A 72,089-nucleotide genomic window follows, 5' to 3' on the forward strand; every position below is an offset into this window, starting at 1 on the left:
GTGAAGTTGTTTTTATTATCATTTGTCTTAAGATACAACTTAGGTTATTAAAATTAATGTTAATATAGTATATTTATAATTACTCATAACACCTTGGAGTATAAGAGTTGGTATTTTTTCTATAGCCATAAGAGATAGTCTGAGTAAAAGAAAGAAAGGAAGAAAGGAAGAAAAAGAATGAAAGAAAGAAGGAAAGAAAAGGAAGGAAGAGAGAAAGAGAGAGAGGAGTAGGGATGAAGGGAAGGAGGGAGGAAGGAAAGAAGAAAAGAAGGAAGGAAGGAAAAAAGAAAGGAATTAAGGCACAAAGAAACGAAGGAAGGGAGGGAGGAAGGAAGGGACAAAAACAATTTAATTTATAAAATGTGCTATTTAGCCCAACATAAACTTGTAATTAACCCTTTAGTAAATGCAAGTTTGCAATTTTCATTTCTCTGCATGTTCCCAATGCATAAATGAAACCAACAAATGAAGGTTCAGAAATAACCAGGTGAATCTGTTTGCATCTGTAGTAAATATGCATGCAAATATTTTTCTCATTTTCCATACATCATCAAATAATTATTTGCAAACAATTTACATTTAGTTATAAATATTCTAAAAATTCAAGTAACCAAGGGATGTCAATATATTATATAATGTGAATACTAGTAATTATAATGCTATTAATATTAGTCTTTATGTTATATTAATTGTAACAATTTTATTATGTGTTTTATCAGAGAAATTAGCATACTCTAATTAAAATGAAAGGAGATCTGTATTTGTTGGCACAAATGAATATTTCTGAAAGCAATTAACTCATTGGAGATTGTTCAAATACATCAGAAGGGCCTTAGAAAGGCTGTACCACGTTAACATGGTTACCTATGATGTGATTCAAGAGCCACTAAACAATCATACTTCATTTGGCCATCACTATAATTATTCCCATTGTAAGAAGAATAATTCTCATAATTTACATGATATAATCTTGTCCTTAAGTTATTATGTTCTATGAAATAATATCCAAATGTACACCACACTGAGTTAAAGAAAAAGTAGCAAAATGTTTTGGACAATGTAACTCCTTCCAGATACACATGTTAAAATTCTATTCTCCTGTCTGGTGACATTAGAATCTACCTTTCAGAGATGACCCTGCAATAATGATTCTGATGAAAGAAGCCCAATATAATTACTCTGCCATGTGAACGCCCAGCAAATAGATATTATGAATCAGAAAGTAGACCCCCATAAGACAAAAAAATTGCTTTGAATAACCATTTTTAAACTCAATGTTTAAGCTTCTGGAGTATGGATAATATACTCCTGATATTTTTAAGCCACTTACTTTGAAATATTTTAACAGCCCAATGGCTGACAAAAAGCAAAGTTTTGATTTAAATTTCACAAATTCTGATAAAAAAGATTCATAAGGTTTTATTATTTGAATTTTATTCTCCAAGTCTTCGGGTTTTAAATGGGAATTGAATTGAGGTTCAACTCTCTATTCAACTATCATAATTAATTTTTTGAATATTTTTATTTTCTTTAGTTGTACAAAGGGGTTGCCATTCACTGAAACAGTATGTGGATACAGTGCATCTTGATCAATCTCACCCCTTTCAACACTCTCATCCAATCCTTATGTATCTCAATATTATATTATGGAATTTCTTGCCATTTAACAAAGCAGTTTAGGTGTACAATGCACCTGGAATTGTGTCACCACTTCAACATCTTCAACCTCATTTCAAACTATCCCTTGCTTTGTATATTTCAATTCTGGGAAGTATACAATGGATTCTTGCCTGTATTCTATCCTTTTCCCCTTCAATTTCCTACCCCTCTCACATTGCCCCCCACTATCCTCTCTTGCACTACATATTTACTGGTATTCATTTTGTTGGCTTTCACTTAGCCTTTTAAGGGAATTATATTATTTTCACTCTCCATGGACTCTGACACTTCAGCTAATTCATTTGTACCTCCTTGCATACCATCCAATGTGTTTACTTTTACATTTATAGACACTCCTATCTACCACAAGTGAGGAAAGTCATGCAAACTAAGTTTCTCTGGGTCTGCTTTATTTCACTTAATATTATTTCTAAGTGTTTCATTTTTCCTTTAGAATGGTGCAATGTTATTCTTTCTGATGAATGAACAGAATTCCATTATGTATGTATTTATATGTTTGTATATATATATATATATATATATGCATATATGTTTGTATACATACATTTATATATGTACATATATACTTGTAAATTGGGACCAATAAAATTAGATATATATATATGTATATATAATCTATATATACATATATATTTCTTGATCTCTTTTTACAGTGAGAGGCATCTGGGCTGATTCCATATGTTGGCTACAGAAAATAATGCGATAATGAACATGATTATGCTGGTAGCTTCAGTGTGTCCTTGTTTCGGCTCTATTGGATAAATGACTGGTGGGTAGCTCTCTATTCAGTTCTGTGAGCAATTTCCATAGTTTTCCAAAGTGATTGAACAAGATTACATTCCCACCAACAGTGTAATAGAGTTTCCTTTGGGCCACATCCCTATCAGTATCTGTGATTGTTCATTTTTTCATAATGACATTGTAAGAAGGGTGAGATGAATCTCAGTGTTGTTTGGATTTGCATTTCTTTTATGGAGAGAGATGCAGCTATTTGTCATTCTTACTTCTTCTAAGAAGTTATCTTTAAGTCTTTATCCCATATATTAATTGGGTTCTTGTTTATTTGAGGGTTTATTTTTGTTGGGTTTAACTTTTTGATCTCTAAATATGGGTTAGTTATGAAAACACTTGTCTAATGCTTAGCTAATAAAAATCTTCTTCCATTCTGTTCTCTTTCTATATATCCTGCTAACTTTTTCCGTTGCCATGTAGAAACTCTTCAGTATGATGCGATTCTATTGATCCAGAAAGAATGATATTACACCATTCATAAGGAAATGGAAAGACTTGGAACAAACTTATATTAAGTGAAGAAAGACAGACTCAAAGAAACATAGGTTGCCTAATTTCCCTCATTTGTTGTAGTAGAATGTGCCTCTAATTCTACAAGTAAACACAATTGGATGGTAAAAGAGAAAACATTACACTTGGACATGATAAATTGTATGGGATTCTAAACATTTATACAGTGAGATCAAAGGAGGATGACCTTTGGAGAGGATCACAAAGGATCAATAGCTGTACGAATATTATCATATAAAATAATGTTCATTAAAATTATCTCCAAGAAATGATTATGAGAGTTTCTTTATTATTTTGCTTTTTCCTTCAGTGTTCTGATGCCATTTTTTTTAATTTCTGCACCTTTGGTCTTATATGCACGTTTGGATAGGGCAACGGGGAATACAGAAATGGTGGGACAAAGGCTTAAATGCAGCAGTGCTACTCAATAGACATTACATTGTAAATGAACTATACAACTTATGCGAGAGGGAGTTTGAAAGGGAAAAACTGGGAGAATATGTGTGAAGAGGTGACACTGTTCAAAAAGAAATGTGCTCATCATCTTACTTATGTAATTGTAACCCATCTGTAAGTCATCTTTACAAATTAAAAATGGACCTCATAAACAGGCGAGTAGCTATACAAATATTAGATTAAAATGGCTTTAAAATAAAAGTAGTATGAAAGTAAAAAGAGACAAAGAAGGACATTAAATATTGACAAAGAAAACTCTCCATCAGAAGGATATAAAAATTCTAAATATCAATGTCCTGAATCCTAGAGAAATTCATCAGAGAAATACTACTTACCCTAAAAACATGCATATATCCAAATAAATTGTTGGTTGCTTGAACAAATCTGGACAGGCCATCCAGGTGAAAACTTAGCAAAAATTTTTAGAGCTAAATAATTGTATTGACAAGTTATACCTAAAGAAATCTACAGAGTATTTCACCTACCAGTGTCACAATATATATTCCACTCAGCAGCCCAAGGAATGTTCTCCAAATTAGATCATATTTTATATCACAAGGAAAATCTTTCATAATTCAAAAATAAAAACGAAACTACTCTTTGTATCCTGTCAGACCATGATGGTACCAAATTAGATCTCGACATCAAAAGGCATCACATAACATTCTGAAACCCACAGAGATTGAATAACACATTGTTAAATCATCAGTGAGTCACTGAAGAGATATACAGGAAAGTTCCAACGTTTATGGAATTCAGTGGAAATGAACACACAAAATACTACCTCCTCTGGGACACAGCAGCAGCACAGACAATACTCAGAGGAATATTTATAGCTTTGAGTATGTACATCAACAAATTAGAACAATCTTAAATCAGCACTAATGATGCACCACTAAGTCTTTGACAAAACAGGAAAAATAAAACCAAAAACCACTAGACAGAAATAATACAAATTAGATTAAAAAATAAGTGAATCAGTCTCAAAAAACATACAATCATAATTGACTTTTATCTACTAGTAGCTCAAAAATTCACCCAATGAATGTCAATGTAGCTATTTTCAGAGATAGACTCAACAAGCTCAAACCAGTGAACAAAAAAATCTAGAATTCTAACAAGCAACATTCTGTTTGACTTTAAAAAATTCTCTGTTGTTATTATTAAGGTGATTTATAGATGGATTCTAATTACAAGGATCAGGTAATGAGTACATTTCCTTTTGTGAAATGTCTTCAGTTCCCTCACTTGTTCCAGTCCCACCCTTCTGTCCCCACCCATGTGTTAAATAGTTCACTTTCATCAATGTTCAATGAACTCCACTGCTGCAATTTTTCACTCTTTTCCCTAAAGCTCTGTGCCCACCCCTCACCTTCCTGAAGACACACAATGAATATACCAGGCATAAGGTAAAAAAGACAGAATTATCACAAACTATAAACAACTACAAACACAAAACAAAAAAGAAGTTTTCTGTTTCTGTATCTCATAGTTCATTTGAGTATGTATATGTTGTTATATAAATCTAATTGTTTTTTATCATGAAGTCAATTCAGGGATTAAGGTGTAATAACATAATATTGCTTTCTATTAGTAATGCTTTTTATTTTAATATTAAAGTTGTAAGTAACACAATTCAAGTCCTAGTGAAATTTGAAAGTTCATATTTAGATGTTCCAAGTGTCTAATAATTCCCTTTTGGCAACCAAAATTAAAAAAAAGTCATGTTTTATCCTCACGAATGTCATTATTTCATGTGTAAAAAGTAAAATAAATGTAATGTTAATTCAGTGGACATAAGGAATCAAATACTTATGCAATGCATCAGTACCATAGATTATGACATCTATTAATAAAATTAATAAAACTTGTTTTAAGTAGATTACTTCAGACATGAACCAAGTGATAATTTTCTTTTCTAAGTGAAGTTATATAGAAATCACAGTCCAAAGATTCCAGAATTCTGTGTGCTTTATACATGTCAATTTACACATATGCTAGGCTCATCTCAACGTTATTTGAAGATAACTGAGAACAGGATTAGAATAAAAAAATCACTCAAATGGTTAGCTGTATTTTGTGACTAAATAGGTCTCTTTTATATCTCTTTATTTTATTTGAAAAATCTGGAAAATTTATTTAAGTCACATCAAAAATTATGAGAAATATACACCCTTAGCTCCTTAAAAGACAACCAATAAAAAAAGGAAACAACAAAGAAAAAATTGAACCTTATTTTGCACGTGGTCTTTGTATATTGTGGTGCTTTGTTACTGTGGATTATGTGACTCTCCCATGAACCTGGGCTCAAATCACAAGGGCTACAGGAAGAAAATTTCAAAATCTAGAGCAGCTAATACACCTGTGCAGTTGTTTGTAGGTTTCACTAAAGTCGCAGCTGGACATCAACTGTACAAAGGAAATAATTCTACTTCTCTGCAGGCAAGAATGTGATGGAAATCATAGTGTTATCTTCTTAGATGAAATAAGAACACCACACTTTAAAAGCTGACTAAATGATCAGCCCTTTGAATAACAGTGCCATTTTTAATGCATTCTAGATAATTCAATCCTTCATCCCTCCACAACCATTAATGACATTCACAAATCATTGCCGAGGGGAATTTCCAGTTCTATTTGATATTTCAAATGGATTAGGAGTAACATAAACAATAATTGCAAGTTGTTGAGAATATTTAATTTAGAATAAGCAAACAAATCAGATTCAACTCCATAGCATAACCTTTAGGAAAAGTGAATTAAGGTATATGGCATGTCCTTTGTAATTTAATTATAGACATTAGGGCAAAATGCCCGAAACACTCTGCAAGAAGGAAACAGGAGTCTTTGATAAGATCTATTAAAGATTACAAGTAATTTTACCTACAATTTCTATTATATGATAGCATATTTTTTCTGCTAATCAGAGACAAAAATATTTTTAATTATGATATGAAAAATGCATCATCATGAATGAATGAAATCAGGGAGTAGATGGCTCAGTGCTGGTTGGTTCTGTTAAATATTCTCATTATTTTGAATGATCTGGTGTTTTTGTCTGTGTGGAATTATGAATGTATTTAATGTCTGGGCTGGAAAATTTGATTATTAGATCACTGCTGACACCCAATGTCAGGAATCTAACCTGCGTCAGAGTGGTAAATATATATGTGTGCGTGTGTGATTGTGTGAGTGCCTCCAAGTCTGTATTTAGAAGGAAGTATCTTATTTCCCTCAGGGTATATACTTAATTCTATTAGTTATACTTCATTAATGACAGCAGATAAAAGTAATTGGAAGGATATGTAATCATATATGAAAATACAACATTTATTGATTTTCAAAAGCTACACTATTCGAGAAATATTTAGTAAAACAAGTTAAATTATTGAAAGATAAAAGTAATGTGATTATTTATTGCATACAGTTTTATATTTTAGTTTCGTCAAGTAAAAATGCCATTTATTTCTACTGTATAGGAAGGTAAACCCTAAATATTACAGTTTGTGCCATATTTCACAATGAGAAGGTTTGTTTATATCAATAAGTTTATTTCTTTTGGTTCTGCTGTCCTATTCATAATTCTTCTCATAGTATTCTTCTATGGACTTTTTCTTTCTGCCAGTTTGGGGCTTGAACATACATCATGCTCTCAGTTTTTTTGTTTTATTGTTTTTTGCTAACAGTGGTCAGTCTACTATTAGAACCATGCCCCAGCCCAGAAATTTTTGTAGTTAATTGGAGATAGAACCTCATGAATTTCCTACTAGCCTGAAAACCATTATCCCCTAAGTCTCGTACTTCTTAATCACTAGGATTATAGAGATGAGTCTTGGATCCGAAGTGTCAATGACTTTTCATGTCTTATAGCTTCCACATGTTTGCTAGTAATTGCAATAATAAACTACCACAGATTGGGTAACATTAATATTGTAAATACATTGTCTCTGAGTTGGTGGAATTAGAACTCCAAGATTAGAGTTGGCTTCTGATTCCTCTTTCATTGGCATATTCAAGGCATTTTGCTTCTTTTGGAGTAGACTTCAACTTAAATGCTACCTTTGAGATTCTGTTTCCCCATATGCAATCACTTTGTAAAACAATGGGTTTTTTATCTTTAGTCTGATTTCAATGGGACATAACATATTACTTAATAGATAGAAGAAAATCTCTAATATGAAATTATTTGTTTGGGACATGGAAGTTATGGTTATACTTTTAAAAAGTAGCAAAAGAGGTAAAGGTTTTATTAGAGCTTGTAAGACAAGTATGAAGTCTTGACCTTAGACATGCCACATTTAAATTCCCAGTGCTATTGGAAAATTGAACTCAAAACCTATACTTGTGAAACAGCATCTCTGACACTACCATACCTGCAGATTATAATTTGATTGCTTATTTTGAGGTAGTATCACTATGCCTGGGCCTGCTTGGACTGAGGTCCTCCTAACACAAGCACAAAACATTTTGCCTGGAACTGGAATTCTCTAAGTTCTGTTTTCCAAGTAGATAATATTATAGATTTGAGCCACTTTATTCAGTAAAGTATACAATTTCAAAATATCTTGGTATTGCCTATATTTGTGCTTAACATATATAGCTAACCTTAATTTTCTCCCTCTTTTGTTTAGTACTCTGAGTTGAAACCATTGGCTTTCTTGATATACATGGCTTTGTTTTGGATGGAATGCCATCACAATAAAAAAAAGTCTCACAAAAGTTTATGTCAAAAATCATGGAAAGAAGGCTTCAGGTTCGAAAAAACACTGATCTTTAAGTTATAATTGCAGTATTATTTATAGTGTTAGTCAATTCTTGCTTAAGTATCAGGAGGAAGGCAGAAATGTGAAAGATGTCAGGTCTCTGTAGAAATTTTGTAGTTGTCATTTCATGTTATCTTCCTTCCTTAAAGCTTGTTTTATTAAAACCCTCTGGGTGTATATTGGTTGGACTGATTGGTAATCATCTCTGGAAATAAAGCTGATTTTAAAGGCTGGTGGTTTGGTAAATAAAGGAATGATCAGAATGAGCACAGATATTGTCACAGATTGAGCCGACCAGGTTAACTGCTGAACAGCCAAAAAAAAGCAGTTTCAAGTTTGATGATCCACATTGGAACATATACAGATAGATAGATATATACATATACATATACATATGCATATACATACATACATGAAAAATTAAATCTCCAGTAGAATATAGAGAAACTTGGAGTGACAGGTATTAAACTATATCAAAATGGTTGCAGGAAAGGTACAGTAAAATATAGATAGTTTAGCATAGATTTTGTAAAGGATGAAAATTCTTCCTTCATTATATACTTTACAAATATCCTTATTATGTTTTAAGTTTTTTTTGTGAAAATACCATACAAAGGGGTTACAATTACAGGGACAATGTAATGAGTATATTTCTCATCAAGCATTGTTACCTCCTCCTTTCTATCCCTTTATCATCCCTTTCCATCTCCCCTTCCCGACCCTCTCTCCCATCTTGAGCCAAAGTTGTAAATTTCATTTTTCTACATAACATCTTGTACATCTCATTGTTGCACTGGGTCGACCTGTATCCCTACTTAAACAATTTGGTTTTTCCCTTCCCCTCCACAAATTATACCAACATCAAATACAGTGAAAACTAGGTTGTTGTTTTTTTTTTATTGTACTAGGAGAATCTATACAATGCTGAAAATTTGAATTACACAAAATATGCAACATGGGTAGGCAATGGTGGCTCAAGGATGTAATCTTAGCTAGTTAAGAGGCTAAGATCTGAAGATCACAGTTCAAATCCAACCTGCATAAGAAAGTTCATTAGATTCTTATCTCCAATTAACCACCAGGGCAAATGGAGTTCCAGTTCAGATTGTATGTCAAGCACTGGCTTAGAACACAAAAACACCATCCAGGCCCTGAGTTTAAGCCCTGGGATCAACAGAAACAAAAATATAAAATAAAACATGGAGTTAGATATTTTATAATGAAACATAATTTAATATACTCTACATTGTTAGAAAGACTAGACTTATGTGTTAGCTTTATAACCTACCATAATAAGTGATGTTGTCTACTTATTAAACAGAAATGCTTATTCAGATTTCCAAATTTGAAGGTTTCAGTATATGTTCAGTTGGTTTTATTGCTTTGGGAGCCTGTGAGAAGACAATGGCAAGGTGGGGAGTATGTCAAAGAGAAAATTTTTTTTAACCTAGACTGATTAAAAGATAAAATAAGAAAGTAGTTGAGAGTCTATGTTCTCATAGCTTTCACACTGAAGAACTTAATCTCCAGAACTATTCAGATATTCTCCACAGTCTGGGAGGAAATAGAAAGTCACTTTTCTTTAACTCATAGATCTTTCTGGGGCATTCTAAATTCAATTGGCAACACCTTCACAAATGATAATGACTTGTCCAGGGGAAGAAGCAAGTAGATATTTCTGTAAATTCTAATCATAACTCAGCAGACTAAATATTTTATGGAATTCCTATTAAAATATTTTCTTGCAGACGGAGTGGGTCTTTATAATACAAATGTGTGTATCTGTGTGTTTGTATGTGTGTATGTGTGTGTTGAATAAACTAATGTAACAATGTAGCAGAGAAAAGTATTAGAGGGGCTGGGAAAGTGTCTTAGTTGTGGAGCCCTTGCCTTGCGTGCATGAGGCCCTTGGTTCGCTTCCTCAGCACCACATAAACAAAAAGAAAAAACTGGCGCTGTGGCTCAAGTGATAGAGCGCTAACCTTGATCTGAATAGCTGAGTGACAATGCCCAGGCCCAGAGTTCAGGCCCCACAACCGGACCCAAAAAAAATATTAGTATGGCCTGTCGTTTTTCTTCTTATACTATGAAGGTCTGCCACAATTCCCAATCAAATCCTATCCAAGATTCAAACATTAATGCTGTCCCAAAAGTTTTGCATGCATGAAGGGCTGGGAAGGTGGCTCAGTGGTAGAGCACTTACCTTACTTACCAAAAGTTTTGGGTGCCAACCCAAGTACATCTACTGCATTTAAGATGGCCATGGTATATAAAATTTTAAGTCCTTCAATTACGTTGTCACCAAAGAAACAACATATAATATTTCCCTAAAAATACCTAGACTGTAGAACACTTTACCCAGAAAATTGAAGGAATATACTTTATAGGATTTAATTTAAAATTTAGTCACTGAAATGGATGTTCTATATCCACAACTCAGAGCCCTATTAAACTACATAATTTCAAAACTCATCTATTACCATCTTCTATGAACACAATCCTTCCTGAAAACAAACCAGATGTGGTAAACAAATTACCGTGTATGCCATTGTCAAATGCAGCTGTTCTAAAGCATGGAACTGGCAGCAATTAATGCCTGTAAACAGCTGGTTCTAAGGAGTATGGAAAGTGATTTTTCCACTATAAGTAGAAAAGTCCACAGATGTTTCAGATTGTTTCATTGTTTGCATTTGTGAGATATATTTTGGAAAGCACAATGAATGAAAGCGTGCTGTTTTGTAAAACTTTGCTGGCTGACACACCAGGGAAGGAAAACTTTTGAAATGTTTCAAATGAAAAGACAGAAAATAGGGTGGGTAAGCTGTGGTATGCAGTTTAAATACAGACTGAAGCAAACCAAAGAATGGGAAAAAAACTTTTTCTTTAAGAAATGCTTTCTGGGTATATTGTGCTATACACTATAATGAGTAAATGATCATTTCTTTGGAAAAGTAAGGAAAAAACACTCACCTGTTGAACTTCTTTTTAAAGTGAATCTTAAATGACAAGGATGAAGAAATTTAAATGGATTCATATTATCCAGTATTACTTTAATTTTTTATTAAAAGTTAAAACAAACTGACAGGCTATTAGTCCATGAAGATTTACAGAGTAAGTTTCTGGCATATATTTTATTTTGTTCCTCTTTTTGGGGGAATGATATAAATATTTTATTTTAAAGAGGCAACTTGGTTTTAACCATTACCCACAAAATGTATGCAGTCATAGAATAAGAATTTTTTTTATTAATTTAAGACAATACTAGGCTCATTTTATGCCAACACAAAATATAAAAAACAATGACATTTTCACTGAACAACCACTCATTAAAAAATCATGAAATAATATAGTAAAACTCCATGTCAATTTTTTTTGTTGGTTGTGTGCCTTGAACTCTGTGCCTGGGCACTGTGCATCAGCTCTTCATCTCAAGGCTACCACTGTACCATCTGAGCCACAGTGCCATTTCTGGTTTTAAGGTGGTTTATTGGAGATAAGAGTCTCACAGACTTTTCTGCCCAGGCTGGCTTTCAACCACTATCCTCATATCTCAGACTCCTGAGTAGCGAGGATTACAGGCATGAGCCATCAAAGTCCAGATCCAAGTCAATTTTTAAAAAGCAAGTTTATTGAAACTTTTAGCTTTTTCCAGTAAACAATCTTATTTTTTCAGAATTAGCTTATAACTGAGTTATTTTTAGATGTAACCGTGAATTTTTTATAGAATCAAATATAATTCTATTACTCAGTATTTCACAAAAATCCACTGTAATTGACTTTCTCCAAAATCAATTATTACATACTATCTCACACACTATATTCATTACATTCCAAATAGTTTGGACCATTTCATATAAATTCTAGGTGCTATTTTACATTATAAATTCACATCTGTGGTTTTAAACTAAGGAGAAAAGATTTTAGAGGTAAAATCAAATATGAATGTATAGTGTGGCCCAATTAAACCAAAAATTGTGAATTCATACAGACAAAATTATTTTCTTTCCACTAAATATGTTGAAGTAATACCATTGGAAATAGTGAGGCAGGAAGTGGCAGAATTCAAATCTCATCAATATCTCTGTTATTCTGCTAACCACTACACTAAGAAACCCCCTTTTCCCAGTTGTCACAAAACTTCAAGTGTCTCTCCTTGAATTCTATTTGGAAAAGTTCTAAATCACTGATTCTTTTTGTATATAGGCACAAAACAATTGAAATAAAATGCACACATATTTTGAAGTCATCACAGCTGGAAAAACAACCAACAAATTGGAACTTCCCCAGGAACAAAAACATGTTGTGCCCAGTTTATTTTTTAAACTACAAAACTTTCAAACACATGTAAATTTAAGTAGAGCTATAAGTATAACTGTCTCTCAGAAATAAGGTTGTGTTACTTTGTAATTAAATTCATCTGGATCAACCTAATATAGAAAATCCCTTGAATGGATCAAATTGTTTAAAACAAATGTAACTGTATGTAAAGAAAGATCTGCACATACTTAAAAGAAAAAATGCTACAGTATGAAATCACAAAAATCATAACATTCTTAAAATTTCTGAAATGCAATTAGTAATTCCAAAATATCCATAATGAGAACTAAATACTACTGACTTAACAAGAACAAAATTTGCAAATAATAGAATCTGAGCAGTGTACATGAGTGTACATAATTTAAAAATACTCCAAATTATACAGTTTTTAGAAGACTGAATGTGGATTATCTAAAGGAAAACATCAGCACATTATATAAATGAAATTAAAAATCTCATGAAAAGAGAGAATAGTAGTAGTTTCTGGAAAATAATACTTTAATAAATGGTGGTCTAAATCCAGTACTGACTAAATTGTATACCTAATTAGTTAGATCCAAAGAAGACCAAAGTTACTCGAGCTGATTTGAAACTGGCAAAGTAGTAGAATACATCAGTAACATTATTATTGATATTGACTCTGGCATGGAATTCATTTCCTCTTTGATCTGACAAATGAATATATGAAAGAACATAACTTCTTCAACTAAATATCAAGACCTAACTAAACATATAACTAGAAAAGTCATCATGCAATCTGTATTGCAACTGGGATAAAAAGAAAAATCAGTCATACTGATTCTGTATTTATTTTAAACGTTGGCTTTTTTCATAAATTATTTCCTTTGTCTTGCATTTTTAAAACGTTGTGTTAAATGATTTATATCTTGGTAACTAATTTTGGATGCCTCCTTAAATTTTGTTCTGGATATAATATCTCAATTCAGCTCCTAACCCATGAAATGATGTTGTTTACAAAATAAATTCTAATAACCTCTGTTTATAATACACAAAATCTCATAAGATGATTTCAGGAAGCATAGGTTAACATTTTGATATTGTGGTCTCATGACTGATCAGGCCTATCTGCATGAGTAAAGTTGTACCTAGATTCCTCAGCCTAAATTTAGCCACTGTTAAAAAATGTTTATACCTTTATCTGTCACCCATCAGACGTTAAACCTGAGTATAAAATCTAAGGAAAATCATAAGGTAAGAATTTAGCTCTTCTGGATATAAAGTAAACCAAAATGAAGCATAGAGTAACTCATTTGACTAAAGTCAACCTATTTCTCTGAAACATGTTAAGCATTCCCTTACAATGTGTATTATTCTCAAGAAGGGAATGAAGAATACGAGACGAGGACTAAGCAAGTATTGTCTTCAAATATACATAATTTGGATTTATATCTTTATTTCGTTATAGGCATTTTTGATAAAAACTGTTTGAATAATTGATTTCCTGGTCAGGTATAATATATCCTAGTTACATTTACCAAACTTCATTCAGAAAATGGTATATAGTAATTGAGTAGAAAGATATTCAATTAGTAGCAAAATGTGTATACCTATAGGGTAATATTTTGAAGAGTCAATTGGAAATATTCTAATATAATAACTTGAACAATTTCACATTGACAGTAATTATCTAGAATACTTTAATGCTAATTGGACAAGATTGTCCTTCTAAATGAGCAAAACCAATTTCTCCTTCTACTTTATCAGGGAAATATCTCAGCTAAAAATGGAAATTAACCTATGAATCTGTAACAACTGGAATGAATTTTACTTTTTTTTAGCAAATATCAATTTCACAAAAGTATTTTATTGTGTTATACACATATATCCACATAATGTAGTTTGTTAAATTTTATTCCTTTTATTAATTTCATTATCCTATTTTTATACTTATATTTTATTATGTCATCATACGAACTTATGAAATATTTGAACATATTTACTCCACAATATTTCTCTTCATCTCCTCTCTTACTTTTTTCCAAACTTAATCAGTTCCATCTTTTACACCTGGGTCATTCATTTTATTTTTCTGGGTCTAGCATTTGCATATGAGAAATCTAATAATTGTTTTTCATAGTATCACTAATTGCTTTAATATGAAGGTTTCCAATTCTATTTTCTTGAAGATGATGTGATTTCATAATTGTGTGTGGCTAAATAATATATCATTGTGTGTATATATATATATATATATATATATATATATATATATATAACAGTTTCTCTCTTCAATGAGTGATTAAGGAACATGCAGTTAATTCTGTAGTTATTTATGCTTTTTTATGTGGGAGAAGGAAGGATGAAAATAATGATGTTTGGAATAAGAAACATGCTCTTTAGGCAGGCAATCTACTATTTGAAACATCTCTCCACTGCTCTTTCATCAGTATTTCAATAATGCATTGTGTTTAAAAATAAAATTTAATTACATTTGCAAAGGTGTTCTTTTTCAGTATATATATTATTTTTTATTACAATGTTACATTTAGTATGTAATGTGAGTATGGGGATGTACGTGAGCATGAAAATCTAGGCATGTTTGTACATGTAGCTGACTCGAAGGAAACTGAATGTATGTGATATACAGGATTCAAATAAAAGTTTAAGACCTGTAAGTTGCTAAATTGATATATATGTCCAGTTTGTGGAGTGTGATTTCAAGATCACATTTTGGTAGGTTTTATACCAAGTAAGTAGATGTTTCTAATACAAAATCGTAAGAATTAAAACAACAACTCTGTTTCATAATCATTCAGTCTTAGTAATCCAGACATTGCAATAAGTGGAAAAAATGATTGTGAGAAAAGTGTGGCTGAAATTAGGAAAGCAACTCCATTTGTAATAGCCCCACAAAAAATAAAATACCTACGAATTAACTTAACTAAAGAAGTGAAGGACCTCTATGATGAAAACTTTAAAATCTTGAAAAAGGAAATCAACACAGAACTTAAAAAATGGCAAAACCTCCCATGCTCCTGGATTGGAAAGATTAACATCGTGAAAATGGCAATACTTCCCAAGGCTATCTACAAATTCAACGCAATACCTATCAAAATTCCACCCTCATTCTTCAAGGAAATAGAAGAGGCAATCCAAAAATTCATATGGAACAATAAAAGACCCCGAATAGCAAAAACGCTCCTGAATGGAAAGAACACTGCTGGAGGAATATCAATACCAAACTTCAAACTCTACTATAAAGCCATAGTAATCAAAACAGCTTGGTATTGGCATAAGAACAGACCTCAGGACCAATGGAATAGAATTGAAAACCCACAAATGAACCCACAGACCTATAGCCATCTAATCTTCGATAAGGGAGCTAAAACAATAGAATGGAAGAAAGACAACCTCTTCAGTAAATGGTGCTGGCAAAATTGGTTAACTACATGTAGAAAACTTAAGCTAGATCCTTATATATCACCCTGCACCAGAATCAACTCCAAATGGATCAAAGACCTTGAACTCAAAGCAGACACTCTGAAAACATTACAGGATGGAATAGGAGAAACCCTAGGTCTCCTTGGCTCAGGCCGAAATTTTCTGAATAGAGACCTGGAAACACAACAAATCAAAGAAAGGTTGGACAAATGGGATTGCATAAAGTTGCAGAGCTTCTGCAGGGCAAATGACGTAGCTAGCAAGATCAATAGAAAGCCCACGGATTGGGAGAAGATCTTTACTAGCCATACAACGGACAAGGGTCTCATATCTAAAATATACTTGGAACTCAAAAAATTAAACCCCCCAACAACAAATCCTCAAAGAAACAACTGCCCAATAAATAAGTGGGCGAAAGACTTAAAGAGAAACTTCTCTGAAGAAGAAAGAAGGATGGCCAATAGACACATGAAGAAATGTTCAACATCCCTAGCCATAAAAGAAATGCAAATCAAAACAACATTGAGATATCACCTCACTCCAGTGAGAACGGCAAAAATCAAGAACTCTAACAACAACAGATGCTGGAGGGGATGTGGACAGAAAGGAACCTTACTTCATTGTTGGTGGGAATGTAAACTTGTTCAACCACTTTGGAAAGCAGTATGGAGGTTCCTCAAAAGACTCCACATAGAGCTCCCCTATGACCCAGCAATCCCACTTTTGGGCATTTACCCTAATGTTTACAAACAAGACCACACTAAAGCTACCAGCACAACTATGTTTATTGCAGCATTATTTACCATAGCTAAGATATGGAACCAACCCAGATGCCCCTCAGTAGATGAATGGATCAAGAAAATGTGGTATATATACACAATGGAATTCTATGCCTCCATCAGAAAGAATGACATTGCCCCATTTGTTAGGAAATGGAAAAACTTGGAAAAAATTATATTAAGTGAAGTAAGCCAGGCCCAAAGAAACGTAGGTCCCATGGTTTCCCTTATTTGTAATATCTAGTATATGTATGAGTCAAGCGGAAAAGGTCAGATAATGTGATGTCAGGAAAATGAACCCTTAGATGTGTATTTTAATGTTTTTTTCTTTCATGCATGTGTTTCTAACACATTTATAAGATTATCTCTTTGTTGCTTTGTATGTCCCTCCCCCATAGTATAACCCTTGCTTTCACTATATTTGATGTCAGTATAACTTGTGGAGGAGATGGGGAAAAACCAGTTGTTTAAGGATACAGGTGGACCTGTTGCAACAATGAGAAGTACAAGTTGTCATGTCCAAAACGAACTTTACAATGTTGGTGGGGGGGGGGGGGGCTGGGGGGAGGGAGGAAGGAGAAGGATTGGGATTAGGGGGGGAGGGGGGAGGCTGGGAAGGGATGTGAAGGATAAACAAAGGAGGAGGCTGCAATGCTTGGTAAGAAATGTGCACATTATCCTGCCCATGTAACTGTAACTCCTCTGTACAGTATGTTCACAAATAAAATAAAATTAAATTAAAAAAAAAATGGGTAAAAGATTGAAATAAAAGGAAGAAACTGATCCTGATTTGAAAACACTAGGAAGCTTTGTCAAAGGATGTATGGTGTATGTCATTAGTTTGTTATTGAAAATAATTTATATTTAGTTTAAATTATTGAAAATAAGTCCTATAATATGATCACTAAAATAAACTGGAGTGTTACGTAAAAAAAAAAAAAAAAAAGAAAAAATGATTGAAAGTATGGTGGGTCAGTAGTAAGCCTTTAGACACTCTACATTTTCCCCAAAATCTTCAGATGTACTCTTTGGATATAAATTACAATTATATTTATAAATGTACAGATATAATATGATCTTATATATGTAAATATATGTATATATTATAAATACATCATATATTTACTTATATTTTAAATGTGTATCACAAATATTGATTTATATTTAAATGTAATTCATCTCATCATAGATACATAGACAGACAGACAGACAGACAGACAGACAGACAGACAGACAGACAGACAGACAGACAGATAGATAGATAGATAGATAGATAGATAGATAGATAGATAGATAGATAGATAGATAGATTTTTTTTTTTGGTCAGTCGTGAGGCTTGAACTCTGGGCTTAGGTGCTGTCCAAGTGCTCTTCTGCTCAAGGCAAGAGCTCTACCGCTTGAGACCTAGCGCCACTTCCAGTTTTCTGGTAGTTTATTGGAGAAAAGAATTTCATGGAATTTCCTGCCTGAGCTGGCATTGAACTGTGATCCTCAGATCTCAGCCTCCTGAGTAGCTAGGATTATAGGCATGAGCCATGGGCACCCGACTATACTTATATCTGAGATTTGTTAGTGGAACAAAAGATACAGAAACTATTATTCTTATCATGAAAGGACTTCACACTGACAGGTATAATTACAAGAAGAAAACAATAGCTATTCACAGTGGCACAAAAATTCCTTAGGTGCCTAGCAAAACAGCATGTGTTTCCATACACTGCATGTGGTGTGAGCAGTTTGAAACCCAAGTGACTGTGGGAGATATTGGACCCTAAACAAACCTGACAATTGCATAAACACCGCCCTCTATGACAGATTTAGCAAGGCCTATCTTAGAGATTCTTGTTAGGGACATGATGAAAAAATTTATAGTTCAGTTGTGATTACAGAACTCTTTTACACATATCACTCAGCCATTAACTATATTTAACATAGCTCCTATTGCTCTAACTTATATTTTCTTGGTTCAGTAAACTGTTTTTTGTTTGTGAAAACTTAGCTGTTCAAAACATAGACATGGGTTTTTAATATTTTTGAAATTGCTGTCTGCATAATGTTGTATGAGATGAGCTTCTCTTTACCATTTCATAGGAATAAACTTAGTCTGATTCAAACTTGGAAACAGGTAGCTTGTTCTCTCTCCTAGAAAGCATCTATATAGACTTCTTTACATGTAAACAGACCCTCATTTACTTGCAAAAGTCTGTCAGTGGATCAAACCTAACTCACCCAAGTGAGATGAATTCTTCTCTCATGCTTCCTTTACATTAAAAGTGGTAAGAACTGTTCAGTAATGTGCATACTTTTTAATATGAAGTGTGACTTCTATTTTCCTTAATATGAATCAAGCAGAGGAATCAGTTTAAGATGTGAAAGAACCTTAGAAAGAGTCTTGGACCTTGGAAACTGTCCTTTGTATGAATTTTTGGAGAAATATCCCTTTTCAAAGACAAAGGACTCATTTTTTTTAATATTGTGCTGGTACTGGGATTTGAACTCCTGGCCTTGAGCTCTATCTGGGCTTTAATTCTCAATGTTTGCTCTATACCACCTGAGCCACACCTTCACTTCTTCCATTTACCACAAGTGGAGAAAAGAATCTCTTAGGTTTATCCACTTGGAATAGCTTCGAATTTCAATTGTCAAATTTGAACCTACCGACTATCTAGATGTAAGCCACTGGTGCTGTGCTAGAACTCACTTCTTAAGAATAAAAAAATCACAAAAAGAGGAGAAAAAATATTTGTTCAATTATTTATGTGTTGTCTGATAAACCAAAGCACTTGCTACTGGAAGGGAAAAAGAGAGAAGATAGACATGAATATGCAGGAGAGAGACACAAAGAAAGAAGAAAGGAAGAGATATTTAAAGAGGGGAGGGAAGTGGAAGGAAGGATACAAGAGGAGGGCGTAGCTGAGTAGAATTGTCTACTCTTCACTAAGGTTTTGTTGGACAATCAGTACCTTTGCATTTATGTAGCCAAAGCTTTTTATTTTTGGTAGTAGTAAGCTGAGATATAAAATACCAATTTACAGGTAATAACCTGTTAGTGTGCTTCCTTCTGCACCAAGGAAGCCACAGTTAGGTTACTGTCAGAGAGAAGGCAAGAGTAAGCAATTTAAGTGATTCTGAGAAACAATAATTGACATGCCAGGAATGCTCCCTTGTATGGTGAAGTCAAGCTTCACTCTTGTTCCCTGCTCCAGTCTTCCTCTCAACAAGAACAGCAGAAACAGGAGAGGAAGGAGATATGTGAGTAATGATCATCTCTCTGTTTACCCTCATCCCTTGGTCTCTCAAAATATAAAGTGAAAGGAGAATTAACCTGAACTAGTGGGGAACATGGGAGGAAAAAGTTCAGTCTAACTTATTGTGAAACTTTTAAAATAATTGGAGCAGCATTTCAAATACTGAAATAAAACTTTTTAAATTATTAACAAAAAGTAACTCGAAATTTATCGAAAATTTAGAAGACTACACAGCTCACTACATAGTGGAATCTGAAAATTGAAACTGATTCCTGCCTCTATCATCAGAAATTGAAGATTGTCCCTAAACGTCTAATACTAGGTAAATTACCCTTGATATTCACTTATACTGTGTGAATATAATGCAGAAAATATGACTGCTGAAGTGATAAGCGATGGGAATTCATGATGGATAACATAATGCTGACAGCATGGAAATTATTTCCCTTCCATCTTCAGTGAGTAGCGAATAAAAATGCTCTATTGGATGGCCCTGAAAGTCCAATTCTAAATTTAGGACAGAAGGTGAATAGTAAAGAAGATCTATCTTAGCCAATCTGAGATTAGAAATGTGGAGAAATATACTCATTTATGTATGTCAAACATGGAAGAGAGGATGTGGCAAGCCCATAGCCAAATGCCAAAGTAGAGATATTTAACAAAATACCATGAAGTTGAAACAAGTCTTAAAAGGAGATCTGGGCTAAAAGGGAGTAGGGTAGAAGAATGGAGAGGGAAATGGTGGACTAATACAGTCATACCATTCAATGTACACATGTCAGAATATAAGTAGGAAACATGAAGGGATAGGTGGGGTTGGGGTAAGGGAAGGAAGAAAAATGCACTGTATATTGAAATGCACACACACTCTATTCAACACTGACATGATGAAGCAAAACCCCTTTGCACAACTAGCTAAACATAATTTTTTTGAAGTTTTAATATTCAGAGACCAGAAGCATAAACCTTTAGAGATAAATAAGAAGAGAGAATTGACATATTGTTGAGGCTTATTTCCCTTTCAATGTACAAAATTTAATGTGTGAAGTCTGCTGCAAATATAAATTTTATTTTGCCTATTCTTTTAAGCAAATTGCTTAAAATGTAGAGAACCAAATTTCAATTTCCCTTCATTTCCAATAAAAAAATCATATGCACCTTTAAGTTTCTCAGTTATTTCTAAATACCTAAATGCAATGCATTATTGGAACTAATTTCATTCCATATTTAAATTTATTTTTTTGTTGTTGTTGTGAAAATACTGTACAAAGGGGTTTCAATTACATGGACAAGATAATGAGTATATTTCCTATCAAGCATTGTAGCCTCCTCCTTTGTTTCCCCTTCCCATAACTTCCCGTCCTCTCCCCGCTCCCCACCCAGTCCTCCCCCCACCAAAATTTTAAAGTTTGTTTTCGACATAATGACTTGTACATCCCATTGTTTTAATGGTCCAACTGTATCCCTATTATATAAACGATTTGTTTTTTTCCCTTCCCTTCCTCAAATTATAACAACAAGTTCAGTGAAAGCAGGGTTTGTACAGTGGGGGAGGGACACACAAAGCAAAAATGAAATATTCTTATAAATGTGTTAGAAACAATCGCATGAAAGGGAAAAACATTTGAATATATAGCTTAGGGCTCATTTCCCTAACATCAACTTGTCTGACAGTTTCTGTTTGTCTCAGACACATACTAGTTATTGCAAATAAGGGAAATCATGGCACTAATGTTTCTTTGGGCCTGGCTTACGTAACTTAATATATTTTTTCCAAGTCTTTCCATTTCCTAACAAATGGAGCCAATGTCATGCTTTCTGATGGAGGCATAGAATTCCAGTGTGTATATATACCACATTTTCTTGATCTACTCATCTACTAAGGGGCATCTGGGTTGGTTCCATATATTAGCTATGGTAAATAATGATGCAATAAACATAGTTGTGCTGGAAGCTCTACTGTGGTCTTGTATGTGAACATTTGGGTAAATACCCAAAGTGGGATTCTGGGTCATAGGGGAGCTCTATGTGGAGACTTTTGAGGAACCTCAATACTGATTTCCAAACTGGTTGAACAAGTTTATACTCCCATCCACAATACAGTAATGTTCCGTTCTGTCCACATCCCCTCCAGCATCTGGTGTTATTAGAGTTCTTGATTATAGCCATTCTAACTGGGGTGAGGTGGTATCTCAATGTTGTTTTGATTTGCATTTCTTTTATGACTAGGGAGGTTGAGCATTTTTTCATGTGTCTATTGGCCATCCTTCTTTCCTCTTCAGAGAAGTTTCTCTTTAAGTCTTTAGCCCACTTATTTTTGGGCAGTTGTTTCTTTGAAGATTTATTGGGGGATTTAAATTTTTGAATTACATGTATATTTTAGATATGAGACCCTTGTCCCTTTTATGGCTAGTGAAGATCTTCTCCTAATCTGTGGGCTTTCTATTGATCTTGCTAGCTATGTCCTTTTCCATGCAGAAGCTCTGCAATTTTATGCAATCCCATTTGTCCAACCTTTCTTTGATTTGTTGTGTTTCTGGGTCTCTATTCAGAAAATTTCGGCCTGTGCCAACAAGACCGAGGGTTTCTCCTATTCCAATCTTTAAGGTTTTCAGAGTATCTGCTTTGACTCCAAGGTCTTAGATCTATTTAGAGTTGATTATGGTACAGGGTGATATATAAGGATCTAGCTTTAGTGTTCTACAAGTTGTTAACCAATTTTGCCAACACCATTTACTGAAGAGGCTATCTTTCTTCCATTCTATTTTTTAGCTCCCTTACCGAAGATTAGATGGCTATAGGTCTGTAGGTTCCTTTCTGGGTTTCAATTCTATTCCATTGGTCCTGAGGTCTGTTCTTGTGTCAGTACCAAACTGTTTTGATTACTATGGCTTTGTAGTTGAATTTGAATTTGGTATTGATATTCTTCCAGCTCTGTTCTTTCTATTAAGGATCATTTTTGCTATTCAGGGTCTTTTATTGTTCCATATGAATTTTTTGATTGCCTCTTCTATTTCCTTGAAGAATGAGGTTAGAATATTGATAGATATCGCATTGAATTTGTAGATAGCCTTGGGAAGTATTGCTTTTTTCACTATGTTGATCTTTCCCAATCCAGGAGCATGGGAGTTTTTGCCACTTTCTAAGTTCAGTTTTGATTTCCTTTTTCAGTTTTTTAAAGTTTTCATCATAGAGTTCCTTCACTTTTTTGGTTAAGTTAAATCCTAGGTATTTTATTTTTTGTGGGGCTATTACAAATGGAGTTACTTTCCTAATTTCAGCCACACTTTTCTTATTGTTGGCATACAGAAAAATCCATTGATTTTTGAGGGTTAATTTTATACCATGCTACTTTGCCAGAGTTTTGAATCAGCTTGAGTAATTTTGGAGTGGACTCTGTGCAATTCTTTAAATACAAGATCATGTCATCTGCAAAAAGGGAGAGTTTTACTTCTTCTTTCCCTATAAGGATCCTTCTTATACTTGCTTATTACTGTATTTAGGCATTCCAATACTAGATTGAAGAGAAGTGGAGAGAGTGGGCATCCTGTCTCATTCCTGAGTTAAGAGGAAATAGCTTTAGTTTTTTACCATTAAGTATAATGCTGGCTATAGGTTTGTCATATAAAACCTTTAATGTATTGAGGAATGTTCCATGGGTTCCTCATTTTTCCAGAAACTTCATAAAAAGGATGTTGGATCTTGTCAATTGCTTTTTCTGCATGTATTGAGATAACCATGTGGTTCTTATTCTTGCTTCTGTTGATGTGATAAATTATATTAATTGATTTGTGTATCTTAAACCAGCTTTGCATCCCTGAAATGAATCCTGTTTGATCGTGGTGTATGATTTTTTGGATGAATTGTTGAAGTCGATTGGCCAAAATTTTGTTGAGAAGTTATGCATCAAAGTTAATCAAAGAAATGGATCTATAGTTCTCTTTCCTTGATGAGTCCCTTCCTGGTTTTGGGATGTGTTATGATGGCCTCATAGAATGAGTTCAGTAGTGAACTTCCTTTTTCAGTTTCATTGAAGAGTTGGAGGAGTATTGTTGTTATGTCTGCTTTGAAGGCTTAATAAAATTCCGCTGTAAAACCATTCGGTCCTGGGCTTTTCTTAGATTGGAGGTCTCTTATGGCTGTTTCTATTTCAGTGCTTGATATAGGCCGTTTAAGATAGTTTGACTCATCTTGGCTTAGTTTCGGCATGTCAGTGTTTTCTAGAATAAGGTCCATTTCTGCCAAGTTCTCAAACTTATTAGTATACAGGTTTTAGAAGGATTCCCTTATAATGTTCTGAATATTAGTTGTTTCTGTGATGATGTTTCCATTCTCATCTCTGAGTTTATTTGGGTGTGTTCTCTTCTTTTTCTGATAAGATTTGCTAAGGGTCTGTCAATTTTGTTAATTTTTTCGAAGAACCAACTCTTAGTTTTGTTGATTCTTTCTATAGTTTTTTTTGCATTCTAATTAATTTAATTCTGATTTAATTTTAATTATTTCTTTCTGTCTACTGGATTTGGGTTTATCTTGCTGCTTTTTTTCAAGGAGGTTCAGATGTCTCATTAAATAGTTTTCAGATCTCTCCAATTTGTTGATGTAGGAGCTCAGAGCTATAAACTTACCTCTGAATACTGTTTTTGCTGTGTCCCAGAGGAGCTAGTAATTGGTGTGTTCAGTTTTGTTGAATATCATGAACATTTGAATTTCCTTTCTAATCTCTTCCATGACCCACTCGTGATTCAGCAGTGTGTTGTTCAGGATCCATGTGTTACATGACTTTCTTTGGTTGCTTTTGGTGTTGAGTTCTAAATATATTCCCTTGTGGTCTGAGAGAATGCAAGGTATAACTTCAATGTTTCTGAATTTGGACATTTGCTTTGTGGCCTAAAATGTGGTCTATTTTGGAAAATGTTCCATGTGCTGCTGAGAAAAATGTATTGTCTAATGCTGCTGGGTGAAATATTCAGTAGATGTGAGTTAAATCTAGTTGGTCTGTGCAGTTGTTTATATCTGCGGTTTCTCTGCTGAGTTTTTGTGAAGTTCATTTATCTAGTGGGGAAAGTTGTGTGTTAAAGTCCCCAACAATTAATGTTTATGGATCTATGTGGGATTTGAGGGAAAGTAGAGTTTCTTGGACGAATTAGGGTGCTCTGCTGTTTGGCAAATAGATATTTAGAATTGTAATATCCTCCTGAAAGAGTGATCCCTTAATTAGTATGTACCGACCTTTTCACTAATTTTAATTAAAAGTCTATTTTATCTGATATTAGGATTGCAACTCCATCCTGTTTATGGGAGCCGTTTGCTTGGTAGATTTTGTTTAAGCCTTTAAAATTGAAAATGTGTTTGTTTTTGTGGGCAAGATGTGACTCCTGAAGCCAGCAGATAAAAGGATCTTGCTTTTTAATCCAAGTAGACAGACTGTCCCTTAATTGGTGAGTTAAGTCCGTTAATGTTGAGAGATAGAACTGAGAGGTATTTGGGAGTTCCTGCCATTTTATCCAACTACTTCAGGGCTGTGGCAACTGTGTTCTTCCTATGGTTCTTGGATTCTCAGTTTGGATGATATTTCTTGGCCTTTATTGTGGTCTTGTTGGTTTTCTCTGTGTAGGACATCTTTAAGATTCTTTTGTAGGGCTGGTTTGGTGGAGATATATTGTTTCAATTTTTCTTTGCTATGGAAGGGTTTTATTTGACCTCTGATTATTAAGGAGAGTATAGCTGGGTAAAGTATTCTTGGTTGATAGTTGTTTGTCTTTAGGGCATAGATTACATCATTCTAGGCTCTTCTTGCTTTGATTGTTTCTGCTGAGAAATGTGAGGTGATTCTAGTTGGTTTCCTTTTATAGGTGTTTGATCTTTGCTTCATGACAACTTTAAGGATCTTTTCCTTGTTCTGAATTGATCCTGTGAGTATTATAATGTGACAATGGGATATCCTCTTCTGGTCTAGTCTATTGGGAGTTCTAAAAGCTTCTTGTATCTGAATAGACCTATCTTTTTGCATGTTTGGGAAGTTCTCTGCTAGGATCCTGTTAAACAAATTTCCTAGACCATTGACTTCTGGCTCTAGGTGCTCCTCTACACCCATTATCCTCAGATTAGGCCTTCTAGTGGGGTCTTCCGAGGCTTGAATGTTGAATAGATCTATCATATTTCTTGGATTTGTCTTTGATGGTTGTATATTCTTTCTCTATAATATCTAGGCTGTCTTCAATCCTCAGGATTCAATCTTCTGCATGGCCTATCCTACTATCGAGACTTTCTACTTTTTTTTTTCTTTTCCTTCTAGTTGGTCGGCTTTTATGGCTTCTAATTCTTTGTTGGATCTTTGTTTTAGATCTTGTATGAAATTCTTTACTTCCTTAATTTAGTGTCAAGTGTTTATTCTCAAATCATTTCGTTGATTAGTTATGGTTTCCTTGGACTCCCATTACTTCTGTTGGGATCCATTCAGCATTCCCTTTGTGGACTCCCTGACTTCTTTCAGCTCTCTGTTTATGGATTCCATGAATGCCTCTAGTGAACTTTGTCTATGCTCATTCTGCTCTTGAAATTCCTGTATTACTCTTTGATCAGCTTTCTCACGTTCATGCAATTCCTGTAGTTCTCTTTGACTAATCTCAGCCTACTCACACAATTCCTTTATTTCTATTTGAGTGTTCACAAGCTGCTCATGCAATTCTTTTATCTATCTTTGAGTAGCTTCCTCACACCTATGAGCTTCCTGTTTTGACATTTGTTTGCCTCCTCTCTCTATATATCATGCTCACACAGAGTCCTTTGAAGGTTTTCAATCTTTTTATTTACCATGTTTACCATTAGTGTTTTTAGAGCTTTTTGGAAGCTCTCCTCTGGATTATTCATTATCTGTTCTGTCCACTGATTATCATGAGTGGGAGTTGAGATACCTGGACTTGCCATTTTTCTTGTGTTTTTCCGGCTTATTCTGCCCATTTGGCATGAGAGTAACACCAATTTTGTGCTAGAAAACTATCTTAAGGGAAGCATCAACAAAGTCTGTAGTTGCACAGTCAAAAGCCTGCAGATCCTCCTGAAGGAGAGATCCCTTGATTAGTATGTAGCAACTTTCTTTATCTCTTCTCACAAATTTTAATTTGAAGTCTATTTTATCTGATATTAGGATTGCAACTCCAGCCTGTTTATGGGAGCCGTTTGCTTGGTAGATTTTGTTCCAGCCTTTAACATTGAAAATGTGTTTGTGTTTACGGGCAAGGTGTGACTCCTGAAGGCAGCAAATATTTTGCCCATGTAATTGTAACCGCTCTGTACAGTATTTCCACAATAAAAATAAATAAATAAATGTTACAAAAGCCTGCAGATATAATCTAGTTCAACAGATACATTTTCAACATCAACCAACTATGTATTAATAGGCTATGAACCGCAAAGAAGAATTTGGCAAACCAGAAATTATTAGGTTTAGTGAGAGATGTGGGTATAAATAGGGATAGAGGGATGTGGAAAGATAGAGGGAGAGCTAACTTAGTCCTAATCTCAAAGCAGGAAATAGATTCGATAGAATGATAGTAGACAACGGGGGAAAAAAGAAAGAGAAAAAAAAGACAAGGAAAAATAGTAAAATAAAAATTAAAAAGTAAACACTTAAAATTATGCAGATTAAGAACTTAATATTCAGAGAAGTATGGGAATATGATAAGAGAAGGGGAGGGATAGAAAGGAGACGTCAAAAAATAAAAATGCTTAAAATTTTATATAGGTATATAGAGGTAGTACAGCTATTAAAGAAGTTAAATCTAAGAGGTTTTGAATTCAGTAATAAATTTCTGGATTAAGTGTGTATACAATCGGGGATAAGGTCTAATAATCGACTACAGGTATATCTGAGAATGAGCAGAAATGCGACTAAATCACGCAAAGAAGAACGAAAGAGAAAAAAAAGTGAAAAGAATGAGAAAGAAGGGAAAAAAAGGATCAAAAGGTCAGTAGTGGTAAACAAAAATGGAAAAAAAGCACACACACACACACACACACACACACACACACATACGTATACCTGTAAAATAAAAATTATAAGAGGAAGAAAAAAAGTTAATAGAAAACAATTTTTTAAAGTTAAAAATTAAAAATTAAAATGTTAAAACAATTTTAATAAAAGGTGACAAAAAAGAGTTCGTTGCCTTTTGGGGATGAGAAGGGATGATCCTGTATCTCCCTTGTGTCCATAACCAGTCTCTTGTTGGAGTCTCTGGTCTGCTTGTGGTATTTGATTTTCCTGTAGCTTGGTTGTTTTCTTAAGTCAGTTTGTTTGAGCAGGCAGAAAAATGCTTTGATTTACCCAGGATTTTGTCATCCTCCTCCCAGGCTAGTTCAATGGGAGGGAGATCTGCTTTGAGTATCACAAAAGATGGCTGTTTCTTCTAGTTTGGAGATGCTGTGATGGAGCTAGGTTCTGGGTAGAGTTGAGGCCTTTCAGCAAACAGTAGCTTTTCCCTGAGGCCTAGCTTCTGAGGCAGTCACAGAGCCTAGCCAGCAGCCATTCTCAGGGTTTATTGTTACTGAATTTCAATTGATTGTCTAGGAAAGATCAGCCTCTGGCTCTGTTTACCCAATGAAGAAAGCCACTCCTGGGGCGGGTGCAGGCCCGGGATGGGTGAATTTTCCCTTAGTGGAGCTGAACCTGGCAGGTCAGGTTAGGTTCCTGTGACCTGTTAAATGACTGTTTGTTTTCATCCAAGGACTGAGTTGGAGCTAGCTGCTCAGCCAGGCCTTTGCCAGTATCAAAGATGGAGATCTCTGGTAGTGGGCAGAGAGGGGTGGCCTTCCCTTCTCTGCTCCCTGAGAAGGAGTGAGGAAATCAGGCTTCTACTCACACAGGGGTCTGGTTCCTGGATGATCTCTGATCTGCGATATGAAGGATGAAGATGTCTGCTCCTTGTCAGTTCTTGCTGGTGTTGAGTAGAATCCTCTCACCTGCTGCATCTGGCGCCTTTGTCCTAGACTCTCTGTGTTGCAGGTATGGTGGTTACGGCCGCCACCGCCCCCGCCATAGTTGCAACCATGGCTGCTGGCAAGTGCTCAGATTTGTCTACTTGCCTGGATTTTCCCTCTCTGGCCTAACTCTCTGTACTGTGATGGCACATTTGGTGTGATTCTTTGGCTTAGTTAAGCTTCCAGCTTCTCCTTCGCTATCTTCCCGGAACCATAAATTTAAATTTTAAATGATAAATTCTTTTAAAATTGTTTCACTCATGCACAGGTATGGATAGATAAGTGATGTGGGCAGAATCAGAATTATTCAGAAGGTTGTAAATGGATGCTTACCTAGTTTTCTCTCGGCTGGATCATAGAATACAGACTGTCCTAATTGAAAAAGTTAGCCTTTCTAGGTTTTTGCATATAAACACTCCATCAACATTTTATTAGAGGATTATTCAAGATTAGCTATATGTTGATTAATAATGACTGATCATGACAGAAATTTGAGAGAAAACCATCTACACTTCAGTGAGGTTCTGATTTGTGCTTCACAAACTGTTATGAAAGCTCTACATGAGAAATCTAGCAGCTGCATTTCTAAAAAGACCTTGGGTTGTTACACTTTCTGATGTTATCTCAATTCAAGTACTTCTCCTTGGAGTTCCATACTATTCAATGATGCTGTATTAGCTCCTTGTTACAATTTTCAGACTGGTCTTTTTGATAAAATTTGTGCTTTTCAAAATTGCTCTCCAAATTCCATCCACAAACTGCATACAAAATTTATCTGAAAAAATTTGTATCTGTTTATATTGCATATACTTTTAGTTTTCATTACAAATATGGAATGTAGTAAAAATTCTCATAACAATTATACTGCGCCAGATTGTGGGCAGATTCTGATGTAAATAATATACTGTGTTCATGTAGAGATTTTGAGTATCCAAAGTAATAAGCCTGTGGTCCTAAAACCAATACCTTACTTATATTGAGTGACAAATACAACTTCATATAAGTACAGAAGTTTTCCTTGTATCTTTTTAACATATATTTTTATTATAAATACTGTACAGAGGGGTTACATTTACATAAGTAAGGTAATGAGTACATTTCTTATTGAGCATTGTTACCCCCTCCTTTGTTTTTCCCCTACCATCCCTTCCCTTCACACCTCTCCACCTCCCCCCTTCACCTATCCTCTGTTAGAATGTCTTGTATATTTCATTGTTACAATGGGTCAACCAGTATCCTTTCCTTATATCTTAAATGAAGAAATGCTGTCTTGATTTATGCTGATTCTACTTGTGTAGACACATCTAAAATCACTGCCCAAGTCCAAGAGCACATAAATGAAATGCCATCATTTTTTTGTCAGTTGGTATTTGTGTTCTACACATTTATTGACAGGTTACAAATTATTCTCAAACTTTAAAACATTAAAAATACTTTCTTTTTTTCTTATTTTCTTTGCCAGGAAATCAGCAAGACCTCAGTCAGCATTTCTCACCTAGGAATTTTCGCATGGGTTAGTTAAATGTATACGTAGAGTCCAGTTTTCTGAGGACTCACTCATCTGCCTAGGAATTCATGCTGGTTGTTGGAAAAAGAGCTCAAGTAAGGATGCCATTTAAAGCCTTATAACTTTACTCTTTACCAGGGTATTCTCCTGCTACTTTGGTTGTTGAGAATGTCTACAAGAGTAAACATTCCGTGAGGAGCAGGGAGACACCATATGACTTATACTTACTGAGGTTTCCAAGTGACTTGCTATCACTTGTACTGCATTTTGAAAGTCAAATCTCTCTAAAACTACCAGTTTTAAGAGATAAGAAGAGTGGAAAATGAACTCTTAGGGACAAATACATCTTCAACATATATTGTTCCAATTATTCCTTTTAAGGCATATTCAACAACTGGTGAAACTTGTGTTGGCTGTAATTATGTGTCTTTCTCCATGAGTGCATGTATACATGAGAATATGTATGTGTGTGAATAGTAACATACATGTGTACATTATGGCTTATATCATCATTTATTCCTTGCTAACAAATAAAGTAAGGAATCACTAAAGTTTTAACAGAAACTGTGTAGTTAAAGTCGAAACTCTTCACTCTGCTCCTTTACACAAAGACTTTGCAACTTCTCATTAATAAAGTTTCCATAAACTCTGAAATGTACATACTTAGTACTTAATGTCTGCTATCATAAATCTTAAATACTTTACAGAAAAGTTTTATACCTGCCAAACAGTCCTATTTTGGCATATATAAGCAAAATCCCAAAATTAAGCATATTTAAAACATTAAAACTTTTAACAAACCTTAACACTTGCTGCAATGTTCATTTTGACAGGTGCCTTGTATAGAATAATTGAATTTCTCCTCCTACACATCTCTTGAACTACAAATATCTGGAATTAATTTGTTTTTGGCATGTCTATCTTGATTTTATTCTTAAATGTGTGCTTATGTAAGAAATACATGATTCTATAATTTCACAACAATTCTTTTGAACTTACTTTTTGTTGAATTGCCTAGCTTAATAAAATCAATTAAAAATTATACTTTATATATAAAAACTGTTCTGTGCTCAATTTAGCATCACATACACTAACATTGGAACGATACAGAGAAGATTAGCATGCACCCTGCGCAAGGATGACATGCAAAGTCTTGGAGCGTTCCATATTTTTACAGCAACAGATGCTGAAACGTATGTGGCCACAAGGGAACCGTACTGCATTCATGGTGGGAGTGTAAACTTGTTCAACTACTTTGGAAAGCAGTATGGAGGTGCCTCAGAAGACTCCACATAAAACTCCCCTATAACACAGTAATCCCACTTTTGGGGATTTATCCAAATGATCATAAAAAAGACCATACTAAAACTACCAGCACAACTATGGTTATTGCAACATTATTTACGATAGCTAAGATATGGAACCAACACAGATGCCCCCATTAGATGAATGGATCAAGAAAATGTGTTATATATACACAATGGAATTCTTTGCCTCCATCAGAAAAAATGACATCGCCCAATTTGTTAGGAAATGGAAAGACTTGGAAAAAAATTTATTGAGTGAAGTAAGCCAAGTCCAAAGAAATATAGGTCCCATGATTTCCCTTATTTTCAATAACGAATGTATGTCTGGGATAAGCAGAAAAGTTCAAAAGATATGTGCATATAACCAGATAAGATGATGTTAAAGAAATTGAACCCCAAGATAGGGACACAAGTGGTTTTTTGATTCTTGCTATTGTTTCTAACGTACTTATAATGTGTGATGTCATTTTTTTGTTTTTTGTATGTTTCTCCCCACACTATAACCCCTGTTTTCTCTGTATTTGAAGTTGGTACACTTACATCTTGTATGTATGCTTCTCTAATTTGGGGAGGGGAAGGGAAAAAATGCTCAAATAGCAATACAGGTTGACCCATTGTAACAATGAGATGCACAAGACATTATTTTGAGAAATGAACTTTACAATTTAGGTGGAGGAAGGAAGGGGGAGGGGAGTGTACTTGTGGAGGTGGGAGGGAAGGGATGGTAGGGGAAATATAAAGGAGGAGGTAACAATGCTTGTTAGGAAACTTACTAGTTTCCTTGTTCATGTAAATGTGACCCCTCTGCACAGTATTATTACCATAAAAAAACATATAAAAAAGTTCTTAGATGGAAGAGTTTATTTCCTCTATTTTACCCATATAATATTGTTAACAAAGAAATTAATTCAGAACACTGATATGAAGGTAATTTGAATAAATGTGTGTGTGTGTGAGTGCGGCAGCACGCAAGCATACACGCACGTGCATGAGAACACCATGCATGTATATTGGAATGCTCAGAATTTAAATCAGGGCTTCAAGGCCTTGCTAGGCCTTTCCTATCTAGATTGATGAGCTACGATATAAGCTACATCTCAATTCTTGGCTCTTTGCTAGTTCATTAAACATTTTGAAAAATAATTTCATGAAGTTTTTTTTGGCCCTGATTGGCTCCCAAGTGTTATCCACAGATCTCAGTCTCCTGAGCAAATACTCAGAGTAGATAGGATTATAGGTGTGACCAGCCCGCACAAGGCTTTTAGAACAATTTTTTAAAAGTAAAAGAAAATTTACTTCATGGGGGCCTGTTTTATCATCACCGAATTTGAAAGCCTTTTGAGTGATTATATGTCAATTTAATTCGTTTGGGGATTGTTAAAAGATAGTAAGTGATGATATTTAAAAGTTTTAGTACTTTTTAAAAAAGAAACTGGAACTGTGGGACAGAAGAAATTTGGCTGTCTTCAGACCTCAATTTGTAAGCTCAGCTCTGTGCATGATAACCTAATGTCACCAACACAGTCTGTGTTGAAGACAAAATGTGACAGAAAACAATCACCATGGGAAATATTTGCTATGCTATTATTTCTTGGAAAATATGAATATTGAATTGAGAGTATAAGAGAATGGAGAGATTTTACCCACCTTTTTGGTATTGCTGAAAGACTTTTGGAAACTTTGACTCATTTTCTTCCTCACTGTGTGTATCTTTGAGCCATGCACTTACAGTTTTTTACTACAATTTTTCCCAACACTACAATGGTAATAAAATTAGCATTATACCAAATGTTATGTTAAGAAGTAAGAGAATAAAACTTGTGAAACACTTAACATAAACCTATGAATGACCTTTGAGTTTAGCCAGCATTCTTTTTTAAATACTAAATAGAATATGATAAGTAGTACAGAAACCATTACATGTAGTGTTAGCAACCAGAAGTAATATCTGTTGACCATACTCAGCTTCCAAGGAAGCCAGGTGGATAACTTCTCATGCTGTAAATCAAACTGGTTATCTTATGTCGTGATAGTGTAAAAATATCAGAGACAGAACAATGAAGGAATGTTGTAGACTGAGGTGAAATCCATATAAAAATGTGCAAACTTGATAAAACATAAAAGTATCTGAGCAGTATATTGTGTTTTACATCATTTAAGTGACATAGCAAAGATAAGGAAGACCTAGAAGAATAAAATGACTTTTTGATATTTTATCATAGGTCCTTAGAAGGATGAACACTTTCCTCATTCTTGTAGAGGCATCATCAGATGAGGGGAACTGCATTTTTTGTTTGCTTCCTTCCATTTATTCTTCAGTTTGAAATCTGTACTACATGAGACTGAAAGAAAGCAAGTGAAATTAACCGTACAGGCTTTGGAAAGAACAATCAAAGTAAAATAAATAAAATATATATAGCCTTGTAAAAGGTCTAACTAAATTGAGTTACGTAGTCTCAAGCGTTTACAGAAAATGATTTAAGCAATATCATGCTATTAAAAATTTAAAAATTTTAGGAGCTGCTTAATTTTTTTCCTTTCTACTACCTTGAATTAATTATTGATTTTCTATAGAGAGATTAAAGATGAGATTAACAAGAAACTTGATTAAAAATGGACAAAAGTTCTGAATAGACATGTTTTCCAAAAAGCCCTGAAAATTGCCTGTGGATTTACAAATTTGTATTTAATACAACTTCTGTGCTAGCTTAATGCTTTGTGAGCAGAAGTCATTAGAGAAATGCAATTCAAAATTACTTTGATACTACTTCTTAACTATTATAACTCTTACAAAAAATATCCAAGGAACCAGGTGTGGAGGTAAAGGCTGGTAATTCCAAGTGATTGGAGGTTGGAGTAAAAGGATTTGAGTTTAAGGCCAGTCTTGGGTACTGCACACAGTAAAAACCTGCCCTTTAAAAAAACTCAAAATGTAATAATGTTGGCTGGTGACAGTGTGGAGAAAAGGAAATTTTCGACACTCTTGGTCAAAATACAGGTTAGTGTTCTCGTTGTAGAAAGTAGTATGCAGTTTTCTAAAGAAATCCAAAGTTGAAATATGATCTGTCTCACCAATCGTGTGATTATTTCTCTCTGGGTAACTCATAAATATATCTGTAATTCATTGTTATTCACATTATTCACAACAACAGCTAAGATAGAAATCGAAGTCCAGTGTTCACCTACAAACAAATAAAGCAACTGTGGTACATGCACAAATACCTTTTTCTGTTGATTCCAAAGTACTTTTTATTGTTTTCCTGTTTCCATGTGATTAACCTCCAAATTAGAAATCCAGATATATGACTTAATTTAACCAAAACTATTTATTGAGTATAAGAACCTTCTACTCTCTGCATTCTTCACACTAAGATCACCAAATATGATGAGTCTGGAATAATTAGTCTTTTTTTGACCTATGTTAATATTCTTTACAATGTGAGTGAAATGTTTAAAAGTAGTATTTGTTTTAGATTAATTGCTCTGAAGAGACAATAAATGATATTATCAAAGCTTAAAAATGATTTGATTTAAAATTTAGAATTCAGGAAATGATTTTGACCACTCTCGTTACTGGAGCATTCACTACAACCTCATGAGACAATTTATATTGATGAAGCAAAAATCTGACGTTAGACAGTTATGAATAAAAAAATCATGTCATTCTGAATATGTAGAGATACATATAAAACATAGAAAATTTAGCTTCTAAACACCTGAATATGCTAGTACATTTAATTGCAGGGTAAGTACTTGTTCTGAAAGGAGATAAAATTGAACTTACTTTGAAATGTAAACCTAAGTATTTATTTGAATAAAAGACAATGTTTAAAATATCACTCATTCAAGAAACAAGATGTACAGTTAGTTGTTTTTCATGCCAATTATGTTCTCTAAACTTACTACAAATACTAGATTAGTAAACCTAAGTCATTGCTTTGTAGGGAAATAGCAATTCCGTTTCTTAAAACTCATGACAATAACTTTTTCTCAAACAATTGCTAAGTAACTGTTTTATATTTTTTGTCATGGAACCTTATTTGATAAATTTTTATTCATTAAGTTAAATAATTGGCAAACAATATAAATTATGCATGGACAAAGTTTATCTAACACGAGTTTTTTTTTTCAGAAGATAGATCATGGCTCTCTTAAAGAACACTAGAAGGCAGTGTGTTCTTTATTAATTTTTAGTTATTTTGTTAATAGATATTAATTGTCAGAAGTGACAATTCCATAAAATCTTTAACGGTATTTGATTATACTCCCTCTATTTCTTTCTCATTACTCCTTCCTCCAAAGATCTTCTGTTTTTCACATAAAATTATATCTTTATATATGCACATATAAACTAATTTGGAAGATTTAAGCTAAACTGCAAGTTAATTCAAGATACACAGTGAATTAATAGAATAAATAAAAACCTGAATATCTTTTGTTAACTTTTGAATTGAGCTATCATTATTATTATTTTTAGGGTTAGGATCTCTGACAGAATTAGAATTAGGATTAGAGAAATAGAAAATTTAGGTTCATCACAGGATGACCCATTGCAACAATGATACTCACAAGAAACTATGTTGAAAATGAAGTTTATACCATGGGAAGGGAAAGGTATGAGAAGTGGGGAGGGATGGGATAGTGAGAGAACAAGAAAGAAAGGGGTAACAATGCTCAACAAGAAACGTATTCCTTACTTTATATATGTAACTAATCCCTCTTTAAAGCATCTTTTGAACAAAATAAAAATTTTAAAAATAATGAAAAATAAAACCTGACAGGACATAGAAAAACAGTTAAAAATTTATGTTCAAAATGCAAGTAAAAGTTAGACCTACACGCTGAGCAAGAGTTAGGATAAATATGAAAAAAGTGGCTTGCTACTAACATGATGATTCGGTTATACGTAGGCTTAGGATTAGGAAAGGTGTGCCAGTTAGAACGGGGACAGGATGAGAAAAACCTGTAAGACATTGTGTAAAACTGCCACATATTTTAAGAAGAATGAATGAAAACCAGTCTGTGTTACTTTAAACATTCAGATATAATTTGGTTTAAAGTGTGAGATACTTTTTTGTTCCGGTTAGGGTTAGGGAAGGATAAGCTTTAAGGTGAATTTTAGTTTTCCAATTAGAATTAGAAGCCAAAAAAATGTGTGATTGAATAGAATCTAGACAATTTTCCTTACATTAACCATTTGGTGTTAAATCAGAATGTGATTTGGATTAGGTTTCTGGTTAACCGGAGTTGAGGATAGAGTAAAGAAATGGGTTAAACTAGTGGCTCGAGCCTATTATCCTAGCTACTCAGGAAGCTATTTTCTGAGGATCGCAGTTCAAAGGTAGCCCAGGCAGGAAAGTCCATGAGACTTTTATCTCAAATTAACCACTATAAAACATAAAAGCGGTGCTGTGGCTCAATTGGTTAAACGCACACCTTGGGCTAAAGAACTCAGGGATTATGCCCTGGCCCAGAGTGCAAGCCCCACGACCGACAAAAAGGAAAAAAAAAAAGAAATGTTAAATATTAAGTAAAGCTGAACCTTTTTTAGGTTGTAGGAATTCAGGAAAAGCTGGGATAATAGAAGTACAATGTATTTCATAAAATCAAGATTTGAGATCAATGGGTATAATGATGCCTGTTATGGGACAAAATACATTCAGAGTTAAGAGTGAAAAATCTGTAGGGTTTACAGAAAACCTACAATTTGTTTCAAGAATTACCAATGGAATTTCAGTTAGGATTGCACAAAATGAGCATTTTTCATAAATTTTAGAATTGGGATAGGATTAGTGTCAAGGTAATGGTTAGTTAGGATTCCAGCCATGGTTAGGCTTAGAGTGAAGGAGAAAAAAAATGAGGGTCTAATTGAAGGTAAATTTTAATATAAGCCTGGTAAGAATTAGAATGAATGTAAACTAGAGTATTGCTATTAATATTAGAATCTACTCACAATTAGGCTGATGGTTATTCTCAATGTTCCAGTTAAGAAACATTACGTTTAGGGTTAGAAAATGACTAAGATATTGGAAAAATTTAAACCTATGTTTGGAAGGATGAGTGAAAACTAGTGTACTTGTATTAGTGTTAGTATTGTCATATAATTTGGATTAAGATTAGGGTCAGTATTTTCTTCTGATTTTATTTACTGTTACAAATAATAAAGCTTTTAGTATAAAATTGTGTTCACTAACAAGTAGAAGCAAATATATGAGGCTGAATAGTAACTAGAACATTATCATTATATTTATTTCTCAGTGATCATTCTTGTAGTGATTAATGAGAGTTTTCCAGGCAGGTTTAGGTTGAGAGTTAGCGTTAAGTAATGGACTAGATGGTAAGTAAATCTGAAACTGTTTTCAGATACAGTGGTTCAGAAAAAGGCAGAATCAATGGAAACTACAGTATTTTTCCTGGTAAGAGAATGTGAGGACAAGTAATATAATGGCTCCTGTTAGGGAACAAGATAATTTTCGAGGTAGAGTCTGAAAATTTGTGAAAATTAGGGCAAACTGAAACTCATTTCCAGAGTGAAAACTGGAGTATTCATTAGAATGATTAAAAGCTAGAGTATTTTTCTTAAACATTAGAATTGGATTATCATTAGGGTGAAAGTTAGGTTTTAGTTCCAGCTAGGCTTAGTGTAAGCATTAGGGAAACGGAAAATTTAGGGTCAAACAAAGTAAATCTTCGAATAACAAGTAGAGTTAGAATTAGGATGAATGTGAAATAGAAAACTGCTAATAATATTAAGATTAGAGTATGATTACGGTGAGGGTTAGGATTAGGTTTACAATAAAGACAAGATAATGAGTGAAACTAAAAACTATTTTTAGAAAGATGAGTTGAATTGAAGTTAGGATGAATAAAAACTAATGTATTTGTGTGGCTTTTAGACTCCAAAGGCTAAGGCAAGCCAGTGATATCCTCGTTCCCAATATCTACTGTGGGAGTATAGAGAATTACTGCATATTACCAAGAGAATGTCCCACAGGATCTTAGTTGTAGCAGCTTTCAACCGGGAAGCATTTTCAGGTGATGGAATCAGTCGGGAGTGCAGTCTACCTTTACCACGGCGGAGGTGATCTGAATGATGATGTAGATTTCCTCCAGGTAACTGTCAGGCTGTTGTTGAACTTTACCCATTAGGATGTGCAGCAGCAGCAGCAGGGTCTCTCAGTGGCTCCAAGGGGCTGTCACATCTCGTGCTGGACTGCAAATTCCTACATAGACTGGTAAGGATACATTGCATACGTTTGGCAGGCTGTGACTCCACTAGTTTTTAAGACAATTTACACAATAGCCCAGGACAATTTACCAAGATGACAACTTTTTAAACAAATAGAACTTTTAATAAAGCTAGGATTTTCTAAGCAGATATAGAGGACTCAGGCCTGTACTATTATTTCCCATGCCTTTTCCTTCTGTCTATTTTGCCACATTTTTTAAAAAGTGAATATTTTCCCTTGTTCTTAATAAGGGATGATGGGCAAAGATTCATCTTCTGTCACTTCTTGAAGCTGACTCAGGAGTGTTGATCCTACCTAGCCAGGAACCTATAAACTTAGCCTATTTTACAAAGAGGTTAAGAACAATATTTTAACTTTTGACAAATGCACAGACCATTTTTCTGGCTACAGCAGTTGAGCTTCTTTAGTCTTCTGGTTTGCAAAAGGATCTTTATGAATGGCTTTGGAAGGTGATCTCTAGTAATCCTAACAATGTCTGAGATACCTATGCAGGCCTTCAGACAGATATCAATAGAAACACACTCTCAGGTTTACAAACTTTTCCTGAGGAGATGAATTTCATGTAGGTGGTGTCAGCTCAAAAGTTACTGCCAATTAGAGCTTTTGGCACATACAGGGGTTGGGATTTAAACTATCCTCCACATTTTGCAACCTTAGCTTTTTACTAATATCACAGATGACTGACAAGTTCCTGTCCCTTTCAGTTATAGACATGCTTACAAACTATCTTCCCATGACCTTCTGGCTCTGACCAATTTTTGAAGGGCCATGCACAAATGACTCAAGGATCTGACATTATTTCTGCCTTCTAAGCAGTGGCTTACGGTCTCTGGATGCTTCTCCATTACTTTCGTCCAAGGAGTGTCTTCTCCACACTGGAAACAATGCCTCATTGGCAATTCCCTTAGATGGTTGCTGGACTTGAAATTGGGGCCTGAGTGCTGTCCCTCAGCTCTACAGCTCAAGGTTAGCACTCTGCCACATTGAATCCTAAAGCAGGTCTGCTTGCTCTTTCTGCCTTCTGCTGGCTGAGTAGAGGTGACATTCTCACAAAGACCTTCATCTGCCCAGGCTGGATTCGAACCAGTTTTCAGATCAATGAGTCTCATAAAAGGCCATTTTACTCCAATTAAAAGCAAAAAGACAGTCAACATAGTAGTAGCTTTTAAGCATATTCTCACCTGAAACTTATTAAGAGCCAAAGTTACATCTGACAAACTTACAAGAATCCTCACTCCTTTTTGTGGATCTGCTGGGAACTGTTATGGAAAAAAAAAAAAAACAACAACAACCTATGAAACCAAACTGAAATAGGAATTAAGCAATAACTTTGGTAATTCTAATTTTTCCTTTTTGTACTTTGAGGCAAATGTTTAGAACAATTTTACTTTTAAACTTTATATACAGAAATCCATTCCTAATTTGTAAGCCTCCTATTCATCTCTGTTTTAATATTCTATACTTTAGTTTTTAGTTGTATTTTGAAAAACCCCTTAAACTCTTGAGGCTAGGTGTCACTCATTTCCTTTTGGCTGCTTGTTTTTAAACAGATACACATGAAAACTTTTAAGCTCAAATAACATTTTTTTCTCAATGCAAAAATTAGAATCAGCATCACTGTACCAAGAAGCTAGACTTAACACCTTTATGCCTTAAAAATAACATATCCAATGGCAGAATATCAGAGAGCAAACCACATTATACAAATAAACTTTTTGATCCTCTTTTTAAGGCCTTCTTAATTTTAATTTTAACACATCCAAGGGGCAGTATTAGCAATGTTAATCAGATCTTCACATCACTCATTTATACCATCATGTTTCCAGTGTCTATCTGTAGGGAAAAGGGGCAGAATAAATATGGGCCACTTGGCCCTTCCTGTGGAATGGGCCCACACCCAATCCGACTCTTTAGATTTGGTTAAACTGCGTTTGTGCCCGCTTGCCCTAATTCACGATGCGTGGACTCTTCCCAGGGCCTGTTCCACCATGCATGACCAGCTGAACTGCACTTCTGCCTGTTCATCCTTCACTCCTAACGATAGGTCTTCTGTTGGCTTCTAAATTTCTCCTTTTTGTTAAGCCAGATATCTTGATTACAGTGTAAACAGCTTTATGCATTCTAAAATACCAGATTTTCTAATTTTTAAGTTAAAGAATCCTTAAAAAGCTATTTCAAACAATGTGAAAATGCTTTAAAAAATTTTTAGTAATGATCAAATCTCATAACCTTTGGAACTTTAAACTTAAACTCAGCCAATTGTTACAGCATGCTGACAATTTCTATCATGAACATGTTCACAAGCACATACAAAACACACTCAGATTTTTAAGCATGCAAAAATCAAAATCAGTTATATGTACATTTTAAAGTTTTGAAAGAAAATTTTGAGACAGTATTTATTTTAATCTAAGTAACTTTGTTGAGCTTCATTTTCCCAGGGCTTGCTTATTTAGTAAGGCATTTCAAAAATTGGTCTTTTGCATCCCTTCTGTTGGAGGAAGGCTGGGGGTGGGGTGGGGAAGTCACCTGAAATTAAACTGGCCTGATTTTTATCCAGTTTTAGACAAGAGCACTTTACAATGTCAGGACTAGCTGAAAAGTCAAAAAAAGGCACAAATCCTTCTCTATGACTGAGCCCAGCTGGAGGCTGGAACTTCTATTTCCCCAGATATGTTCAAAATCACATTTGTAATAAAAGTTACTAGATGAAACCTTCATAGATGAGGTGGTATAGGGTTTCTGGTGGAGCTCTGTCTGGTTTAAGGGAGGAGTTGGTATTGGCACAGCCTGTATGGTGGAACAGGACAGGGATTTGAGGGCAAAGGCCAGTCTGTGTAGGGCTTTGAGACATCAGGGAGGGAACAGCAAGGACTAGACTTGTTAGAGGAGGGGTCTCTTGTGCAGTAGGTGGGATTTAGGATGGAGGCTGGCAGGTGGACAGGTTTTCATTGGAAGAAGGTGGGGTCACTGGGGAGGAGGCTGTTTGGGACAGGGCTTTGAGAAGGAAGAACAAGGCTACAAAGGAGGAGGTTACTTAGAGGAGGGGATCTGGTGGAACACTGTGAGCCCTTGTGGGACATGTAGGGTGAGGTTTTCCATAAGGCAGGGCAGGGAATGGAGGGAAGAGGTTGACAGAAGGTGGGGATTCTGGAGTAGGAATGCAGAGCTATGAGGGAGTGGCTTTTCAGGGTGTGGCTTTGAGAGGGCAGGGTGGTACTAGGAAGACATAGGCTAGTAAGGGGCAGGGTTTCTCATGGAGAATGGCAGGACTTTGGGAAGTGTGTTAGGGTGGAGGTGGGGTTTCCAGCAGAGCAGGATGTAGTCACAATGTATGGAGGCGTTTTTCAGGACCAGGGCTTTGTGAGAGCAGTGATAAGATCCAGTGCACTAGAATAGTTAGGATGGGGTTTCTGTTGTTGCCAGTTACCACTTCGAAAAGAGGAGTGAGGTTGGATGGGTATTTCAGTGTTGTAAGGCAGGACATGGACTATGGACAGGATTTCCAGCAGGGCAAAACAACCTTCCAAAGGGACTATGAAGGGACTGGGATTTAAAGTTGAGTCTAGTGAGGCTTCCAGAGGGAGGCCAACTGGTGCAGTGGTTTCCAGTGAAGCAATGACGGTGTCGAGAGATGGGAGAGTGTGGGGGAGGTTTTCTAGGCTTCCAGAAGGAGGTCAACTGGAACAGTGGTTTCCAGTGGAGCAATGTGGGTGTCCAGAAATGGCATAGTGTGGTGGGGGTTTTCTAGTGGAGTTTTTCAGAAGCAGGGCAGGGTTTGGAGCCATGGGGCTAGTTGGAGGAGGGGCTTTGAGAAGGAATGTAAGAACTACAATGGTGTAGGATAATTGTGGGCAGGGTATCTGGTGGAGTAGGATGTGGAACTGAGGGAGGAGCCAAGGGGGGGGGGTTATCTGGAGAGCAAGTCAGGGCATTGAGAGAGTAGATGTGGGAGATAGAGAGGCTTGTGGTGGAGCAGTGCTGCCTTTCCAGGCAGGAAATGGGCTGTGTGAGAAGCTTCTGGCCAAGCAAAGCAGGGCTTCAAGGGCAGTTATAGGGAGATGAAGGGTTTTTGGTATAGCATGATGGGCTTTGTGGGAAGAGGTAGTTTCAGGGCTGTGTCTGAGAGATTAGGCCTCTTACAAGTAGGCTAGTTATGGGCAGAGATTCTGATGAAACCAGGGGGGCTGGAGTGAGAAGGCTGGTTGGGGATGGGGTATGAAAGGGAAGGGAGGAATTTGGAGGTACTAGGATATGGGAGCAATGCGACTATGAGGGACGAGAGTAGTTAGGGGCGGATCTCATCTGGTGGACGAGGTGAGGATTTGAGAGAGGAGCCTGGTGTAGGCGGGGTTCTATTGCAGCAAGGTGGGACATAGAAGGAGATATGGATGTGGCCTGGTTTCTGGTGGTGCAGAGCAGGGATTCCAGGAAGGGGTGGAGTGGAAGAGGGATTTCCCTAAAGCAGAGGAGGGCTTTCAGGAAGGAGTCTGGTTGCAGTCAGGACTTTTAAAGTTTTTAGCATTGCTACCAGGGGGTAGGTTATTTAAGGTTGAGCTTTTTAAGGAAGATGCTGACTAGAAGTGGGTTTCCAGTTGATCTAGTCAAGTTTTATGGGAAGGAGGGATAGCAAATGGGCAAGACATAGTGAAGAGTGGGGCTACAAAAAACAAAAAGTTACTACTAATAAATAAAATATAAGAACACCATTTTCTGTCAGTGTAGAATTATATTACTTTTATGTGTGTGAGAGATACTGGAGAAAGTAACCAAGTGTTAAATCCTTCCTAGGGAAATTTTTCTTTATCCCAGTTGATTGAAAATAAAACCATAGGTCACATCAGGCTCAGAGGCACACAGTAGACTAAGACACATGAAGCTAAGAACATATCTCACTTGGTCATAATGGACAATGTTGTCTTAAAATTGTGAATGAATAGAACTTTTACTCTAACCATTTTAGAAATCCTAAAACTAAGTAAGTAGTAATGTTTTAACTTTATACAATATTGGAAAGTATACTAAAAATAATTAGGAAAATATAAAATTGTATACAGAATGTTCGTTCTGCAGCATCAATTCTAATCTAAAAGAATTTAAAACCAGAAAATTGTGATATAGTGAGATTGCAGCATGGTTTCTTTTCAATCATCAAAATGGTGACTTAAGCAATGTGTTTTTATCATCGGATGCATCGATGTTAAAAACATATCTAAGAATGTGAAGCATTACTATACAGACCCTGAAGAAACTCAGAAGGATCTGCAAAATGATGTTGGAATAAAATTAATGACTAATTAAAGTAGGAATTGATCTATACTAGGCCCATAAATACTTTCCAGAAGAATAACTCCTCTGTACAGTATGTTCACAAATAAAATTAAATTAAATTAAAAAAAATAAATAAATAAACAATGAATTGGAAGCAGGCAGGAAGACCTTGAAGTAAACATTACCCAATGAACAACATCTACGGAGGCATGATTGCAGTCTTCTTTTACCTAAGTTACAGTTACTGATCTATGTACTTCCCCAATGCCAAATAACAAAGCCATGAAAATGCAGTAATCATTTTCAAGGCATTAGACTTTACAGAAAGAATTCAATGAATGTATTGCTAGAAAGTAAAGATAGATGTCTGAGCTAAAGAGTGAAGAAAATATCCTCAATCTCTGACCCTCTGCGGTGAGAGGGGTACAAGATGAAGCACAAGGAGAATGGATAGAAGTACAGTAGTGCATAACAGTAGTTCCCAAGATGCAATGATGAATGTAACAGGGGAGAATATCAACATGATCATCACAGGACTTAGCATGGGAGAGTGGAGAGAAGAACAGTGAAAATCCAAGGAGAATTACAAAGGATGTCCTTGCATATTTGGCAGAAGAGTGCACGGCATTGAGGTCTAAACTATGTGGAGGTATTATAGGCTCATATGGTGCCACAAGAAGTGATGAACTTATGATTTACAGGGCATTGAATAATCATAAAGGTGATGCTTCTGTAGTGCAGAGTTAAACCTTGGTAAATTCTGTTTTGAAACACACTCTAAAACCAAGGAAAGAAGATTCAAATTATATATGTGATTTGACCATTTGCAACGATAGAGTTCAAAAAAAATCAAATCACATAATGTGGATGTAAAAGGATAACATTAATAAAGTAATATTTAAACAACACACATTTTATGTGAATATTCTTGGTTATAAGCGATTTGTTTTCCTTACAGATTTTGAATGCACAAAACAACAAAAAAAACAAAAACAAATCTAAGCAAAAAAACACTTGGCAATAAAGCTGGATGCCAGTGCCTCATCCCTATTCTTATATAGTCACGAGGCTGAGATTGGAAGATCATGGTTCACAGATGGCTGGGGTAGCAATCCATGAGATATTTATGTTCAATTGTTAAATCAAAGACAGAGTGAAACCTTGGTTGAAATAGTACAGACTCAGTCAGTCATGAATGAAGAAACCAAGCAAGAATTTGAGGCTCCGAATCAAGTTTCATTACTGTGCGCGTACACACACACACACACACACACACACACACACACACACACACAATTGGCATGAAATAGGAAGAGCGAGAGAAAAAAAGGGAATATTAAGAGTTTAAAAAGTAAACCTGTCTGTCAGGACTATCCTAAGCATATATTAATTAATAAAAATGAGGCAAACCTTGGAACCTATTTTTCTTTGAGTAAGGCTTCCTTCACATAATATGATTGTTTTCCAAGTCTTTCCCTTTTCTTAAGAAAGGGGCTATCATTCTATCATTCTTTCTGATAGAAGCATAAAATTACAACATTTTCTTGATCCATTCATCCATTGAGGGGCATCTTGTTTGGTTCCATATCTTAGTTATAGTAATAATGCTGCAAAAAATATAGTTGTAGATTTAGTGTGTTTTATTGAGATCATTTCTACAAACCCAAGAGTGGGATTGCTGGCTCCAGAGTTATATATATTTGACCTTACAAAATGCTAATTGAAATGAACTCCATGACATGGAAACAGCAAATTTTTTTTTTTCAGATATCAACCTTGATGTCGGTAGAGTATCTAGATATTATTTTATTTCATTTGTCTTTTCTATTGGTTTATCCCTAGCAAACTCTGTCTTGATTTTGGTACCTTCCATCTTGTATATACATTTATCTGATTTGGAGATGGAAAGGGAAAAAATATAGTGATGAAAGAAGTGCAAAGAGTGACCCATTGCAACAATGATATTCACAAGACACTTTCAGAAATGAACTTTACAACTATGGGGTGGGGAGGATGTGTGGAGAGTGGGAAGGGAAATGAGAACAACAATGGAGTGGATAAAAATATTCAACAAGGAATGTATCTTATTCATGTAACTGTAAACACTCTGTACAGTATTTTTGAAATAAATAAAATTTAAAAATTGAACCTATCCTAGAAAAAATATAGTTTTCAAAATAAGACATCTGTCACAGTACTTGTGAGGGATTCTAGGGTCAAACTGTTAAACCTGGAAAGGGATAGATTGTGAAGCCATCTCAAACAGCAATCAAAAGACTGAGAGCTCTGCTCTGGAAAGGTCAGTCAAGGGAAGACAGGGGTATGAGTTATTACCTCAAAAGTATATAAATTCAAGCTGTTGGACACTAAAAGATTAAGACTTTGGAGACAAGATGGATGTCTGTGTTATGGATGTAATGACTATTACTCCCTTCTGCTCCCTAACAATAAGGCATTCAATTATCACTATGTATACAAACAATACCTCATGTTAATAGTTGTACCCAAAGCTAGGTTAATGCCTTAGTTTGTGGACATACCTATAGCCACTGACCACCACCCGCCTTGTAGTAGAAGGAATATAAACATGTTAAGCAGGATTTGGTGATCCAGAAGCTGGCAATGAGTCTTTGGGTCCTCTGGTGTCTTCTTTCCTATCATTTCCAGTGATTTCTCAGTTTTTTGGCCAGGTATCCCATCATCTTTCCTGTCCCATGGTTGCGGTTAGTGACAGTACTGATTTTCTGAACACCTCAAAACAAACTATGGAAAAACACGTCCTCAAAAAAGATTGAGGAAGATTGAGCAAAAATACCAAACGTTAGCAGTGACCGTGTGATCCTCTAGCAAGTAAGTACAATTCAGGAATATCTTTACTTCTGATAATATGAGATGGATAATTGTCCCTTTTGTATATTTGGTATTTGGTATTGCATGCATTTTCAGAAACACATATGCATTGTTAAATAATGTTTTTTATTTCACAGGTCACAGACCATGTCACTGGAGTGATGACCCTAATGTCTTATCTCAGTTGCCTGATTCAGACTTAGGTGAGTGTGAATTGCCTAATTATGAACATTTCTCCATGAAACTCAACAACACAGAATGAAGTGTCAGGGTCAGGCCATTCCATACCTGTAAGGATTTTTACATATAGTAATATACACCTACACTGCTCAGCACTCATGGCACAGTGGTTTGTTATAATTGTCCTCAAATCATAAATATGCTAGAGCTTAAAGCAGAATGATGGGCTATTCATTTTCAACGCAAGAGTAATGATCACCCCCTGAAATTACTCTCAGTGGAGAATCCTTCCTATACATTTTACTGACTTAGCTTCTACTCTCTGTTTACCATTATCAGGAAGGGTCACACTGTATCGAGCTACAATATTGCAGCAACTTAGCTGCCTTAGAATGTTACCTCCAATCTTGATACCAAGGTCAACTCTGCAACTCTAATCACATAGTTACTGGACACCCGAACTTTTCAAGCCTGGTTAAAAATTCAGCTATCACTGCTCATTGCCAGTGTTAAAGAACTCACTCCTTTAGATGTATTATGTATCTTCTTGTATTTCCAACAGTGCCTTAGATGTTGGTTTTGGAAGTAGAGCTTTTAGTTTGCATTTGATTTATGGAGGTGTTAGTGATGCCAGTTGTTAGTAATTTGATGTTTTGACATTGTGGCTATTGAGGAAGTGAATACACATTACTCACAAAAGTTTCATTATGTGTATAGGTATTGCGATATTGTGAACTTCCTAAAAGCCAGCCATGGGAGCACATGTCCCTAATCCCATCACTTATGTCACTGAGACAAGCCTTGAAAGGTCCAGATCAGTTGGCACTTTATAGTGAGAACCTTTTCTACAAAGAAAGGGGAGAGAATAGCAAACAAAAAAACAACAAATGAATCTTCCAACAGTTTTGTCACATATTCTTTACACTTAGCCATTAAGAGTACCATAATAGTATTGTTTATGACTTCTTACCTACTCTTTTCCTGTTCTGAGATGTTTTATTTATGGATCTCTAAGATGTCATATAAGAATTACATAAGAAATCTATATAAATCATATAAGAAATCATAAAAAATAGTTTGTTAGGGATATATAATCCAAAGGTAATAATTTCAGGAAAATATTAAGCACATAAAATGTAATGCATTGACTATTGAAAACTTCAGCAGTTGTAGTTTATTTATTCTTATAACAAAGATTATAAACGAAGTTACAGTGGTATTCCAACTGGAACACAGAACTAGAAATATGAAGGGTAGCACTAAAGAATGCCACTGCTACCACTAATAGAGTAAGAATGAAATTTAGGCAAAACTCCTTCATAATAAAAGCCACAGGACAACCCCAACATTGCTTTCATTGTTTCATATGAGGACAAGACTTTTTTTAGTAAAGACAAATTTTCAAAGATATTAACATCAATTGGGTATATATTTCTTAAGTCCTTCAGGAAGGATGCTGTGACCATGTTGATGGAAGCTGACTTCTTGGGGACCTACTACACAATGTGCAGACACCATTCCAAGCACTGAACCTGCATTAGGGTAATTTAAGTGCTCATGAGTGTTCTTCAAGTTAGGAAATGAATTAAGATTTTTATTAAAAACAAAAGTAAGAAAGAAGCCCAAACAAATTTCCAAGTTGCTAAGACTGATCAGTTGAGACCCATAATTCAAATCCAGAATTCCACCATCCACATCTGAGGATATTCTGTGTCACATTCATTACTTTTCAAGAGCTATGGAGCAGATGAATCCACATTATCTTACTAATTATGGTTATGAGATCAATAACATTGATACAGAATATAAATATTTTTAAATGAAAAGGGTGTGGATAATGACAGCACAAGTGATCTTTATATCAAAGGAAGATCAGTTTAATGTCTAAAGAAATACCTGAATGAACATCATTCAGCTTCCACTGTTTATTATTCCTGGTATCAAAAACACCTGTGCTGATGAACACAGGCTTTTATCAATCAGTACCCTCAATACACAGGGAATAGATTGTTATGGATATACAATCCAAAAGGAATCATTTTTGTGACTACTTACTTCCTTGTTGTACCAAAAAAAATCTATTCCCTATTCTAAAACAAATATCAATTTAATGGATATTAGTGTTATCAGTATAAATTAGGTGTGCATAATATATGTAATGTATCTTATTACATAACATAGAAATTATATATTTATATATCATATATATACATATATATGTATCATTACTAATATTCTACGACTACTATAAATAATATATGTATAAAACATTTTAGTATTATACTGTGAAGGATACAAGGAATGACAACTTTATGTAAATAAACATATATGTATGTTTTTGTCACATAATTTATTTTTGTGCCATTACTGAGACTGGGTTTTGTCCCTGAGCCATTTCACTCAGACTGGCTTCATATAGCTATCTTCAGATCTCAGCCCCTAAGTAGCAGGAATTACATACATGAGTCAGGTTATAGATTTTTAACCCATCCTTGGCATATTCTTACATAATTATTTTTGAATGCTCAATTATATTCTGATATTCCATTTCTAAACCAATTCAGAATAAATAACTACTAATTGAGTAAAACTCTAGGTTGCAATCGAAATTGTAAGGACCCTACTTTATTATCCATTTTCAAAGATATTGCTAGTTTAATTCCTGGACAGACAAGTAGAAAAATTAAATTATGTGTGCATAATATATGTAATATACTATATTACATAACATATAAATGATATATTTATTATATATGCATAATTAGTGATAGTCTATAATTACTATAAATACTATATGTATAAAACTGGTTTTAATATTATACTGTGAAGGATACAAGGAATGACAATATCCCTATCGTAATTGTCTCATTTTTAACAGTACACAAACTATGTTATAAATAGATATCTTCAAGAAAGCACACCTCTGTAATCAAATATTCTCCTCATCATTATGAACATCCTCTAAGATTGGCTACAATTATCCACAGCAAACACTTTGTGATACTTTCTGGATAAAGTTGCTTGTCCTCATCCTTATCAGCCTTTCAGCAACTTCAGTGAAGAGCTTTTTCTCTTGCTTTGCCTGTAGACGATATCATCCTTTGTTATTTCCCAGCAAAGAAATTGTGGCTAGCAGGCTTGAGCATTGGTACATACAAAGGTTCTTTGGTTATGAATTTCTCCTTTCCTTTCTTGATAAGTGAGCTGTAATAACAAAAACCTCTTAAGACAATGTGTAAATGAAAACATATTGATTTGAAAATACTACAAATATTCGTTCTTTGAACTTATTTTTAATTCAAATATAATAGGGGTGGTTTTATTGGTGTACACCTTTAAATCTAGCTATTTATAAGGCTGAAAACAGAAGATCGTAGTTTCAAGCTAGACCAGGTAAATGGACCATGACATTTATCTTCAACTAAGAACCAAAAAGCTAAAAGTGGAGCTGTGGCTCAAATGGAAGACTGACAACCTGAGCACAAAAGAAAAGTAAAAAAAAAAACAACCAAGGCCACGAATTTAAGTCATAGTATTAATATTCATATACTATATATTTATGGTTCCTAAAATATTATGTGAGTTAATTTGTCAAAACCTGCTCATACATTACATATGAGGTGTGAAATAGTAGGTAAGTCTGAAATGACTACAAGATATTTTGACAAGGCAACTGGAAGAGTTATCAATTAATCAAATAGTAATGAGGGATACAATCAAAGCTCACTTTGGACTATTTTGAATTTGTTAAAATCAATAGCTAGGAGTTGTCAGTAGACATGATGCTATTAAGGAATTGAATTAAAGAAAGAACAGAGCTGGAGAAAAAAAAGAATAATTACATGTACTCAGTGGTAACACTCATGAGAAGGAAGATTACAGAACTAAGCCATGGGATACACAAATATGTATAACATGGCAAATGAAGAAAAACAGTAATAAGTATGTAATGCAGACTTATATGGATAGGTATTTTTAATGTTTAAGGACTATGAAGTGTTTATGTGATGACCTAAAATTTAAGAAATTGGTAAGGTCAACTATCTCTTGGGCAAACTATAGCAGATAGGTTAAATAAAACAGGACCACAATAGAGTGTCTTGATTTGCCAACGTGAAAACAGGTCAATATTTGGAAAGCTATTTTTTGGACATGTGGCTGGAGTGACAATTGCTGCAGTTTGTTCAAGTGTCAGTAGAAGGGTACAGTTTTAGCACAATGATAGAAATCTTTCCAGGATCTGGTACATTTTCCCACTGTCTTCAATTTCCCTTTTTTTCTGAGAACTAAAATGTCATTACTGGAAGCCATTCCCAAATTGTGCCTTTGGCAAGTTTTCAGATATTCAATCACTTGCCCAAACAATAGAGAATGGGACCAGGTCTACATTGAGCACTCATAGTAGACAGGTTTCTGGCCATTCTCAGGAAGAGCCTTCTGCAATTGTGGGATGGATAGGGCTGGATAATTTACAGAACAGCCATCATAGATGGAAAGTATTCTGCTAATTTAACCCCTGATATATTGGATGTTTTATCTCCATTGTATTGATTTTTATGAATCAGTTAATCAGATTCTTTATACTATATGATGTTACTAAATTGTGAAATGCATGTTTATTGCATTTCCTTTGTATAACATATAGTATGTTTTGAAATTTGGTATAAATCATTCATGTTTTTATTTTTTTCAATGTGGATTACTCCTAGTTCTCAAGAGTGGGGAAATGCTTTGGAACTTTGTAACTTGAAGTCATATGTTGCCATGTGTCATATCCTATTTTCCTTGTACAGAGTTGATAATAAATTATATGTAATTTATTTTTTATTTTTATTTATTGTCTATTGCAGAGTTTGAACTTGGGTCCTGGGCACTGTTCCTGAGGTCTTTGGCTCAAGGTTATCTCTCTACAACATTGAGCCACAGTATCAATTTTAGTCTTGATTGAGTAACTGGAGATAAGTATCTCATGGCAAGTTTTCTGCCCAAGATGGCTTTGAACTGATTCTCAGATATCAGCCTCCAGATTAGCCAAGATTACAGGCATAAGCTACCAGCACCTAGCTATATGTAATTTCAACTGTAATTTTCTTCAAGTGTTTCATCCTGCACTGAAGTTTATTTTTCTGACAAACTTTCTAATAAATATGTAATCTATTTAATTTTGATAAGTACTGCTGTACCTCCCAATTATTTGTGGCATTTCTGAAATCCAAGTTCCTATGTGTGTCAGGGTAGATACTTTTGCCTGTAACAAGTATTGTTGTTGAATACATGACATCTGGCTACTAAGAGAACAAAGGATGTGAAGCTACAGTAGCAAGATAAATAACTACCAGGACAATTCAAGGGCAACTCATGTACTCTCTGTGTAGGTGCATACAGAACATAGAAAAGACATTATTTTTTTTGTGGGGGGGTCCGGTCATGGGGCCTGAACTCTGGGCCTGGGTGCTGTCCCTCGACTTTTCTGCTCAAGGCTAGCGCTCTACCACTTGAGCCACTGCAACACTTCTGGCTTTTTTCTTTTTGCTTATGTGGTGCTGAGGAATTGAACCCAGGGCCTCATGCATGCAAGGCAAGCGCTTTACCACTGAGCCATCTTCCCAGCCCGAAAAGAAATTCTTATACTTGAAAGTGATTGAGTGTGTGTGCACATAGATGTTGACTTAATTATCTGTTGCTATAGTTTTACACATTCACTAGTATAAAACAATATTTCATATATACATGTATATGTATATATATATATATATATATATATATATATGCAGATCACAGTTTCCAGAATCCAGAGAACCACCTCCATGGCCACTGCTTGCTTATGTTGCTCTTTGGGTAATAAGAATGAAACCTGGAATTGTCCAGTGGTAGAGAAATTACTCAGAGATTCAAGCATTTGTCTTTCAATATGTTGCTTGTTCCTAACTCTAAAATTAGGAAGTTTGTTAATATATAATATATGTTATATTAGAATATATTTATTATACTATATAATGTATAATATATTTTACACTATATATTATATATAATATCTGACAGAATTATATATTTATAAGGAAATTTATAATAAACACATTAGTGTCCATACTTTCCTAGTCATGATTAAGTTCAGCAGAGTTGGTGCATTATATCTTAACAGGAAAACTCTACTGAAGTTCTGATGACCTTGAACTAGATAAGAATTCCTGTTTAAAAAAAAAAAAGCCTCTCCTCATTTATGAGAAAAAATAAGTTTGGAAGCTTTTTTTTGTTTTTGGGTTTTTTTTTTTTTTTTGGCAGGTCATGGGGCCTGAACTCTGGGTCTGGGTCCTGTCCCTCTCCTCTTCACCTCAAGGCTAATGCTCTACCACTCTAGCCATAGCACCACTTCTGGCTGAGGAATTGAACCCAGGGCGTCAAGCCTGCAAGGCAAGCACTCAACCAATGAGCCATGTTCCTAGCCCAGGTTTGGAAGTTTCTCAGAAGAGGAATTTGGCATTTGCTATGCATCCTTGATTAGTAAGAATAGGTATCATTTTGCTCCAAATTTTGTCTCCTTTTATGTTCCCTAGACAGTTACACAGGATCATCATTCCATCGCATATCTTTAAGTCCTTCTTTTATTTCTTTTTATCATTATTGTGTTGTTGTTGTTGTTTTGATGATCATGAAGCTTGAACTCAGGGGCTAGATAGTGTCCCAGAGCTCCAGGCTAGTGCTCTACCACTTGAGCCACAGGACTACTTCTGGCTTTTTCTGCCTGGGCTTGCTTTGAATCGTAATACTCAGATCTCACTCTCCGGGGTACCTAGGATTACAGGTGTGAGCCACTAATGCTCAGCAAGTCTGTCTCTTTTAGATATTATTCTAAAAGCCTCCTAACCAAGGTCACTCCTCAGATAGTAAATGGACCTATGCCAACAGTTCCTTCACACTCTCATCTCCTGTTATGGCTATTATGTGTCTTTTCCATGTTATCTTGAACCTACTTCACTGTTTTCTTCCTAATCCATGATTGTATATGTGTTACTAATAATTACTTAAATTTAGTGACTATCCACCCTAAATTACTCAACCATTAATTTCATTTATTTTTTTTTCAATATGATTGTTGTTCAGTTCCAATCTGAGCTTATACTCACCTTTTCTACCTCTTGGCATGTGCAGAGCCTGGGCCTTTTCTACCTCCAATGCAAGAGGTTAGCCAAAGTATAGCCTACAATATTCCTGCTTAGGATTCAGGACAAGTAGTTGAATGCCTGAAAGAAGCAATGCATTCTTGGCATGGGAATGGGTGGGAGAGACAATAGCCTAGAGAGCAAACTGGTAGACACAACATTTAACAACTTCTTTGGGGAAACTGACCTCCCTCACAATGGCAGTGAGATAATACACCTAGTGAATTTTCATATATAAAGGAAGTTGTCATGTATCACTGCACAACTCACTTTTAGTCAGAGAGGGTCATTCTTTTGTGTACTCCTTAGGCCCAGTCTCACTTTATCTCCATCTTAGACTTTGCCCAGACTCTGTTCCTACCAGAAGGTGCCTGATGAGGAGGAAAATATGATCTCTTGGTTTCTGACTGGCCCTGTGAGAACTGAGGTCACTTTAAGTTTTGAACCTATTCCTCCTGACAAAGCTGTGGTGAGTGGTGGGAAAGCTCATTCTCTGAATTGTGCCATAGTACCAAATCTCTTCAGAGAAAGTCAAGGAATGATGAATCCTGCCTGAGGGATTGAGTTTCTCTATTTCCAAAGAGGTCAATTAATATCTGATTCTGAGTAACAGGTGGAGGTTTTTTACCAGATCCTCCAAGCTGGACTGGATGTTCCTCAGATTCCAGACCATCCTCATATTTCTTTAGCTCTTTCTCATGAACCAAAAGGTCACAGGAGTTGAGTTCAGAAACAAGGAGAAATGAGAATAGCAGAAGAATTACTGGCAGGGGAAGGAATTAGAAAATTTGGGTGAAAAAGGGCTCAGAAAATCTACGATCACTCATATCATTTGGGAATCACATCATAAGATTAGGGAATAAAAGTAATAAATTACTGCCTAAATTCGTAACTCCACTGCTCTGACTACATTACAAGTGCTCTGTCAAAAGGTAGCTGTCCTAGCTCAACGTTGATGAGCAAAATGGAGCACATTTTTTCCTCACCAAGTTCTACTGAGTATCTTCATCCATGCCCCAGGTTGTTCTTACTTTCTGCTTCTCTGTTACTTTTCTTTGCTGGATTCAATAAATGATACTTGAATGTGTTATCATCTTCAGACATGTAATCACATTTTCTTTTTTTTTTCTTTTTTAAATTTTTTTTTATTTTATTTGTGAACATACTGTTCAGAGGGGTTACAATTACATGGGCAGGATAATGCATACATTTCTTACCAAGCATTGCAGCCTCCTCCTTTGTTTACCCTTCACCTCCCTTCCCAGCCTCCCCCCTCCCCCCCAATCCTGCCCCTCCCCCCAACCCTCTCCCCCCCCCCCCCGCACCTATGTTGTAAAGCTCGTTTTTGACATGACAACTTGTACTTCTCATTGTTGCAACAGGTCCACCTGAATCCTTAAAAGACTTGTTTTTCCCCATCTCCTCCACAAGTTATACTGACATCAAATATAGTGAAAGCGGGGATTATACTGTGGGGGAGGGACATACAAAGCAACAAAGAAATAATCTTATAAATGCGTTAGAAACACATGCATGAAAGAAAAAAAACATTAAAATACATATCTAAGGGTTCATTTTCCTAACATCACATATATCTGACCTTTTCCGCTTGACTCATACATATACTAGATATTGGAAATAAGGGAAACCATGGGACCTGTGTCCATTTGTTATAAATTAAAACAAATTATGGGGAACATATGTGTATGGTACATTTTCTTCCATGGCATACTTATTTGATGTTATTAAGTATTATTTTAATTGTTTCATTTTTAAAACTTGAGGAAAATATTTTGTTAGTATTAGCACTAATCAGTTGCACATTTTTTTAAATTTTTTCCATGTCTGTGTTTTTGTTATTAAGCTTCTAACATTTTCTTGTCCCCCAACTGTTGCCTTCTTAAAATTGGATCAAATTACAAACTGTATATGATGGTCCTTTATGTGTTCATTGATATATTTAAATTTCTTCTAATATCCACATATTATAGGATATCTTCAACCTATTGTAACTCCTCTAAAAATCAATATGGAGGTCCCTTTTAAAGAAAAACACGAAGCCACAAAACCTGTGAAATTAGGATTAGGTGTATATCCAAAAATATTTAGCAGTGATATTGGAGAAATTCACTTCTCTTATATACCAGAACATGTTTATAGTTATGAATAGCACATTTCTTTATTCCCTCTTTTTTGTGCATCTAAGTTGATTGCACAGCTTTCTTTCTTGCTGCCATGCACATGGATGTTGATGTTGATTTATATTCCTTCTTTATGTATCAAGGTTTCAGTAAAAGTCATCAACACATGTGTCTTTTTGGTATTGTCTAAACTTCCATTATGATCTCCATATGGGTTGCACTAGTTTACAATACCACAAAACCAAATACAGTTCCTGATTTATTTCAACCTCTCCAGATGTTTATTTATTCGAATGGTGATAGTTATTCTGGTGTGTAGGATGGGATTTCAGTGACTTTCCTATTTATTTTCCTTTGTATTTCCTATGTGGATAAGAATCTCAAATATTTCATTTATTTATTAAACACTTACATTTGTACTGCATTCCTGATCAGTGTCTTTCTTTTACTTTTGGTATTTTATCAGTTTTTAAGTTCTATAATATTTGGTTTTTTCACGTTCTAAATATTCACTTTAGTAAGAAGTATTTTTTCATTGCTGTGGTGCACAATCAACTAAAATCAACAGATTGCACATTTATACCACTGGAATTTTTTTTTGTTGGTTTTACAGCCAGGAAATTGTTTCAATAAAGATGCAGAACTTTTTTCACTAGATAGATTGAAATGATAGTATTTCATATTAGCCTAAACTAATCTCAGAACTAACAGTCACAGCCTGGGCCACATAGTCTGGACTAACTAAAACCACTAACACAGCACATCCTGCATTTAAATAGAGCAAAGGGCTTCATAAAAGTTAGAAGAAAGGCACCCCCTTTATGAAGCAAATTCTGAAGTTCACAGCAGATATTAGGAATCTGAATATTAAGAAGATCTAAGGATAAAAGTATATAGAAGAACAAATTTAGAGTTCAGAATTCGGGAGGGGGAACAACCACTAGATACCAAAACTCAAGGCTGAAGGGAAGAAGTTTTTTACACCAAACCTCAGCTGTGTCTGACTCTCTCACACCAAACACACACACAAACACACACACACACACACACACACACACACACTCACACACCCCTAGTGAGAGACCTTAGCCAAAGTATAGCCATTCTGGACTTTGTCCATTTTGAAGGTCTATACTGAAAGTATCCATTGTGAAGGCATTTACTGAAAGTACCTATTGCAAAAACTTTTACCGAATGTTAGGACTCAGGTTCCTGGAAAAACCATGAAATGTCCCAATAACCTTCTTCCCGTAACTCCTCTAGCAATAGCCATCAGAGGATGACAGGAAGGTACCTAAAGCTACAGATGTTTCTTAAGATTCCATAGTTAACATAATTTGCTTCTTACTGCTAAGCCTGCACATGTTAGCCAATAAGATCATTACACTATTATCTCATTAAATGTCAACCAATCATGTAACTGACAAGCTATGAACCAACTTACCTCAGCCCTATGCCCTATAAAAAACCCTGTTAACTGAAGGTTTGGAGGTCCCAACTCTGACCCACTGCGATGCTGACAGTTGTGAGTCCAGGCTCGAGCTTGCAATAAATGACCCTCGTGTGCTCACATCAGAAATGGCTCCTTGATGGTCTTTGGGGATCATTATCTCAGCACAAGACTAGTGTACACAGAGAACCCCAAGGGCAGCTGTATCTGGGGCAATGAAGTTTTTCCCTCTTCCAAACTGAAATTGTGGTACCCGTTGCCTGGAGGATGGCACCCTATGAGCCCTGCATGCATGGTGAACCAGACGTGGGAAGCCCTGTAAGCATCTCCGGGATGGCCTCTTAGAGGCTGGAGAACTTTACTCCTATAGTTGGAAATGGCACTAGGCAGGAGGAAAGTGGGAATCCAGAAGATAGGAGGGGCACAGGAGTAAATGTGCCTATCCATGGAGACACCTTGACCATGCTAAGGAATTTCCCAGCCCACACATAACAGCCACCATGCAAGTCCCCAGAGGCCACTTGTCTGGGGGGCAGTCCCTGGTCCTGATCCAGAGCCAGAACTTCCCCAGTGGCCCTGTGCCTGGCTAGGGTGGAGCAGTACCCACCAGCCTTTCTTCCTCTGCCATGCTCCACATAACCTCCCAGCAGCTGCCCGGTCCCCAGCACTCATGGCAAACCAGCTCTGTGGGGTAACCTGAGGCTGAGACCGCAATTCCTGGTACCTGCTTCAAGGCAAGAGTGAGGCCTAGTCACATCAAGGGCCTCCAGAGAGGCATGACCACCACTGGCTCAACACTACTGCCCTCCCCACCCCCAGAGTTTACCTACAAGTCCCTGCTTTTTTTCTTGAAATTCTTCAACCACTGGTTGTCTCATTTCTCATTGTCTGTTTGGGTGGGATTTGAGACTCCTTCCTCTCCTCACCTAGCCACGAGGCCCCAGGGGCCAAACTCTGCACCTCACAGACACTCCCCAGAACCCAGCTGCATTTGGGGCTGCTGCTTCCTGAGCCATTGGCCTACTGCCTCCTTCCTCCCTTCACCAGCCTCTGCCAGGGCCTCCCGTACTCTCCCTACTACCCAAATCCCCAACCCCAGCTCGGCCTCACCTGAGGCCTCCCCTCCTCTCCACACAGCTCCCAGTGCCAACCCCAGCAAGGCTACTGCTCTGGGGAAGACAACTGTGGGCCTGGCCCAGCAGAATCAAAGGTTCCACAATGTGCAGCAGGCTTAGAAATTGAGGCAGCATAGGTCACTGAGAAGTGTCTTTCACTTCACTTACACAAGTATTAGTTGTATTAATTTGGTATTCAATTTTGGATTTTGTAACCTCTTATTAAGCCTTTGAAGAATAGCTGGTAGAAATATAGTTCCAAAATTCAGATTGTCTCTTGTTTCTTTTGAGATTCAAAGATGTTTAAGTAGTTATAACCATCATGAACTCTCATTTCTATAGCAGAGTCTATTCAGAAAATACTTGCTTATGCATCTGTTATCAATTACTTACAAGACTTGAAACTTTTGAAGTTTCAAATATTACAGGAAGATCTTTGATTCATGTTGAATGGAAGTGATTAGGTTGAGCTGTTGCATACATTCTTGTGTGCTCCTGTGTGTTTGTGTGTGTGTGTGTATGTGTGTGAGTGTGCATCTGTGTGTAGGGGGGTATATGTGTATCATTGAAATCAAGGATAAGGATGTTGAGCCCTGGTCTGTACTTGTTTCCTTTTTCTGAGATATACATTATGGCGTTTCTTTGTTGGTGCTATGCTCTGATTGCTTGCCTTTGCTTGATGTGCACATTCCAGCTCAATTTTTCAATTAAAGCTTCTTTTTTTTATAATTCAGCATAAAGGGCTCTGATAGTGTTTTTAGTCTGCCATCTAAGATCTTCTTTTCCTCTTCAAAAATTAACATTCAATATAAATTTTACCTCCTGACTGATTTTCCCTTTAATTTGCATTTTGAAATAAGGATTATATGTCTTTTAATCTCTGTATTTATGAAGAAAACTCATTTTGAATTCTCTGCTTAGTATAATAACACCTGGACAGTTTTGTTAGCACCAAGACCTTAAAATTACTTTTGTAGTTTTAGTTTAAAATACCTCCTCCATGTTTGCAGCATGGGGAGACAAACAATTCCTAGTAACAATGATAACAGTTTTATTCATTAAAATATCAGATAATTCATAAATTTTGATTATGTCTAGTGGCAAATGAATACATTTGCTCAATAGATTTGTTTGATAGACCCTTGCACAAAAATACCACTTATGGGGGCTAAGAAGGTGGATCAGTGGTAGACAGATTATCTTGAATGCACGAGACCCTAGGTTTGATTCCACAGCACCACCTAAGCAGAAACAGCTAGAAGAGGTACTTTGACTCAAGTGGTAGAGTACTAGTTTTGAGCTGAAGAGCTAAAGGACAACGACATTTCACCATCATCAGCAAATTAAATAAATAAAACTCATACTCAAGTACATTAATTTCAAAGGTTGATTACCATTTTAGTTAGGGGCAGGGTGCCAAGATACAGCAGAAATCTGTTGAAAAACTTTACAAAGGATTTCAACACCTAACAAATACTAAAACCAGAAAGTAAAACATTAGCTCTGCCAACAACATACAGAATTGCTACTCAAAGAGAAACCAGTACTAAGAATGAAATACATGTTATAACATTTCTTAGGAGATTATGGCTTTATATTAATTATCATATAAATTGACCTTCAAAACCTCCATTAGTGGGCCTGAGTCTTAAGGGCACCTACAAAAACTGGAGTAGAGAATCAACCCGGATTTTTAAAAATGTTACTGTATTTTTAAAATTGTTATAGGGAACCTTACTTCATTGTTGGTGGGAATGTAAACTTGTTCAACCACTTTGGAAAGCAGTATGGAGGTTCCTCAAAAGACTTCACATAGAGCTCCCCTATGACCCAGCAATCCCACTTTTGGGCATTTACCCAAATGTTTACAAACAAGACCACACTAAAGCTACCAGCACAACTATTGCAGCATTATTTACCATAGCTAAGATATGGAACCAACCCAGATGCCCTTCAGTAGATGAATGGATCAAGAAAATGTGGTATATATACACAATGGAATTCTGTGCCTCCATCAGAAAGAATGACATTGCCCCATTTGTTAGGAAATAGAAAAACTTGGAAAAAATTATATTAAGTGAAGTAAGCCAGGCCCAAAGAAACACAGGTCCCATGGTTTCCCTTATTTCCAATATCTAGTATATGTATGAGTCAAGCAGAAAAGGTCAGATAATGTGATGTTAGGAAAATGAACCCTTAGATTTGTATTTTAATGTTTTTTTCTTTCATGCATGTGTTTCTAACGCATTTATGAGATTATTTCTTTGTTGCTTTGTATGTCCCTCCCCCACAGTGAACCCCCGCTTTCACTATATTTGATGTCAGTATAACTTGTGGAGGAGATGGGGAAAAACAAGTCGTTTAAGGATTCAGGTGGACCTGTTGCAACAATGAGAAGTATAAATTGTCATGTCAAAAACGAGCTTTACAATGTCGTTGTGGGGGAGGGGGGAAGGATTGGGTGGGGTGGAGGGGGGAGGCTGGGAAGGGATGTGAAGGGTAAACAAAGGAGGAGGCTGCAATGCTTGGTAAGAAATGTATGCATTATCTTGCCCATGTAATTGTAACCCCTCTGTACAGTACGTTCACAAATAAAATAAAATAAAAAGATAACAATTTTGTAAGTCAGGTAATGAGTTCATTTCTTGTTTGACAATCCCATCTCTCCTGTCCCTGTCTACAGTGGTATAGCTCGTTGTGAACACAATATCTACAGTGTACAAGTACTGCATTTGTTTGCCTGTTCTCCTTGAATATCTCTGGCTCCTTCAATGCCATAAATGGATAAACTAGAACAGAAAAATCCCTCTTGTTTCCAATTCCTGGAATACATTTCAATATAAACATCAGTAGTTTTATGAGCGTGTCAGGCTTTGTACACACATCCCAAACACGTATACTTTTTACACCCAGTCATAACTCCCACCTGATTCTAAGGTCCACGCAGTAATTCTTTTCACTTTCCACACAGGAAGAACTGAGATTCAGAAAGATTATGTAAGTCACTGGAAATACTGAACATAGTGGCTCACTCTTATACATTACCTACTCCAGAGAGTAAGATCTGAAGATCATAGTTTGAAACCAACCCAGGTTGACATATCCATTACATGTTTATCTCCATTTAACCAGAAGAAAGCGACAATTGTGTGTTTCACATGGTAGAGCTAGAATGCCACCAGACTAGAATGGGAAAACTAAAGAATATTGACAAAATGATGGGTTTTAAGAACTAATGCTGTCCCATACATAATCTCAGACACCACACACACACACACACACACACACACACACACACACACACACACACACACACCACAATCACACTCCTTAAAACAGATGTTAGTACTGAAATCCAAATAGATTTTTTCAATTTTATAAGTTTTATTTTTTGCTTTAGTGAGGTTTGACTTGATAGTTTCTACTGATGAGCCACAACTTAGAACTTTGTTATAATTATATCCATATCTGTATTCAGAGGAACATTCTCCTAGTTAAGTCTTCCCATTTTTTCAGCAATGATAAGTTTTCTCTTGTTGGTCCAGTTTCTTTTTGGGATCTCAATCTCTTAGACTTTTCTGTCTTGCATGGTCTGTAAGTTCATTGATGCAGTAGAACTCAGCCATCCTAATAACCTGGACAGAACCTGTCATGGGAAAAGTGTTCTAAGCTCACCATTCAGTGGAGGTTGTTAGTACGCACCAATAATAACGTTCTCTTCAGAATTGGTAACTTGTTAGGTCCAGGAATTCAGGGAAAGCACTCACTGTGTGCTATTTCATGTTTTTTTTTTAATTTAATGGCAGCTTTCACCTATTGTCTACTTTAAGCATTGTGTGAAGAGAAGGATTGCCCCTAAGAGACATAAGCACTTTATTAACTGTTGCTGTCAAAACATAGAAGGAGAGAAAGAAGTTCTGAAGGAAGCATAGAGCCTAGAAACTGATTTTGTAGAAACTCAAACTGCCTTTTATCTTAACTTCAAAATAGAAAGTCAGAGACTGCAGTTACTTGTAAGCTCCATTTCTATTCCTGAGCAGGGGGCTCCCTTCCCCTTTGCCCTTCTGACAATTTACATCAGGGGCAGGTGGGAAGATGTAACAAGAACACTTAGAGATTGGGTCTGGGATTAAAAACTCCTTTTTGTGATCATAAACATTCCACCACCTCCTGAATTGGATCTGAGGGGCAGAAGGAAATAAGGTTAGAAATTCAGAAACTTATAATTACTTCTAAGTTTGCTATCTAAACTCATCCATTCCCACCCCTCAGAATTCTATTTCCCAACTGTGTAGACACCCTTACACTCTGTTCTCCTGGAGCATTTGAGTGTGGGGCATCATCTCCTTCTTATGTGTACTGCTTTACAAATGGAGATTTTCTCCTAGGCTCAAAATGATTTCATTGATTGGGACATTGTGCAATATGCTAAACAGAGAGCTACCTGGAAGGAAGGTCCTAGAAGGCAAAACATCTACTAGGACAATGGAAACCCATGGTTTGGCATGCTTAATGTTTTAACTTGTGCACTGAACTAACAGGAGAAGATGACACACTAAGAAATCTGCCAATTATGCCAAATAAAGAGATATGATGAAGGTCAGAGAAAGGACATGAAGACATTGATTTCATCTTGGTCATGACAAGACAACATCTTACCACACCTTCAAAATACTAATCCATACTCACCTACTTTTTTATTCACCCATGTCATTAGGTCTGAGTTGTATGTAGGAGTCCTCAGGGCCTTCAAAACAGGAAGATCTCGGGGAGAGATTAACACTGGTCTGCCATTTTGAGCATAAAATAACCAGTTTGATGAAAGCTCTTAGTAATATCCTACAAATATGTGCATTTATCCTACTACACTTGGTAAGTATCCTCTCAATAAATTATCTTTGGTTTTGTCACTTGCTGACATAGCAGCTGTCTGGTAACTCCATTGTGAATTCACTTTATGCTGTGAACCAGAAATGGAGGAGAGACTGACCAGAACACATTTGCATTTTTCTCAATGAGCAGTGAATGGCAGCGGAGTATTTAAGAAGCTCCCCATGTTATCAGTTAGCTAGTACCATCTTGGATTCCAGCTCAAATATTGATAAACAGATACAGAAGTTAGCTTGTTGTACCATATTGACAGCGAGAGAGGTAGATGAGAAAGTGGAAGGGTTTGGTGTGAAAGCCACAGGTTGATATGAAGCACAATTCAAAAGATGTGGAGATGAAGCGAGCTAACTGGAGGGAAATGGAGAGGCAGCTGAAACAGAAGAGCACCTAGAGAGAGAAGATAGAGCAAGTTTGATGCCACCTATACATCAAAGTATTCCATCTGAGGTACAACAAACTGGTTGTGCAGAGCCACAGAGAGAAGTTGGAAGAACATCAGCAAGTGCTCTTGCCCATTTCTAGGGAGCTCCCAAATAGCCATGGTATGAATTGGTAGCTTTTCAGAGCACTGCTGCTGAGCACATCTCAGATCCCTTGCTACCATTATAATTGACACTTGAGAGGAGCAGCAAGAGTTGTATGTGGTGATTGCAGCTCACTATGTGGAGCCTGTTCTGTAGCATTGTGGAGTGTGGTCTCTCAGGATGCTTAGAGCAAAGATCCTATAGCTGATGTCAAAGAATGCAATCTACTTGGAGTAGACATTTATATATGGCACATGCCTGAACACAAGCTGATAATGAGCTGCTAGAGGTAGTTTCCCTAAAGATCTAACAGCCAAAACTGGACAGGAAAACCCAGAGCTCTGCACTACATCAGGCCACCATGCCAATTGCTTCTACCATAGTACTGGCTATCCAGTTTACAAGCCCATGACCTTGTTACCCTGATTGTGCCCCACAATCCTTCACAACTTTTACTCTTTCACTTTGTCTATGCTTACTTGTCCCTGCTAAACAGTTCTGGATACCTGTGTTAGCTACCCCAACCCCTGAAAAGCTGTTGTTGCTAACCGATTTCTTAACACTGGAACTCAGCAATTACAGTCACAATTAACCTTTACCTGGTATCCTAGTCTCTACTACTCTTTTCTGGTACCCATAATTCATAACACCATGGTTCCAGCCACCTGAACCCTGACACCCCTGTCTCCCCGGTCTCTGATACCCCATTCCCAAACAAAGTAAGGGAATAGTGGGCACAGAGAATTGACTTGGATACTCCTCTTGCAGGCATATTGGGACAAGTTGTTCCTCAGGTTTTTTACGCGAGGGACTAACTGGTGGTGGAAAGAAAACAGCTTACTCAAACTTGACAAAAATCCAAGGACATGACATAACTTATTGCTAGGAAAAGAAGGCCCTGCAGTGAAAGTTAATGAGAAAGAAAACTTTACAAATAGCATTGGGAACGATGCAAAAGGTTGAGCTTACTCTCTTCTACTAGTGGTCTGAATTATTTTATGACATATGATATGTAACTACATTGCATTTTAAAAATTATATGAAGATGCACATTTATGTGGTATTTATATTAATTGATGGACTAGTTGAATAGGATCACGTTAATGATATTCAATAGTTTATGCTCTATGATATGCCCATGGGTCTGCCTTTGGCAATATGTATTGAGCTATCTAACAACAAATGGAATTTCATTGTCAAATACTACACGGAGATTATTCGTGCTAGTACCAAAATGAAAGCGGGAACAAGAAAACTGAATAAAGCTACAAGTTTAAAGGGAGGGGGTCACTGGTAAGGGCTACGATAAAAGAGAAATTCTTCACCATGGAATCTTGGAAGAATAGAATGTGTTTTATTGAATTATTAGCTTTTAAAACATTCTTAGAAAGCAAAACATTGTTTTTATTCTTGATATTTGGAACCTCTTTAATGAATAGTTTAACAAAAAATTCTCAATACGAATTTGAAAATTCAATGATGTGAATTATCAGATTAACATTATACTCAAAAATTTCCTTGAGAGGCAGGCAGGCTGCATTCCTTTTCTATTAAATTAATGGAATAAGCTTCCTTTTGAATGGTTGAACAATCCATGACACTTGTTCCAAAACAAAAAATATACTGTAGAAAAAAAAAAGAGTAGTTTCGGGAAGATGGCAGAGGAGAACCTGGAGGCTAAACAAGCTCTCACCTAGAAAGCAGTTTTAGTGTTCCAGTGAACAGTCCTAGGTGGGAGAATTACACCAAGTGTGCCATCCCAGTACAGAGTTTTGCCAGAAAGGGAAAATCCAAGAAAGGAAACAGATCTGAGCAATTGTCGGTAGCTGTGGCTGTGGTGACAGCGGCGGTAGCAGTGGCCGTTACTGCCATACCTACAACACAGAGAGTCCTGGACAAATGTGCCAGACACAGCAAGTGATCGGATTCTACCCAAAACCAGCAAGAATTGACAAGGAGCAGGTATCTTTATCCTGCAGATCACAGACCAGAGACGACTCAAGAATGAATACACTGGCATGAGTCGAACCCTGACATAATAACACCTTCTCAGGGAGCAGAGGAGGCAAGGTCACCCCTCTCCCTCCTTCTCCCTACTGTGCCACTATCTGAGATCTCCATCTTTGATACTGGCAAAGGCTCAGAATATAGCTCCAACCCTGGCCTTGGAGGAAAACAAAAGAGTCATTTAGCAGGTCACAGGAACCTGACCTGACCTGCCAGGCTCAGCTCCACCCAGGAGAAAGTCACCCAGCCCAGGCAGTGAAAACTCTGCCCCCAGAGGAATGTCTTTCTTCACTGGGTAAACAGAGCCAGAGGGTTCCCCTCCCAATAGCAGCCTAGATAAGCAATTGAAATTAAGTAAACATAAACCCTGAGAATTACTCCATGCTGGGCTGTGTGAGTGTCCCAGAAGGAAGCCCCTCAGGGAAAAGCTACTGTTTGCTGAAAGGCCTCAACTCTACCCAGAACCTAGGCTCATCACAGCATCTCCAAACAAGAGGAAATAGCCAACTCCCTCTTTTGTAAGAAACAAAGCAGATCTCCCTCCCACTGAAGTAGCCTGGGAGGAGGGTCACAAAATTCTGGGTAAAGCGGACCATTTTTCTGCCTGCCCAAACAAACTAACTTAAGAAACCAATCAAGCCACAGGAAAACCAAATACCACAAGTAGACCAGAGACTCCACCAAGAGACTAGTTATAGACACAAGGGAGATACAGGATCTTCCCATTCAACACTCCCGCCCCCCCCCCCCGCCAAAGAACCCTTTCTTTGTACCTTTTTATTAACTTGTAATTTTTTTAAAAAATTATTTTCTATTAATCTTTTTTTCCTCTTATAATTTTTATTTTAGGTGTATATGTATGTGCACTTTTGTATTTTTATTTTATCTCTACTGAACTTTTGATCCTTTTCCTTTCTTTCTTTCTTTCTCATTCTTTTCACTTTTTCTTCTCTTCATTCTCTTTTGGGTGACTTAATTGCTGTTCTGCTCATCCTCAGATATACCCTTCATTGATTATTAGACCTTATTCCATATTGTTTACACACTTAATCCAGAAATTTATTACTTATTTCAAAAACTCTTAGGCTTAAATTCCTTAATAACCATATTATCTCATAATACCTATACAATATTATAATTATTTTTTATTTTTATTTTTATTATAAGTATTTTTAGTTCTTCATATCTCCTTTCTACTCCTCCTCTCCTCTCATCCTTTTCCCATTCTTCACTCAATATTACTTCTTTAAACTTGAATAATTTTTGTGTTTCACTTTTTAAATTTAAATTTTGGTTTTTCCATTTTTTTCTGCCTCTTTTATTTTCTCTTCTCTTTCTCCTATCATTCTGTCCAATCCATTTTCCCCTTTGAGATTAAGACTTGGTTAATTTCACTCTCCGTTTACCTATCCACATCTCTCTAATCCTATTTTTCCCCTTTTCTCCCTAAAACTAATCATTTCTGGTTTGCCAAATTCTACTTTGCTGTTCTTAGCCCATTAATACATTGTTGTTTTATGTTGAATAGATTGTATCTGTTGAAATAGATTGTATCTGTCAACTTTTGACTGTGCAACTACAGGACTTTGGTTGATGCTTGCCTTAAAATACTGTTCTAGCACAAAACTGATGTTACTTTCATACCAAATAGAGGCATTCATGGAATCTATTAAAAGACAGCTGAAAGAAGTCAGGGAGACCTGAAAGGAAATGTTGAATGGAGTCCAACAGAAGGAATTAGAGTCCAAGGAAACCATAACCAATCAACTAAGTCCTGTGAGAATAAACATTGAACACGAAATTAAGGAAGTGAACAAATTCATACAAGATCTAAAACAAAGCTCCAATAAAGAATTTGAAGCCATCAAAGCTGACCAATTAGAAGGAAAAGAAATAAAAAAAAAGTAGAAATTCTTGACAGTAGGTTAGACCATGCAGAAGTCTGAAACTTGGGGATTGAAGAAAGCCTATATATTATAGATGAAGAACATACAACTATCTAAGACAAATCCAAGAAATATGATAGATCTATTCAACATTTGGAAGACACAAACAGAAAGCCTAATCTGAGGATAATAGGTGTAGAGGAGCTCATGGAAACAGAAGGTCTAGGAAATTTGTTTCACAGGATCCTAGCAGAACACTTCACAAACATGCAAAAAGATATGCCTATTCATATACAAGAAGCTTTTAGAACCCCAACTAGACCAGACCATAACAAGACATCACAACTACACATTATAATATCCACAGGATCAATTCAGACTAAGGAAAAGATCCTTAAAGTTGTCAAGGAGAAAAGATCAATTACCTATAAGGGAAACCAGTTAGAATCACCTCAGATTTCTCAGCAGAGACAATTAAAGCAAGAAGAGCCTGGAATGATGTAGGCCATGCCCTAAAGACAAACAACTATCAACCAAGAATACTGTAGCCAGCTATACTCTCCTTCATAACTGAAGGACAAATAAAAATTTTCCATACCAAAGAAAAAGTGAAACAATATATCTCTACCAAACCAGCCCTACAAAAGTTACTTAAAGATGTCCTACACAGAGAAAACCAACAGGAACATAATAAAGGCTAAGAAACTGCACCCAAATTGAGAATCCAAGAACCGTAGGAAGAACCCAGTTGGAGCAGCCTCCAAGAAGGTGCATAAAATGGCAGGAACTCCCAAATATCTCTCAGTACTATCTCCCAACATTAACAAACTTAACAATACACTTAAGCAACATAAACTGTCTAGTTGGATTTTTAAAAAAAGATCCTTCTGTCTGCTGCATTCAGGAGTCACAACTTGCTCATAAAAAGGAACACATGTTGAAAGTAAAAGGCTGGACAAAATCTAACAAGCAAACGGCCTCATAAAGAGGAAGGAGTTGCAATCCTAATATTAGATAAAATACATTTCAAATTAAAATTAGTGAGAAGAGATAAAGAAAGTTGCTATATACTAATTAAGGGATCTCTCCTTCAGGAGGATATTACAATTCTAAATATCTATTTCCCATAAGAGCACCCAAAATTATCCAAGAAACTTGACTTTTTCTCACATCTCCCATAGATCCAAAGATATTAATTGTTGGGGACTTTAAAACACACTCTCCCCACTAGATATATCAACTCGGCAAAAAATTAACAGAGAAACCATGGATATAAAAAAACTGCATAGATCACCAAGATTTAACAGACATCTACCGAATATTTCACCCAGCAGCATCAGAATACACGTTTTCTCAGCAGCACAGGTAACTTTTTCCAACATAGACCACATTTAGGTCACAAAGCAAACTTGTCCAAATCCAAAATCATTGAAGTTATACCTTGCATTCTCTCAGACCACAAGGGAATAAAATTAGAACTCAACACCAAAAGCCACCAATGAAAGTCATGTAACACATGGAGGTTGAACAACACACTGTTGAATCACCAGTGGGTCATGGAAGAGATCATAAACGAAATTCAAATGTTTATAATATTCAGCAAAAATGAACACTCAAATTACCAGCTCCTCTGGGACACAGCAAATGCAGTACTCAGAGGCAAGTTTATAACTCTGAGTTCCTACATCAACAAATTGAAGTGATCTGAAACCAACAATTTAATAACACATCTGAGCCTCCTTGAAAAAGAGCAGCAGGATAAACCCCACTCCTGTAGATGGAAAGAAATAATTAAAATTAAATCAAAATTAAATGAATTAGAATCCAAAAAAGCATAGAAAGAATCAACAAAATAGAGTTGGTTCTTTGAAAAATTAACAAATTGACAGACCCTTAACAAATCTTATTAGAAGAACAAGAGAACACACTCAAATAAATAAACTCAGAGATGAGAATGGAAACATCACCACAGAAACAACCAAGATTCAGTACATTATAAGGAATACTTCTCAAACCTTTATGCTAATAAGTTTGAGACCCTGTCAGAAATGTACCGTTTCCTAGTAAATATAGACATGCCGAAACTAAACCAAGATGAGTTAAACCATCTTAAGTGGCCCATATTAAGCAATGAGATAGAAATAGCAATAAGAGAACTCCCATCTAAGAAAAGCCCAGGACCAGATAGTTTTACAGCGGAAATCTACAAGGCCTTCAAAGCAGAGCTCACATCAATACTCCTCCAAGTCTTCAATGAAATTGAAAGAGAAAATTCACTACCGAACTCATTCTATGAAGCCATCATAAACCTCATCCCCAAACCAGGCACGGACTCATCAAAGAAAGAGAACTATAGACCCATTTCTTTGATGAATATTGATGCAAAACTTCTCAACAAAATTTTGGTCTATTGACTTTCACAATTCATCCAAAAAAATCATACATCATGATCAAACAGGATTCATTTCAGGGATGTAAAGTTGCTTCAAAATACGCACATCAATTAATACAATAACTTACATCAACAAGAACAAGGATAAGAACCTCATGGATACCTCAATAGATGCAGAAAAAGGATTTGACAAGATCCACCACCCATTTATACTGAAGGTTCTGGAAAAATTAGGAATTCAGGGAACATTCCTCAATACAATAAAGGATGTATATGACAAACCTACATCCAGCATTTTACTTAATGGTGAAGAAATAAAGGTATTTCCTCTTAACTAATGAATGAGATAAGGATGTCCACTCACTCCACTTCTCTTCAAACTATTATTAGAATGCCTAGCTACAGCAATAAGATTCAAATATAAAATGGAATCCAAATAGGGAAAGAAGATGCTCTCCCTCTTTGCAAATGACATGAACTTGGATTTAAAGAATCCCACGGACTCCACTCCCAAATTATTCACGCTCATTCAAAACTTTGACAAAGTAGCAGGGTATAAAATTAATCCTCAAAAAACAATGGCTTTTCTGTATGCCAACAATGAGAAAAGTAGGGCTGAAATCAGGAAAGCAACTCCATTCGTAATAGCCCCACAAAAAATAAAATAACTAGGACTTAACAAAGAAAAGAAGGACCTCTATGATGAAAACTTTAAAAACCTGAAAAAGGAAATCAAAATCGAACTTACAAAGTGGCAAAAACTCCCATGCTCCTGGATTGGAAAGATCAACATAGTGAAAATGGCAATACTTCCCAAGGCTATCTACAAATTCAATATGATACCTATCAATATTCCAGCCTCATTCTTTTAGTAAAAAGAAGAGGCAATCCAAAAATTCATATGGAACAATAAAAGACCACGAATAGCAAAAACGATTATTTAACGGAAACGACAGTGCTGGAGGAATATCAATACCAAATTTCAAACTCTTCTACAAAGCTATAGTAATTAAAATAGCTTGGTACTCTCACAAGAACAGACCATAGGACCAATGGACTAGAAATTAAAACCCAGAAATGAACCTATAGACCTATAGACATCTAATGTTCGATAAGGGAGCTAAAAAATTAGAATGGAAGAAACACAACCTCTTCAGTAAATGGTGCTAGCAAAATTGGTTAACTACTTGTAGAAAACTAAAGCTAGATCTTTATATATCATCCTGAACCAGAATG

At 35.8% G+C, this 72,089-nt stretch overlaps 1 non-coding gene across 1 annotated transcript; it reads left to right on the top strand.

The window, feature by feature from the left end:
• Positions 1 to 31,496: 31,496 nt before the first annotated feature.
• Positions 31,497 to 31,603, top strand: LOC122123219. Its single transcript, XR_006150350.1, has one exon. It is a non-coding gene; the product is annotated as a U6 spliceosomal RNA (small nuclear RNA).
• The last annotated feature ends 40,486 nt before the right edge of the window (positions 31,604 to 72,089 follow it).

This window comes from Dipodomys spectabilis, unplaced genomic scaffold (genome assembly GCF_019054845.1).
Source record: "Dipodomys spectabilis isolate Male_0828 unplaced genomic scaffold, ASM1905484v1 ptg000226l, whole genome shotgun sequence".
NCBI classification, from domain to species: domain Eukaryota; kingdom Metazoa; phylum Chordata; class Mammalia; order Rodentia; family Heteromyidae; genus Dipodomys; species Dipodomys spectabilis.